This window comes from Pseudonaja textilis, unplaced genomic scaffold (assembly GCF_049901715.1).
Source record: "Pseudonaja textilis isolate UNSWEBS1 unplaced genomic scaffold, rPseTex1.2 PTEXCTG65, whole genome shotgun sequence".
In the NCBI taxonomy this organism is placed as follows: domain Eukaryota; kingdom Metazoa; phylum Chordata; class Lepidosauria; order Squamata; family Elapidae; genus Pseudonaja; species Pseudonaja textilis.
The window spans coordinates 3,250-64,826 of record NW_028262829.1 but is presented as its reverse complement, the minus strand read 5'-3'; the positions used below and the strand labels follow the sequence as shown (position 1 = coordinate 64,826).

At 42.5% G+C, this 61,577-nt stretch overlaps 1 protein-coding gene and 1 long non-coding RNA gene across 5 annotated transcripts; both read right to left on the bottom strand.

Moving 5' to 3' along the window:
- Positions 1–6,506: 6,506 nt before the first annotated feature.
- On the bottom strand, positions 6,507–38,803 carry LOC148123777 (cytochrome P450 2J4-like). 3 transcript variants are annotated; one of them, XM_087918823.1, is made up of 9 exons: positions 38,463–38,803; positions 29,258–29,420; positions 24,938–25,087; positions 24,484–24,644; positions 20,996–21,172; positions 17,490–17,631; positions 16,072–16,259; positions 10,391–10,532; positions 6,507–7,622 (listed from the first exon to the last, which is right to left on the bottom strand). In XM_087918823.1, the coding sequence occupies exons 1-9, from the start codon at positions 38,631–38,633 to the stop codon at positions 7,432–7,434; spliced, it is 1,485 nt and encodes a 494-aa protein (XP_087774949.1). In that variant the 5' UTR covers positions 38,634–38,803; the 3' UTR covers positions 6,507–7,431. The 3 variants fall into 3 exon arrangements, with proteins under 3 accessions (XP_087774949.1, XP_087774950.1, XP_087774951.1); XM_087918824.1 differs by having other exon boundaries at positions 17,490–17,625; XM_087918825.1 differs by lacking the exon at positions 6,507–7,622 and adding an exon at positions 8,341–9,498.
- A 3,024-nt stretch (positions 38,804–41,827) lies between these two features.
- Positions 41,828–48,404, bottom strand: LOC148123776 (uncharacterized). Of its 2 annotated transcripts, none has more exons than XR_015740533.1 (3): positions 48,215–48,404; positions 46,058–46,199; positions 41,828–44,304 (listed from the first exon to the last, which is right to left on the bottom strand). It is a non-coding gene; the product is annotated as an uncharacterized LOC148123776 (long non-coding RNA). The 2 variants fall into 2 exon arrangements; XR_015740532.1 differs by having other exon boundaries at positions 41,828–43,791.
- Positions 48,405–61,577: the final 13,173 nt, after the last annotated feature.

Here is a 61,577-nt window from a genome sequence, read left to right as displayed (position 1 = left end):
CTTTAAATTCACCATCTCTTTGGGACGGTTTAGATCTGATTGGACCGTCCAGGAGCAAAGATATTGGCAGTGATCTCAGACCTCCAAGATCGCATGCTGTATTGTTGCGACGCCAGCTCCGCCCCGTCTCTGATGTATTCTTGGCAGCACCTGGCATGACAAAGTTCCAAATGGTGCAGTCTTGGAATGTGCTAGAATTTCTAGTATATATATATAGCAATAGCACTTAGACTTATATACCAGTTTATAGTGCTTTACAGCCCTCTCTAAGTGTTTTACAGAGTTAGTATATTGCCCCCAACAATTTGGCTCCTCATTTTACCCACCTAGGAAGGATGGAAGGCTGAGTCAACCTTGAGCTTGGTAGGATTTGAATTGCCAAATTGTAGGCAGCTGGCTGCAGAAGTAGCTTGCAGTACTGCACTCTAACCACTGCTCCATACACTATTGAAACAGCGACGTCTACGCATGTTGTAAGGATGGCTGATGGTCAAACTCTGAAAGACCTACTGTATGGAGAATTAGTGCAGGGAAGTGCCCTAGAGCAGGGGTTGACAAACTTTTGGATCTCAGGGACTGAGCAGCACAAACGACAGCCAACGACCTAATAGCCATCCATCAACACCTCCAATCAACATCTAAAAAGCCACATACAGCAGGCACCATATAAGTACCACACACAGAACAACACACACTCTGCTAGAAAGATGTTCCCTGGGACCCAGCATGAGTCCAAAATCTCGGAAGGCTAAACCTCTGGTCCCAGTGACCAACTGTTGTGGTTCGCCGGCAGCAGGTGTGGACGGCTGAGGTCTCGGACAGATGAAGGGCCTGTGTGTGATGCAGAGATGAGGACAGGATATCAGAGAGTGGGGTGCTGTTTTCGGAGCTTGTGGAGTCTGGCAGCAGTGGTGCAGAGGACCCCGAGGAACCTGTGGCCAGTGCATGTGTGCACAGGGCTACTCAAAGGAAAGAACAGCTGCAGCAGCACAGGCGACTCAGGAGTAAGGCTGTAAGGTGATGTCCCTTCCCATAAGGAATAAAAGCCAGCCCTCAGGGGTTGGGTTCTTTGCAGGAAGCAAAGAAGTTCTTTCAACTCCAAGTTCTTGTGGAAGTCCTTTCTATTCTGATTTGTTTTCGGAGATTTTTGGTTTTGGATATTTCCCTGCAATTAATCTTGTGTTCTTGGCAACCTTTCACAACCTTGAAAGGGCTCGTTCTTGCCTGGGACAATTAGTTTTAATGAGACTTTGCTGTGAATGAACAGAATTCACAGAGACACTTTAAAAAGGTTTGCTTTTATATATACTTTGTGTTTATTTGATTTGAACGAGACTTGGGTCAAAACACCAACCAGGATTGGATCCTACAACATTATCCTGGGACACGTAGATTTGTCTTCATTTGTAAAAGCAGTAAAGCAGTGACAGGCAACACAATGTCACACCCCCACAGGATGACTGTGGCAAAACCTGGGAAATAAACCTTCCACAATAGGAAATAATTTATAGTATCTGGGAATGTAGGCACACTGCAGACAACTTTAATTTCAGGGAAAGTACCAGGCTGTATTGCGCAACTTACAGAGAAGGGAAAGGGTTATTAGAGCATACACAGAGTGTGCCTGACTCAAGCCTTGATTCCCAGCTGAGCTGAGCTGAGCTCCATTGTAACCTGATGTGCTATAACTGCAAAGATAAATGTTCCAGGCAGATTGCCAAGCTTAGCCTAAAATAACCTCATTTTGTGAAACACAAAATGTGGATTCGACTTGTCTGCTGTAAGTAACTTAAAATGTGCTTTCTCTGCAACTTAATGCAGAGAAAGCTTTGGGATAAAATGTATCTCTTTCCAATCTAAGGTTCCTTCGTTTGTAGAAGCGCTGAGAAAATTGCATGAGATTTGCGTGATATGAAATAATGTTTCTATAGCAATGACGATCTTTGCAAGCTGCATGGACTATAAAGAGAAAAAGAAAAAATTAGCACGGGGGCACCTGCTTTTCTCTCTTGCCTGCTCTGTTTAAAGTGAGAGACAAAAAGGTCGTCCAGTTTTTTGCTTTGGCCAAAAATAAAAGCTGACTATCAGTAGCCTCATTCATCAGATTCTGAGCTGCACTCGAAAAACCTTACAGAAGAACAGCAAACATGTTTAGGTGATAGACGCAGTGGTGGGATTCAAATTTTTTTAATAACAGTTCTGTGGGCGTGGCTTGGTGGGTTTGGCGTGGGTTGGTGGACGTGGCTTGGTGGGTGTGGCGGAGGAAGGATACTATAAAATCTCCATTCCCACCTCACTCCTGGGGCAGGTTACTTCAAAATCTCATTCCCTCTCCACCCCACTAACCTGTTTTCCAGCTCCGTTTTCCTGTGCAGCCCATTTCTGGACTTACGAAACTTCTGGGAGGGTCATTTTTCCCCTTCCTCAGGGTTTGGAGCAGGGGTGGGATTCTACCAGTTCGCACCTATTCGCTAGAACCGGATGTTAACATTCTAATCAGTTTGGAGAACCGGTTGTTAGAAGAAATTACTGGCCTAATCCTGTAAGGAAGGCAGGAAGGAAACATTCTGGTGTTGCTTACAGAAACTGTCTCTCCGTTAACCCTTATTACATTCTTGGCAGCACTAGACTTCCTGTCTCAGGAATGTCTCTAGAGGTTTTTTCCCCTCCTTTGCTGGTACTTTGCTTGTGTGGAGTGACCATTCAAAGTTACAATGGCACTGAAAAAAGTGACTTATGACAATTTTTCACACTTACAACTGTTGCAGCTTCCCCACAGTCATGAGAGGCCAGGTGAGGAGATGCGTGCCTCGATGTGAGTGATACTGATTTGGCCATGCCCAGCCAATAACATGACCACCAAGCCACGCCCACCAACTAAGCCATGCCCACAGAATTGGTTGTTAAAATTTTTGAACCCACCCCTGTTTGGAGGTTTCTCTTGGACCTCTGGAAGGGCGAAAATGGCCTCCCCCGTGTTCTGGAGGCTGTTTCCGGCCTTCCCAAACTTCCGGGAGGCCCATTTTTCACCTTCTCTGAGCCTCTGTGTGCACCCTGCACTTACCTGAATCCAAAACAGGCCATGTGGGGACTCCGGGGAGGGAAGGGGTGGGTGGGGTGGGCGAGGCCATCCAGGAGTTGGATTTGGGGGTTCTGCGAAGTGCACAGAATCTTAGCTAGAGGATATCCCAAACCCCTGCAAACCCCCAGCAGCCCATCCCTGGTTGGATTAGATCAGTGGTCACCAACCAGTGGGCCGGGGACGGACCCATCTGGTTTCACAGGAGTCACAATTGGGGTTTCCCATCTTGCATGGTCGATTGGCTCTAGCACCCCTTGTGCGATGAGTTTGTTCAGCTGTTCATCGATTTTTGGCTTTAACGCAAAGGGGACGCATCTGGCCTTTAGCCGGATGGGGGCTATGTTCGGGTTTAGGCTAAATGAGATAGGGGTCCCATGGTACTTGCCTAGTGTCCCGTCGAATACATCCTGGAACTCCTTCATCAGGCTTTCTTCCTAGTCTGTCTCGGTGATGCTGTTGATTCCTGTCACTTTGATCCCCAAAGGCGCGAACCATTCTAAACCAAGCAGGCTGGGGCAGTCTCGGTCGACGATGGTCAATGGGAGAACTTCAGTGTGTTTCTTGAATTTTACCTTGAAATGTCCCAGTCCAACTACTGGAATCTTGTTTCCTTGGTAGTCTTTTAATGTCAGGCTTTGCTCTTCGAGTTCTTTTTGTCGTATGTCTGGTATCAAGCTTTTTATTGTGTTCCATGACACCATTGACAGATACGAGCCGGAGTCCACTTCCATTTCACATGGCTCTCCCTCTATTTTGACATTTATTCGAACCTTCTTAGCATCAGTTGCTCTGGCATTCCCAATGATAATTGTCTGGTGTGTTTCTTCCTTCTTGTTGAGCCGTTGACTTCTATTTTCCCAGCTCCATCAACTTCCGGTTTGCTTCTCCTTAGTTCGGGGGTGGGGGAGGCACTGCATCGTCTTTTTGGACTATAGCTCTTTTTGTTTTGGCAGACCCTTGCAATGTGCCCCCATTTTTCGCAGTGTCTGCAGATGGCGTCCAAAAAACGGCACTCAGAACATGGGTGATTTCCTCCGCATCCGGCACACTGAAAATCAGGTTTCCTTCCTCTTTTTTCTCACCAGTTCCGTTCTGACTGGAGCCTATGTACTTCTTCGTCTTTGTCCTCAGAGTTGGTTGATGACTGAATGTCTTCATGGTGGGTGGTTGAGGTAGTATGTTTCTAGGTACCTTCTGTTTTCTTTTCTCTGCTCTGGCTTGGGCTGTTGGACGTATTCATTTGTTTCATTTTAGCCGCAGATTTTTTTCGCTGCTTCAGCTGCGGTTGCCTCAGTGATGGTTTCATTTACAGTAATGTTGGGTCAATTTAGTAGTTTGCTCTGCAGGGTAGCATCTCTCAATCCGAGGGCCACGCAATCTCTCATGGCTTCGTCCATGTTGAGGAATTCGCATGCTTCTCCAATATCCCTTAGTGCTGCTACGAAATCCCCAATACTCTCATCTTCTCGTTGATCCCGTTTATAAAATTTGTTTCTTCGAATGAGGTTGGACACAACAGGCGCGTAGTGGGCTCTCAGCATCCGTTTCAGGTCCGGCCATACCATCTGTTTGACATCATGCGGTCTCGCCAATGGTCAGACCACAATGCATCAGGAATACGGCTCTCTTCCTCTTAGTTAGGTTAGTGATTTCTTGTACTTTGTTGCTTTCCAGGAACATCAGGAACCTGTCAACATATGATTCCCAGTCTTCTTCAGCTGGGTTGAACGGTGCGGGTGGTGAGTTGTTGCCAGCCATCTCACTGATTTCTTGGCTTTCGTTGCCATGTGCTTACGGTCTTTCTCCCCTTGATCCCATCTTTGTCGCCAGTGTTCTATCGCCAGAACAAAGTAGACTTGAGACCGGAGTTGAGTTCAGCTCTTTATTCAACTGTCAGTAACTTCAACTAAACTTGAGCCGCAGCAGCCTCTTTTATAGCGGCTGCTCGCGGCTCGCAACCAATAGCATTATTTTAAACCTCCCGGCATTTAGGCGGCCAATCTGTTGTTAACCACCAATCACTAGGTGGTAGTGATTGTCCAATCGGAACGTAGTATTACGAGTATGCAAATGTCTATATACAACATGAACTACTTAATATTTCCACTACCGGTGTTCTGGACTACTCAAAAATTCCACTACCGGTTCTCTGAACTACTCAAAATTTCTACTACCGGTTCTCTGAACTATTCAAAATTTCGGCTACCGGTTCTCTGAACTACTCAAAATTTCTGCTACCGGTTTTCCAGAACTGGTCAGAACCTGCTGAATACCACCTCTGATTCTATCCCAAGCCAGGCGTCCTTGGGGCAGATAGATTAGTCCTGTTTCACACCTCTGGTTCTTGTCAATGCCCATTCCTCCCCCTTTACATCCTTCTAGTTTCCTCCTGAACAACTTCCCCCAATCCCTCTGTCCCCCTCCCGATGCCAGCAAGCTTAGCAAAGCGTAACCAACATGGAAGAACTGACGTTATTATAGAAAGTTCCCCCCTCCCACCACAAACCAGGTTGTCAAGTTTTCATTTTTTCTCATCAAAACACATCTTTTTTTTCCACTTTAGGATTATTTCTTTCTTGAAGAAATGATTGTTTTTTTTACTATTTTAGGTTATCTTGTTGTATTTTATGCTATTATTTTTTTAAAAAGTCATATTTAGATAGCCACCAATCACACAATTTACGTCTCTAAACAGTGTACAAACAGAAAAAGATACCCTCCCTATCACAATTTGTCATTGTTTGCTTCTTCTTACAACTGGGAGCCTCCGCAGGGGTGATCAAAAAGGCCCAAAGGGAACCCTTTACTTTCAATCGGAATAAAGCTGGAAGGGACCTTGGAGGTCTTCTAGTCCAGCCCCCTACTCAAGCAGGAGACCTTATATCATTTCAGACAAGTGGCTGTCCAATCTATTCTTAAAAGCCTCCCGTGATGTAGCACCAACTGCTGTAGGGAAGCTGTTCCACTGGTTAATTGTCCTCACTGTTAGAAAGTTTCTCCTCAATGCCAGGTTGCCTTTTCCTTGATTAGACATATTTCATGCATTGTTTTTTAGACATGTTTCATGCATAATCCACATAAAACTAAGTAGGGATTTGATCACATAACTATCCTGCACTTAAAGTAGGGCTTTGATTACATGGGTCAATCACTCTGCTGACCCTTTGCTATCCCCTGGGATATAATCCTTCCATCTTTGATACCTCCTATCAAAACTGCCCCACTTCCTTCTTCTGACCAAATTCACCCCCTGGAAACAACAACAAGCAAGTGTTGCATAATAGATTTGATTTCAGACAAACCGAAAAACCATTTAGGAAAGTGTTTTTCAACTTTGCCACTTTTAAATGTGTAGACTTTTTCGGAACGAATATTCATCTGGTTCAGTTCCAAGCTGGGAGAAAGAGATAGGAAACATGGAGGCTGATTTGAAAGATGGTTTAATGATGAAGCAGAATCACATGGGTTTCTCGTTCTGGGACAGCCGACCTCATGGAGTTGAGAATGAGGGGTATTTATACCGTCTCTTGGGCTTTGCACTTGAAGTTCCTGTTGAAGAACCTGTATTCTATTGACTGTTGTCAGATTCCTATGGGGTCATGTAGGGGTCATACCTGGCTCTATAGGCAAAAGAGGAAATGCAAATCCTAGGTGTTTGTCTGAGCTAATCTGGTCGACCTCTGGCTTATTGTTTATCTGAGCTCCCAGGTTTGAAGTTTGGACTGCTGTGGGATGGTGCAATGAAGGGGCTTGTATTCTGAAAGGGTTTTGGGCAATTCTTATTGTGGCTTAATGGCTTTGTCCTGTGTTGGCTCTTGGGTGAGGGGCTCCTTCTAATCCTACTCTTCAGACTTTGCTGCAAGGAGTTTCAAAATATCCTGTCTTGAATGGATTTCTGCCTGCAGTATTTGCTTTGCTTATGAATACAGCTATCTAGATAGTTATCTTCAATAAGCTCTTTACCTCTTGTGCTGACATCTGTTGTGGGCTATTAAGGAAAGTGGGAGATGCTTTCTGCCTCTAAAAAACATGTTTCTCCATTTCTCCTTTAGGGAAATATAATATTCTGCCTTTTTAAAAAATATTTTCCAAAATATTTCATTCTTCGGGGGTGGTGGGGCTGGCTTCCCACAATTTCAATTCCCAGAATACCCCAGCCAGCAATGTGGAATTCTAGGAACAGAAGTCCATCCTCCTTAAAATGACGCAGGTTGAAAAGCACTGCTTTAGGACTTATGAAGGGAGCAAGTTAAGGCAGAATATCCCATGAAAGGAAGAAGAATGACCAAGAAATAATTTTAAAAGCCACATTGGTGATATCTTTGCCCCTATATTCATATAAACCTATTTTAGGATGGCCGGCAACGAGGAATGGCACAGAGTTTAAAATGTTGAGGATGTAAGGTGATTCCTACTACCACTTCCTGGTTGAGTTCTTTCACTCCTTCTGGCAGCTGAAGTTTGAAACTTCTCAGCAGGTTGGTTAGCAAAAGGAAAGACACAGTTCTGACTAAGTTTTCCCCCAAACAGACACGAGCTCCTGCAAAGGAAATATTACAAAAACAGAAAGGGAACAATCACTGAGAGACATCGATCAAGGACAAAGATACGGAAGACCAAAATAAATCAATCAATCCAAGATGGACCTGGAGGGAGGAAGCCAATAATTGCTTTGTGCTTTCGCATTTTGGGAAATCCCAAAGATTCTCTTTTCTGGTGCCAATTTCCTCAACTGTGAATCAGCTTAAATTTCTGTGGGAAGAAATATCCATCTGGTTCAGTTCCAAGCCAGGAGAACAACCCCCAGAAACATGGAGGCTGTTTGGAAAGATGGTTTAAGTTGCCTCTTAAGAAAAAAAAAAGCACCTCTGGGACAACTATGACCTGAATGATTGGGGCTTTCCATAGATATCAAGGAGCTACTGACAGACTATAAGGGATTTGTGAATTATCTTGCTTGGTTGTTTGTTATTTTTATCACAGAATAACAGAGTTGGAAGAGGCGTTGGATGTCTTCTAGTACAACCCCTGTTGAAGCAGGATGTGATGACCTAGGACGTGGCACAAAGGGAACCCAGCCAGAATAATAAGTAGGGGTTTCTTTATTAGCTCCAACTTTCTCCCCAATATCTCAGTTACAATCCGGTCTGGAGAAAAACTCTCCCAGGAACCTGCAACAGCCTTTCCAGTCCAAAAGATTATAAACAGAAAACTTTTCAGACAAATGAACCAAATGCCTCTTCCAAACTGCTTCTCCTTTAAGCTCCCTCCCCAGATGTGCCTTGTGAAGGGAATCAGGACCCTTTCCTCCCCTGTAAGCCATGCAACCCACATTGCTCTCTTCTCTGTTCCTCCCTGCGTGCCCTAGGATGAAGAAAGGGTGGGCCTGGGTCTTCCTCTGAATTCCCTCTCCCTTGTTCTACCTCTCCCCTGCTCTGCCCAACTGGATTTTGCCCTTCCCCAGTTGCTTCCACAACCAACAGAGCTACACTCCCACTCCCTGTCAGCTGTTCATTTTCCTCCTCGGATTCAGATTCCGACGGGGGGCATGACACTGGAGACCCCATACCGTTTCAGACAAGGGGTTATATGATGCTTTTCAATCTTTTTCCTTGAGCTAATAATAAACCTGAAAATCCATTTATTTGCTGGACTGTTCACTCTTCAATTGAAAAAAATCAATTAAAAAAAAATAACACGGCAAAAATCAGGCTTTAATTGTAGGTTGTTCAATTCTTGACTTTGGTACTGGACAAAAAACCGTCAAGGTATGTCCAATATTTTAGCTTTTGAGTGAAGAATTGTTCTTGTCTTGCCAGATATAATAAATATATAATATACAGGTAGCCCTCAACGTATGACCACAATTGAGCCCAAAATTTAGGTTGTTAAGTGAGAAAAGTGTCCCATTTTATGACTTTTCTCACCACAATTTGTTAAGTGAATGACTGCAGTTCTTAAAATTAGTAACACGGATGTTAAGTGAATCCGGTTTCCCCATTGACTTTGCTTCTCAGAAGGTCACAGATGCGAATCACATGACTCTGGGACTACTGTGACCGTCATAAATGTGAACCACTTGTCAAGCATTTGAATGTAAATCACGTGATCCTGAGGGATGCTGCATCGGTCGTAAGTGTGAAAACTGCTCATAAGTCCTTTTTTTTCAGTGCCATTGTAACTTTGAACAGTCACTAAATGAACCGTTGTAAGTCGAGGACTAGCTGTAGTTAATATATACAAAGAGTAAACTTTGTTTTTTATGTTTTTTATTACAATATTGTGGGGCCACATTAATGGTTGTCCAGGGCCTTACATGGACCATAGGCCATGGGTTGGACATGCTTGCTTTAGACTGTTATGCTGGAAGATTCCCTTTCTCCAAGAGAAGGGCATTGCCTGAGATCCCATTTGCTCTAACAGAGAGGTCAGAAACTGGATTTCAAAAGAGCAGAAAAGGAATCGATCCAAACCCGGTCCCAGATTTTCCCTTTCAAGGCTGCAGGAGGCCCAATCAAGGATGTCCCGCCCAGTAGTAGTATTCTACCAGTTCTGCCCAGTGGTGGGATTCAACCGGTGTTACTACCGGTTTGGTGCCTATGTTTTGCTTCCTGCACATGCACACCAGACACGTGCTGCATGTGTGTGTAAACAAACCTGTAGCTGTGCCGCCAGGACAGCTGAAAAGCGCTGCGTGCAGGTGAGCAGCGTTTGGAAAGCCTCTTTTTTCCTGCTTTTTCAACCTCAGCTGTGCCATGCAAAGCAGCTCAGGTTGAAAAAACATAAAAGACAGGTAAGAGCCCAGGCAGGCAGGTGAGCCAAATAGCAGCAAACACAGAACCGATTCTATGCCTGCTGCTCTTCAGAGCTGGGCAGAACCGGTAGCATCCCATCCCTGGTTTTGCCTGGTTCTGCCGAGCTGGTAGCGGCAATGAGCAGTGGAGACCAAACTGGTTCTCTCCACCACTTTGCTGTTGGGCCCACCTGTCTGCCCGGGCTCCCATACTCACCTTTATCCCCTGCTTTTGAAGCACAGCTGCTTTGCGTGGCCTAGCAGAGTGCTGTGTGACAGCTGCTGAAGCGACCGGGAGAGTGCCGGCTTGCAGGAGGTGAGTTAGAACACCTCTACGCCTGTGCAAAGTGGGCGTTTGTCGTGCATGCGCACCAAAGTGTGTGCACATGCACCGAGTGCACGCACTGAGTCCCGCCCACTGAACTGGTGGTAAAACTTCTTGAATCCCACCACTGATCCTACCACTTTCTCCTCAATCCTCTTTCTAACCACTAGAGAAATGATTCGGCGTTTACCTGCTCCAAATGGCAGAAATTCTTCTCTCTTCCTAAAATTTCCCTCTTTGTCCAAAAAATGGTTTGGATTGAATTCTTCAGGACTCTCCCATTGCTTGGGATCCAGAAGAACTGAATGGAAATCTGCAATGATGAAAGTATCCTGTAGGGAAGACAATTGACAAGGCTTAGGCAACTCAATTTTAGCTTTTGACTACCATTACACTTCTCTTAGGCCAGGGGTCGGCAACCTGTGGCTCTGGATCTGCATGCTGCTCTTTCACCCCCCTGCTGCAGCTCCAGAACTGAACCAGGCTGATCCCACTACTGGCTGGCCCCTCCCCTCCCCGTCACTCCTCGTCTGGCCTGAAAAGGTAAGGTGACTGTGAGGATGGAGACTCGCTCCAGTACATTTGCACTCAAGGCAGCCCTCGCCTCTTGCCAGGCTCGGAGTTGTAAGCCGTGAGCAGGAAGCACTGTGGTGGAGAGAAATGGAGGGGATGATTCTCCAGTGCCTAATCTCTTGCTGTGTCTTGTGGGTGCTTCTTCCGGCCCTTTTTGGTGCTGGAGTGCCTTGGTTGCTCAAGGAGACATGCAACCTGCTCTCTGCCCTGAGACACTGGCCTGACCCGGTCGTGGTCAAAGCCGCTGCTGTTGCCGCATCCGTGGGCTGCCTGCTCCTCTCACAGTGCCCTGCGCAGCACAGTAAAATTTAGTGTGCTTCACATTGGGGAAAATGGGGACCCCTCCTCCTTCTGGAGCCCATTAGAATATGGAGCCACGGACTTGCAGTTTGCAGGCCTTCGGCAGCAGGCAGGAATCCACGATCATGCGTGGTTTCTGCCTGGGCTCGCCGCTGGAGTACCCCGAGCCAGCTGGCTTCGGGGCTAAGCCACCCCATAGAAGTGGTGAAGACGGGGAGACCCAGCAAGGTCGAAGGGAGCTGCATCTCTCCTCCTCAGCTGGCTAAACTCCCTTTCCCAAAGGCGGTAAGAGCGGCGGTCAGAAATGGCTGCCTAAAAGAAGCACTCAGCAGGAAAAGAAAGTGCAGGAGGAAGTTAAGAAGTGAAAGTTTTTGGCTGACCGGGACAAAAAGTAACAACTAAGGTACCCTGGAATTTAAATTTTGCAAAAGGTACATCGCTCCCAAAGAAGAGTCGGAAGCAGCAAACGAAAGTAAAAAGGGAAAGTTTTTTTTTTTTCTTCACTCTCCTTCCTCATGCTGACAATGAGAAGATCTGAATAAAGAAATCAGAAAAATCCACTTTGGCACCAACAGGTAATTAAACTGGAAAAATAATTAAATGCCAAAGGGACAATAAAGATTTCTGAACACTAAAAAACTCTTTTTTTGCTATAAGTGGGAAGGGAGAGGAAAAGAATAAGAGCAGTACTTGGAAGGAGGAGACTGCTTGGAATTCAAAAGAATTTAAAGTTAAATCTTAACAAGACTTCTAAAGGATACGTTTTAACTGGATCTTTGCAACTAAATAGTAACCCCAAGAAGAGAAAGTGAACAATGAAGAAAGTGTTAAAAGAAACAGCTTGTGTGTATTTGGATTGTTTGGTGACTTTGGGACTTTTGGAAATCATATTTGAATGACTAAAAACAATTGGGTGGTTGTTTAAAAAAAACCCTCTGCAATGGCATCACCTCTGGATGAACTGGATGAACTGAAAAACAAATTTAAAAAATATGAAGAAGAGGAACAAGAAGGGAAAGGCTCCTTTGGTTCAATTTTTCAACTCTTAGAAATGGCGATTGGTATCTACAAGAAACAAGAAAAGACTGCACAAGAAGAAGATTGGGACAAAGAAGAAGCCATTTTTAATGAACAAGTAATTCTATCTGGGGAAGAAAAGGGAAAGGGGGGGAAAGAGAATGGAGAATCTAAGACCTAAATAAACAGCGAAAAAAGGGAAAAATAGTGTGAAAAGGGGATATAATGTTGGAAAGGAACAGAAAAGGGGAATACAGAAGAGGGAAATGGAGGTGGAGAGACAGGGGGGTAAAAAGGGGAGAGAGAGGAAAGGGAAGAAGGAAGGGAAGAGAAGTTACAAAGGTCTGGAGCAAGATGTAAAGAAACAGGATTTATTCAGAGACAATGGGTGAAAATTTAACCGAAAAAGGGATTCTGTAAAAGTACATAAGATTGTATTGTTATATTTGTAATAGAAATAATGTTAGAAAATTGGAAATAACATATGATTAAAAAGTGGAATAAAATAGTTAGTGTAATTTAGTGAAACTTTTGTGAACAAAATAAATGAAATGAAATAAATGAGAGAATTGAACTAGGAAGGAATGGAAACATTTTAACTACTCAACATTTTATAAAATATAAGTGAAGTGGGAGGGAAGTAATTATGGAAAGTTTATAAGTGTTTCCATAGAAGTATGATACTTATTTGAAAAGTAATGTGTAAAATGTTCAAGATTTAAATGAATATTAATATTAATGATAGAATTGGTATGGATTGTTGTTTTAATTATGTTATATATTTATAATTTTTTCTTTTCTTAAAATACATTGTATAGTTTTAGAATGTACCAAGCAGAATCCGAAAAGAAGTTATGTATTATATTAAGTGTTATAATTTTAGGGGAAAGATATAAAGGCGTCATACTCCAATCAGTGATCACAGGAGAAATTTTGCTTAGTGAGAAAAGATAATAGACAGCTGAAACAGGACAGACAAAGAATGTAAGTATGATGATTTGAATTGAGATGAAATAAATAAAATAAAATTAAGAAAGTTGAAAGAGGGGAGAAGTTATATAGAAAATGTAGAATGGTAATAAAATATGGAAAGGAATATAAAAATGAGCATGAATTTGAATTTGTGTCTGCACGAAGAGATGAAACCCAGGATCAGGCTGCTTTCAAAAAAGATGTTTTATGTTTTTATGTTCTATGTTTTGTTTGTTTATGTTTGTTTTTTAAAAAAATCAATAAAATTTTCAAAAAAAAAAAGAATATGGAGCCACAATGCGACCGTACCCCACTCACCCCTGGAGAGAGAGAGAGAGAGACAAGAGAGACAGACACACACATACACAGAGAAATAGACAGACAGAGAGACAGACAGACAGACACACACACACAAAGAGACAAGAGACATAGAGCAAGAGATGAGACAAAGACACAAAGAGAGACACATCCAGAGATAGATAGTTAAAGAGAGAGAGAGAGAGAGACAAAAACACACAGAAAGAGAGAGAGAGAGAAATAAAGAGAGAGAGAGAGAGAGAGAGAGAAAGAGAGTGAGTGAGAGTGAGTGAGTGAAAGTGAAAGAGAGACAGACAGAGAGAGGGAAAGAGAGACAGAGAAACAAACAGAGAGAAATAGATACAGAAAGAGACACACACACACAGAAAGAGAGAGACAGAGAGAGAGAGAGACAGAGAAGAGACAAGAGACATACAGAGAGAGAAGAGATAGCCACACACACACAGAGACACACATGGAGATAGTTAGACACAGAGAGACAGACACACAGAGAGAGACAAAGACACACATACACAGAGAAAGAGAGACAGAGAGAGAGGGAAAGAGAGACAGAGACATAGAGAGAAAAGTGAACAACATTTTTACAGAACTATAAATATATTGAGGCCTTTGAGGCAAGTGGTTGAGAGGCGATTTCATAAATACAATACACTAGAGTATTTTTATACATAGCATAAAGGTAAAAAACCATCTATGCAGTGTTATCTTCATTTTAAATGTGAAAAGGGTTATATGCAGGGGTGGGATACAACAGGGTTAACTACCAGTTCGGGATTTACAAGTATCCCTGCCCGCTGTGAGCCGCGTGCCTGTTAATCGTCATTAGCACACTGTGTGCTGAGAAGCAGCCTTTGAAACAGCCCTCTTTTCCTGCCTTTTTAACTGCAGCTGTGCCCCGTTCAGCAGCTGAAGTTGAAAAATCAGGAAATAAAGATCAGGGAAGAGCCCAGGTGGGTGGGTGGGCAAAAACATCAGTTCTATGCTGCTCTTCAGAGCTACCGGTTCTACAGAGGGGGACAGAACCGGTAGAAACCCACCCCTGGTTATGTGGCTCCTGGTGTTTTCTATGGGAAACAGTTCTTTGAATGTTTAAGGTTGCTGGCCCCTGACTTAGGTGACAAACTAACATTGCTTCTCTGAATTTGGTGGGGCTAGTTCCTTCTCAAAGGCCACCCAAACAACTCCACTGTTAATATGATTTTAGATATGCTGGAAGCTCCCCCGCTCGCCATCCCAGTAGAATGAAATATTTTGGGAAATATTAAAAAAAAGGAAGATTAGACTATTTCCCCTAAAAGAGAAATAGGAAAAAAGTCTTAAGGGAGGCAGAAACCAGCAACATTTGCCCTGCCCCCAGGCAGAAACTGAGGAGGCCAACTTTTAGAAATGCTGATTTGGTCACCCATTCAAGACGGGATATTTCAAAGCTCCTTCCAGCAAACTTGGACAGCTAACGAAGGCAGAAGGGTAGGATTAGAAAAGCAGCCCCTCACCCAAGATCCAACACAGGACCAAAGCCATTAGCCACAATAGGAATTGCCCAACGCCCTTTCACAACACAAGCCCCTTCATTGCACCCCCTCCCAGAGCAGTTCAAACGTCAAAGTCACAGAAACCTATAAAGATCCATCCACTCATTCAACCGTTTGGTCAGCTGTTCCAGAATCACATGTGGTTGGTGATTCTGCCTCATCCATCCTTCCTAACAGATAATCGGAGTTGGAAGGGACCTTGAAGGTCATCTAGTCCAACCCCCCCGCCCAAGCAACCCCTGCTTTAGAGAATAGCTTGACCCCTCCTCCTCCTTTCTGTGGCAGCCCCTCAAATATTGGAAGACCTCTGTGATGCCACCCCTGGTCCTTCTCTTCCCTAGACTAGCCATGCCCAGTTCCTATAACCATTCTTCATAAGTTTTAGTCTCCAGGCCCCTAAAGTCCTCCTTTCCAATCAGCCTCCAGCCTCCATTTTGCTTTTCTCTCAGCTTGGACCTGGATATTTCCTCCAACAGATGCTTCTGCATGAAGACAATCAACCTGTCAATCAATATATCAACCAGAATAGAGCTGGAAGTGACCTTAGAGGTCATCTAGACCAACCCCCTGCTCAAGCAGGAGACCCTATACCACTCCAGACAATTGCCTGTCCAGTATTTTCTTAAAAGCCTCCAGTGATGGAGCATCCACAACTTCTGAAGGCAAGCAGTTCCACTGGTTAATAGAGAAGAAAGAATGGATGTGTGATTACGTATAAGCATATATGTAAATTATAAGGTTCCTTGTTTGTTGATGTTTTTTTGTGTGTGTGTGTGAAAGGATTATGTGCCTCTGCATAATACAAGAAGTTGCTCTAAGGATTTATGCCATAAAGTGGGAATTTTTAATGTTCATTTCATTTGATGGAACGAAGCCATCTTGATCCTCAAGTCCAGATAAGGAACAATGGATGGAAACTGATCAAGGAGAGATTCAACCTGGAAATAAGGAGACATTTTCTGACGGGGAGAACATGGAACCCCATGGAACAGAAGTTGCCTTCAGAAGTTGTGGGAGCTTCATCCCTGGAGGCTTTCAAGAAGAGCCTGGACTGCCCTCTGTCAGAAATGGTGTACGGTCCCCTGCTTGGGTGGCGGGGTGGACTAGATGGCCTACAAGGTCCCTTCCAACTCTGTTATTTTGTTATCTGTTCTCTTACCTTTGGAATAGAAAGGCCAAACATGTTTACATTTTTCACTGTTTTCCTGGGAACACCAAACAGTAAGACGTATTTTGAACGCAAAATTTCATGAAGGACGGCGTGAGTATAAGGCAATTTCCATCGGTCTTCATAACAGATTGTGTCAGAGGAACCCAATACAGTTTCGATTTCTTTGTAGACTTTATCTGGGTGAAACATTAGAAAAGGGTATTATTGCATTTGAACTCAAATAAACCACTCTATTATAGAGGGAGTTAGGGGAGATCCTTTAGGACTGTCCTGCCCGTGGTGGAGACTGACTCTGAGGGAGAGGAGGAACAGCCAACAGGGAGTGGAAGGGTGGCTCCAGAGGTTGTGGAGGAGGCTGGGGAAGGGCAGAGGCCGGCTCAGCAGTCAGAGGAGGACCCAGGTCCATCCTCTATCCATCCTAGGGCAAGCAGGGAGGAGAGGATCAGGGTAAAACGTGGTCTACTCGGGAAGAGAGGGCTATGATCCTCTTCATGGGTTGCAGGTGTAAGATCTGCATAAGAGTTTGGACTTGGTGGGCGTGGCAGGGGAAGGATACTGTAAAATCCCCATTCCGTCCCCACCCCACTAACCTACTTTCCAGCTCTGTTCTCCTGTGCAGGGCAACAAAAAAAGACCCAGCTGATCAGCTGGGACTCGGGAGGCAGAGAATAGATGGGGGCAGGACCAGTCAGAGGCGGTATTTGCCGGTTCTCCGAACTATTCAAAATTTCCACTACCGGTTCTCCAGAACTGGTCAGAACCTGCTGAATACCATCTCTGGCATAATCACTGTGCATGACCTTCTTAAACAGTACCGAAAAAACAAGGCGCATAAGATCCCCACTCCCATCATCTCACCAAGACCTTCCAAAAAATGGGAGGGGAGATCTGGAATTGGGGATTTCCTTGTTCAGATGTTATCTTGCATCCTTCTAGGTGAGTCTGGGCAGAGGGGACATTCAGCTCTATGATGGTTGACATGTACTCCTCAACTTACGGCCACAAGTCCCCAAGTTCTATTGTTAAGTGAGACATTTTGTTAATTTGTTAAGAAAGGCCCAATTTTATGACATCTCTTGTTGAGTGAATTGATAAGTTAGTAACCCAGTTGTTAAGTGAATCTGGCTTCCCCATTTGCGTTTGCTTGCCAGAGGGTTGCAAAAGGTGATCATGTGACCTTGGAACACAGCAACGGTCATAAGTGAGAACCAATTGCCAAGAATCTGAATTTTGATCACATGGCTATGGGGTGGCTCTTAAGGTTGCAACTGTCAAAAAATGGTCTTAAGTCCCTTTTTTTCAGTGCTGTTGTAAGTTTGAATGATCACCAAGTGAACTGTTTTAAGTTGAGGATTGCTGTGTTTAGTCTTATTTCCTGGACGAGCCAGAACTACCCTTTTTCTTACCTTGGATGTCTGGATAAGCGACCATGAGTAACAAAGCCCATTGCAGAAAGCTTCCTGTGGTTTCTGTCCCAGCAACAAAAAATTCTATAATGCAATGAGCCATGTTTTCATTATCGAAGGTTGAGTTGGGCTCGCTCTGTTTCTAACAAAAGGAGAGATGTTTTAGTTAGAATTATTTATTACTTTGCTGCCTTTGAGTTAGTCTTGACTCTTGGAGATTGCTTGACTAGTCCCTGAATTTTCTTGGCTAGATGTCAGGAAGTGATTTGTCATTGCCTGTGTTGGAAGAAATCTCCCTGGTTTGTTCCCCAGATGGGAAGTAGTCACCAGCGCTGAGAAGGAATAGACACAGAAGCCAGCTGCCAGAAAGTGGGATTCTTTTAATCAGGAAGGCAAGAAGAAATAGTGACCTAGCTCAAACGTTCCTGGCTAGCAAGCAGATTGGGGAGTTCTACCGGTTTGGCCCGATTCTGGCATACCGGTAGAACTGAAGATCAGCGGAGACCGAACCAGTTCTCTGTGAGGAGCTACTGTTGGGCTCACCCGCCCACCCAGGTTCTCATACTGACCTTTATTCTCTGCTTTTGAAGCGCAGCTGCTTTGAGCGGCACAGCAGATTGCTGCGCGTCAGTTGCTGAAGCTACAGGGAGAGTGCAGGATTGCAGGAGGTGAGTAGGAAAGCCTCTGCACGTGTGCAAAGTGCGCCTTTGGCACATGTGCACGCACGCAAAGTGCACCCACCAAACCATGCCCACTGAACCGGTGGCAACCTACCCACCACTGAGGCAAACCCATACCTTCTTATACTTGATTTTCCTTTGAAGCTCCTACAGCTTTATGGGTTTTGATGTGCCTTTAGTTCAGGGCTGTCAAACTCCCGACCCATGGGCCAGATGCATCACATGCTGGCCACGCTGATGCTTGGTTTAGTGAAGCGGGGGGGTTACACAGTTACGACATGAGTTTGACACCCCTGCTCTAACTGAAGTGATTGCCCTTGGTTTTTGTTTTCCTGGGTTAATCCTGGTCCAAGGTCTTTTGTTATTTTCCTATCCTAGGGGTTAATCCTGTAAAGGAGGCAGAAAAGAGGAGTTCTGGTGTGCTTTAGTTGAGTTATTTTTAGCCTGATCCCACTTAACTTTATGGCTCTATTCAAGTGTTTCCAGGCTGCATTTTGTGGTCAGGTTTTGTTATTTCTTTGTAACAGCCAGTTAATGGCTTTTGGCAGAATGCCCAGACTTTCAATTAACTCTGGCTGGGACTTTCGTTTTAGGCTTTCTTAAAGCGGAAGGGCTGTTTTAAGTTTTTGGCACTGCTTTAGTGGTTCCTGGCACTGTCTTTTTGGGGTGTACTTCTCACACCTGCTTCCTAGATCTGAAATAGAATGGCTGCCCCCAAAACCACCCAGCTGGCTTTATGTTGTTGAAAGGAAAATCCATCTGGTTCAGTTCCAAACTGAGTGAAAGACACTGAAAACAACATAGAGGCTGGTTGGAAAGAAAGGTTTATTGATGAAGCAGAATGACCAGGGTTCTGGGGCAGTTGATCTGGGGTTTGATGAGTACATGGATTCGTATCAGTTTCAGAGATGCTGCTGGGGGGGTTGTGCAATGTCTGACATGCCCTTAGGAAATTGTGCAATGTAGTGAGCTCTGTGTCTTCTGCTAATGATAGTGGGTTAATCCTATTGTGTCCTAAATGGTCATGTCCTTTTCTTAGAATTTGGGTGGAGGAGAATGTAAATTTTTAATTCCATCGCCTGGAGGTGAAGCTCTTTTGCTTCGAAATAGGCTGGCCCAATCTTTCTTAATGGGCACAAAATATCTGCCAGGGACTATTAAGAAAGACTGAGACTTCTTTCTGTCTTTAAGAGCATGTTTCTCCATTTCTCCTTTAGGGAAATATAATATTCTGCCTTTTTAATATTTCCCAAAATATTTCATTCTTCTAGGAGGGAGCAGGAAATTTCCGCAATGTCTAATGCAGGACTCAAACTCACAGTTTGCTGGTTTCTTACCTTATATCTTAACCACTGCACTGAACTGGCTCTTTTAATTAGAATTTGGTTTGTGCGACATCTAAATTTTTCCCAAAATGGAACATTCCATTCACTTTTTCGCTAGACCTTACCAATCCAGCTGTTCTGTTTCAAAATAAAGGCTAATTTCTCAGAAGCGAATCCTATACATTAGAAGTAGTTTATGGAACACGAGACTGTTTCAGCAGTGAAAATAGTAGATGGCAGTGCTTATAAGTTTGTAGTTGCATCTATGGTATACTCTATGTCTTTTCTCTGAATAAAGTTTCCTGCTTCTTTGCTGCAGTTAAGCAGAATAGCACATGGGGACTGTGCACTATCTGTTCTGTAGGGCTTTATACAGAATTTCTAACAGGTTCTTATCTTTTAATTAATTTACAAGAAGCCAAGAACCTAAACTCCACGCAAATTCCATTTGCTTGTGTGGGAAGCACCTAAGGAGCTTCTGGGTTGAAAGGATTAGCCGGTGACATCACTATTGCCCAGAGGATGCCTGGATGGCAGCTCCTTTCATGACCCCATTAATGTACCCACTGAAGTGGTATCTATCAATCTACTTGTTGGAGTGCTGGAGCTCACCTGGCACATAGCGGCACTCAAATGCAGGCTTGTTGATTGTCAATCGAGCACCCAAACCACGTGAGCCACTGTGTACCTCTAGTAAATTCCATTGATCATATATGTTAGGACTTTTAATAAGGATTTCTAAACAGATCATCTTTCTTTTTCTCTCTCCCTCCCTTCATCTATGATGCTCTTGTAGATACTGGGTGCAAGTAAAGATGTGCCTTTTTTTGGAATTGGAAAAGTTTCTAGTCCAGAACGCCTCCAGTTAGGACTTTAAGAGGTTTTACAGATTTCTCAGAGCACTTTGTCTGCTGGTTGTCCCGCTTTAATTTCCCCCCAAATTGTAACTGATGTAGATTTTTTTACAAAAGAATTATTATATGTCCAGCTTTCAAATAAATGTTCATTCGATTGAAATGAGAATATCCATCCCACAGGGATTTCCTGATACGTGAATGGATAGCAGAATATGAATGATAGTATTAAAGTTAATTGAACTTAAAAGAAGGTGTGTCTGTGTGCATATAAATAAATAAACAGGCAGTCTTTAACTCAGGCCAAGAACTTGAATAGGTCTAACTGAATTGTTCTCAAAGGCTCAAAAAATCCTCTTGACATATCTGTGGATCCCAGCAGGCATGACTAAAATTCCCAGAAGGATCCTTTCTTTTCTTTTTTTCTTTTAATGACCCCGTAATCCCTTGCATCAGGGTGGAGTCATGGCAACTGAATGGAGCTGAGTGTTTACTGGCCCGGATGCCCCTCCAGTCTCCAATCCGGAGTTCGCAGTAGATATATTCTCATTGTGCCCAGAGGGAGAAATATCTGCCTCTACCTAGGATTGAACTCACAGTCTCCTGATTGTGAGATGAAAGCTCCACCTCTAGGCCAACTCCCTTACCTTTCTTATCTGGAGCAGATAAAGATCCAGGAAATCCTTCGGCTGACGCAGGGCAAGATCTTGGCTGTGTTTCTCTGTCTCTTCCCTTACAAGTGATATCCCTTTCTTAAGGGATGCTTGTATCTTCTGATGAGGTCCTGGAAGATGTTTCACTAGCCATGGAAACAATTCATAGAGCTACAGGAGAAGTAAACACAAAATCCTATCAGCTCCCTGATGAGTTAAGTCTCGAGCTCCAAGTTCGCTACGGAGCCCGTCAGCTCGCTGCGGAGCCTGTCTATTTGCCTCAGCTGCCGCCGGATCTGTGTTTTTCCTCCTATGTGCCGGTCAATGGTGTCGAGGATCGCGTTGTGATTACGTCAGCACGACACGCTCCTGTCGACTGTTGGACATATACTAGAGCTACTGCGGGGCCGAAGAGTAATCAATGGCTCCTTTGAAGAGTCAACGTGGCGCATCGTGATGAAGAGGGTTGGGGCACATATGTGTGATAGTTTAGACTTAATTTCAGATGTGGTGAAGGTGCCACAAGGTGGGGATCAGTTAGTGAGGGCCGGGATAGGCTAGGGATGTAGACGTGTTATAGAGTTAATAGCATTTGGGGATAATGAGTTAGGTGTGGCCAGAATTAGAACTGTGTGTAGGCCTGGGAATGGTGGGGTGTGTCTAATGATAATGGTAATAAAAGGAAAAGGAACAGACTCAATCCCAACACTAACCTTGCCTGGCTTTTAGCCTTTCTTGTCAGATAAGAGTATTAGTTGTTTGCTGATCTAATGAATAAACCATCATTGCACTACAGAGGAGCTGGAGTTTGTATTCATTTCAGGATAAATCTTCTATATTCAAGGACTGGCTGAGATTAGGTAATGCAGGTGGTCCTCGACTTACAACCAGGGGTGGGATTCAAATTTCTTAACAACCAGGTCTGTGGACATGACCTAATTTGTGGGTGTGGCTTGGTAGTCATGTGACTAGCTGGGTGTGGCTTGCTGACTGGGCATGGCTTGGTGGTCATGTGACTGGCTGGGTGTGGCTTGTATGTAAATATTATAAATATTTATCTAAATATTGATTTTTTTATTAAAAAAGGAACAACTTTTACCCAAAATCAGGCAAAGCAGGCAGGCAGATTGAGTTGCTCCCAGAATCACAGGTTCACTCAGAGATCTATCTTTCTGCAATCTGCTACCTGAGTCTGCACTGAAAAATAGAAGCTTCAGGCCTAAGGAAGGCTCAGCTCTGCTTTTAGATTAGCTAGAAAGCAAGAAATCCAACGATTTCCTGCTTTCTGGCTAATCTAAATCTCCTGGCACAGCAGAACAGCTGATGGTCAGGGAAAAGAAAAAAGAAAAATAGCAACTTACCAAACGCAGGCAAGTTTGATGGTGTGCATGCCAGGTAAGGAGTGAGTGGGTGGGGAGGGGAGGGGCCAGCCAGTGACGCAATTTTCCGGTTTTCCAAACTGCACCGAATCATAACCACCGGTTCTATAGAACCAGTCTGACCAGGTAGAATCCCACCCTTCCTTACAACAGTTCATTTAGTGACTGTGCAAAGCTTATCACCATTTCCCACATGTTCAACCCTTGCAAGATCTCCATGGTCTTGTGGTCAAAATTCAGGCGCTTGGCAACTGATTCCTATTTATGACGGCTGCAATGTCCCAGGGTCACCTGACCCCCTTTTGCAACCTTCCAACAAACAAAGTCAATGGGGAAGCCAGATTCACTGAACAACCGTGTTACTAACTTAACAACTGTGATGATTCACTTAACAACTGTGACAAGAAAGGTCATAAAATGGAGCAAAACTAACTGAACAAATGTCTCTCTTAACAACAGAAATGTTAGACTCAATTGTGCTTGTAAGCCGAGGACTACCTGTATTAGGGCTTCCAGATTGGGATTGGGGCAATTTGCCACAGCCAACTCGCTGCGGCCAACTCACCATGGCCAACTTACTGCAGGACAACTTGCCAACTTGCCACGGGACAATTTAACAGTTCTATTTAATTATTTAAAATAAATAAAAAATCTTTTAATGTTTCCATTCACATTTCATTCTGTCCCTCCTTTCACATCCTTTCTTTAATCATTCTATTCTACCATTGCTTTGGTATTAGTGTAACTCTTGTTCCACAGCGAGTTGTCCCACAGTGAGTTGGCCGTGGCAAGTGGGCCATGGCGAGTTGTTCATGGCAAATTGTCATAGACCCTTCCAGACCTGAGCTGCATGACAAAGACAACTACTGGAGGCCAGTAAAATATTCTTGTAGTGGTCCTCACTTTTTAACCCAGTTCTGCATTGGATATTGAAATGGCGTAAATAACAAGAAGAACATCTCTGGTATTTTGAAAGTAATGTCACACTAGCTCCTGCTGTAGTTACACCTATGTCTTATTAGTCTAACTCCTGTGATTTAGAAGTAGACTCTAAGAGCCACACAGATCACTAATTGGCCCAGAAGGGCAGTTTCACTGAGGTTTCATAGAATTTAGGATACCCTGACACCATTTTTACTGGTTAACCATTTTCTAAATTCTGTTTAAAATTAGGGCTAGACCTTCCAAAGTTCCTCAGTTTTGATTGACCATAATATCTTAAGAATTGCTTTCTCCCTTCTGAAACTCTGGTTTATGTCTTGTTAGAACTGTTTCTTGGTTTGTTAGATTTTGGTGCTGCTCTTTTCTTCTAGGAGTTTAAGTGGACATCCTTAGCAGTCCCTCCTCCCATTTTTCAAACCATCCGTCCATCCATCCATCTATCCATCCATCCAACCAACCAATCAACCATCCATCCATCCATCCATCCATTCATCCATCCATCCATCCCTCCATCCTTCCAACCAACCATCCATCCATCCAGTCAACCAACCAATCAACTAACCATCCAGCCATCCAACCAACCAACCAACCAACCAACCAACCAACCAGCAAAAGGCTGATCTCGAGACTTCCAGTTGAACTTCCATAAAGTATCAGAAGGTGAATTTCAACTTGCTCTTCTTGAAGTTCAACCCTATATGTATAACGCCTTAATTTTCTAACACATTTGCTCAGTCACAAAACAGAAACTTTCTTATATGGTTTCTAAACATTCTTTTCATTGTAGCTCTATATCAAATGTTCAGTGGGAAAGGAGGAGAGGTTTCTGAAAAGCTGTTCCAAATCTCTGGCTGACACGTTAAGTGACCTACGACCATTGGACTCTCCTTACATTACTGATGAAAAATAATCAATCCATAAAATAAACAAGTAGGAACAATTTAACTTTGGAAAGCAAAGTGGAGGCTAACACTGGGCTTTTTTCTCCAAGAACAGATTATAGTATTAACTTATAAACTGGAATTAGTTCATGTATCTGCGTAAATTAAAACTTTGGTCTACTTACCAAGATGTATTAACCACATGACTACGGTGGTCTTCAGAGTGCTAATAAGAGACTTAGAAAGTTCTAAGGGACTCAATAAGAAAATGATTACTCACCAATAAGAAAGTGGAACCTCCAAATTTCATATAATTATTAATGTCATCTAATATCATTTGGAACTTTGTGTCTTCAGGAGGAAACCAGTATCCAAAAGTAATGAGGCAAATCATACTACAGACTGAATTATTGATGGATGAGAAAGGATCAACTGGCTGCCCTGTAAATGAAATTACACATTATCATCTTAACAACATGCCAGCTTGGAGGAGCAGGACTTCATGATCTGGTCAGATTAACAGAGTTGGAAGGGACCTTGTAGGTCATCTGGTCTAACCCCCCACCCACCCTAGCAGGAGATCCAACACCATTTTTGACAAATCAAAGCAGTCCAATCTCTTCTTGAAAGTCTCCAGGGATGAAGCTCCCACAACTTCTGAAGTGAATGAATTAATTTAGGATTAGAGGACACTGAATCCTGCAAGTTCATCCCAGTCTCCAAACCATTCCTACCTTTTGTGCATGCAAAGAACTCCACCAACCGATGTGCCATCTCTTCTAGTTTACGTTCCATGTCTGGCTTTCCCAGTCCCAACAGGCGGAGAGCCCTTACAGCAAAATGTCTTTGCTGTTTCCAGGTGTGACCGTTCGAAAATGCAATCCCTGAGAAATCAATGTGAGAGTCATTAAAAAAAAAAAGAATCCCCATAAGCATGACTTACAAGTTCTGCAAATAATTGCAGTGCATGAAGCAACTGGATAATTATCTGAAAGGTCTTGCAAGACCCCTTTGTTCTTAGTTTCCCTTGCCCTCTTTCCCACTTTCACTCACACACCGTGTCTGCTCTTCCCCATATCTACCAAAGAGGGGGCCCAGGACAGGGGTGTCAAACTCAATTTCATTGAGGGCCACATCAGGGCTGTGGTTGACCTGGAGGGGCTGGGCGGGCATGGCTGACTGGGTGGGTGTGGTCAACTAGTTGGGCATAGCCATGTTGATGCGACTCATTGGGCATGGCCAACTGGGTGGGTTTGGCCAGCTTGACACCATTCCCCAATCTGCTGGCGTGTTTCCTCTTCATGCTGGGTGGACTGGGCTGATGCCACACTGGGCCAATATTTCCTCTTCGCTTTGGGTAGACTGGGCTGAAGCAACAAGGGCCGGCCCCTTACATTTTCCAAGATGGCCCCGCAAGTCAGATGCGATCACATCATGGGCCATATCCAGCCCACAGGCCTTGTGTTTGACACACCTGGTCTAGGACAACTCTCCATCGGGGTGGGTTTCTACCGCTTCTCTCCATGTCTGTAGAACTGGCAGCTCTAAAGAGCAGCAGACATAGAACCGGTTCTATATCTGCTCATGTTTTTGCCCACCCGCCCACCTGGGCTCTTACCTGAGCTTTATTTCCTGATTTTTTAACTTCAGCTGCCGAACAAGGCACAGCTGCAGTTTAAAAAGCAGGAAAAGAGGGCTGTTTCAAAGGCTGCGTCTCTGCACACAGCATGCTGATGACGATTAACAGGTGCACAGCTCACAGCTGCTGCTGCTGCTGCTGTCTAACCTACATTTTTCTATCTTATTCTCCATAGCTACATCATTGCAGCCAACTCTCCATGGCCAATTCGCCATGGGATATGAGGGACACAACATCGAAGAAATGGTGGGATGGAGACATTAAAGAAAGGAGGCCAAAGGAAGGGACAGAGTGAAATGTGAATGACGAAAAATTAAAATATTTTTTAAAATTATTTGAAATCATTAATTCGAATAGTTGGATTGTGTGGCAGCAGTCAAAAAAGCCAATGCAATCCTAAGTTGAGGGATACAGTCAAGATCAAGAGAGGTACTAATTCCATGGTCTTTAGAGTTGCCAGCAGAAAGAATACTGCATCAGTTTTGGTTACCACATCCAGAAAAAGATGTTTTCAAAGATAGAAAAGTGCAGAGAAGAGCAACAGTATGATGAGGGACTGGAGGCTAAAATTCTAACTGGAGAGCGTGATTGATGACTCTTGGCTATGAATGTGTCCCATTGGAGAATATGTATTGTAATACACCCAATTGAGGAGCTGCCAGGGAGAGGTGGGGTGTCAAGCTATTTTCTAAAGCACCTGAAGGCCAGACAAGGAATAATGGGTGGAAAATGAACAAGGAGAGATTCGCTGGCATGTTTACTCCTAATAAATCTTCTCCAAAACTTTGGAAGTTGGCTCGAGACTCATGATTTAAATGAGGGTAACTGCCAGAGCCTTGGCATTCTGTATTGAAGGGGTTTTATCTGGTGTTGGACAAGATGACCTACAAGGTCCCTTCCAACTCTGTTAATCTTGATCTATTAAAATGCCTTTCTGAAGTCCAAGTAAATTCTATCCGTAGAATTTCTCTGTTCCCTTAACTTTGTCTCACTGTCAAAGACTGTAATAAGATTTGTCTGACGTGATTGTTTTTGACAAACCCATGTTGGCTTCTGGTTATGACTTTGTCTTCTTGTAAGTGTTCGCAAATTTGTTGCTTTGGGTGTTTCTTTTTTTTTTAATAAATTTTATTGAATTTACAATTAAAAAATAACACAACAACATTATATATGCAACAGAGAGAAGGGAAAGAGAGAGAGAGAGAGAGAAAAAAAGCCACTCGGTCATGCAACCGAAGAAGGAGAAAAAGAAGTATAAAAGAAAGAAAGAAAACAAAGAGACGGAAGAAAAAAGAAAATACGTTAAAACCAGACAGATATCCTTTTTGACAGTCTGCAAGATCCAATTCTCCTACCTTACTTTAAATATACACATCTTATCACTATTTATGCTTAAATTACCCATTTTTCATTGAACAGTTTATCTCTGATATAACCAATTATACCAAGCATTCCAATTATTATCAAATGCTGAAGACTATTTTTAAGAGCTATGGTTAAATTGTCCATTTCTGCGCAGTCACATATTTTCTGAATGACCAATTGATCTGTAGGTAAACAGGATGATTTCCAGCACTGGGCAAATGCTAATCTGGCCGCAGTTAGAATATGAATTATTATATATTTCGTCTTTTTAGGAAAATGTTTATCAGAGATCCCTAGTAGGAAGAACTCTGGTTTGAATTTGATTTGTTCTTTGGTTATCTCCTCCAGCCATTTTCTAATTTTTTGCCAGTATTTCTGGGCTTCTTTACAGGTCCACCACATATGAAAGTAGGTTCCCTCTAAGTTTTTACATTTCCAACATTTTGGACTAGAGTTTGGGTTCATTTTCGCCAACCTCGAAGGGGGTAAGTGCCATCTATATAACATTTTATACATATTTTCTTTATATGCCGCGGATTTCGTAATCTTAATGATTCTATTCCAGATCCTTTCCCATTCTGTTAATGTAATGCTTCTTCCAATATTCCTACTCCACATTATCATGTTCCCTTTCACTATCTCTTGCTCTAATTCTACCTCCAATAAATATTTATAAAATTTGGAGATATTCTTTTTATTTGATCCTAATAAGATTTTATCTAAGTGTTGTAATTTGTTATAGATTCCAAACTCTTTGATATCTTGTTTGTATCTACTATGGATTTGTATATATAACCACTGATCAATTTTAAATCCCTGTTCCTGTAAGTCCTGTCGAGTTCTTAATTTTCCTAAAGGGTCTAATAAATCTTTATATTTAGTCATTTTTGTTATATCCAAATTGTTGGGATGAACCATTGCCTCCATTGTTGAAAGCCAAATCGGAATTTTTAAATAATGTTTTTTGCATATTTTTTTCCAATTAGTTAATAGTGAATCTCTAATAAGATGTCTATGAAAGTATGCTCTATTTAACAAGTATCAGAGTTGGAAGGGACCTCTAGCCAACCACCTGCTGAGGCAAAAACCCCTATACTATTTTAGACAAATGGTTGTGCAATCTCTTCTTAAAAACATAATAAGTTGGCTGCCCAATAATATAATTCCCAGTTTGGAAGCGCTAGCCCACCTCTACTTTTTGCATCTTGTAAGGCCTTAATACTGATTCTAGCTTTTTTCCCTTGCCAAATAAATTTAAGATTAACAGAAATAAGACGAAATTACTGACTAAAAACCTAACAGAGAACCAGAGGAAAGAATTAGAAAAAACCATGGGGATACAGGCAACAAAAAAGGTCAAATATTTAGGCGTATGGTTAACACCACATAGTAACTCACTCAAAGAGAATAATTATGATAAACTGTTACAGCAAATTAAGAAAGATCTAGAATCTTGGAATAAGTTGCAGCTTTCTCTACTGGGCAGGATTGCCACAATCAAAATGAACATCTTACCAAAACTCCTTTACTTATTCCAGGCAATCCCAATAAAATTACCAAAAAATTTTTTTGATGATATAAATAAGGTTGCTTTGGGTGTTTCAAGAGTTTTCTTGTAAGACTGGGGGGTGAGGGTGGGGGGAATCTTCCAGCCATTCTGAATTTTATTCTGATGGTGCGCTTTGACAGATTTCAGGAGGGAAAGTTTCATTTGAGGTTCAGTAAAGTTCAATTCAAGTTTCATAAATTAAAATAAAAGCTAAATAAATTTGGGGCACTCCTTTAGCCTTGGAGCAGACAAAGAGAACAGCAATTGATTTACACAAACCTGCTGTCTGAACAGAAGCATTTCAGAACCAAATGACATGGCTACCAAGCACAGTTTCACATCCTGAAAAACAAACAGACATCCAAAGGCATCTCCCAGTCCCTTCCTTGAGCCTCACCATGCTTGAACTTAATATGGGGAAGAAATAATATTCTTCTTTTCTTACATTTCTCCACTTAAATTACCAAAAAAAAATATACCTTGGTCTTCAGAAGAACTTACCTTTCCCTTTACATACTTTTAAAAGAAAAGTTGAAAGGGGCCGATCAGCAAAATCTTGCGAATTCTTGATCACGCTTTCCTTGACTGCATGAAATCCAGAAATTACTACCACGGGTTGATGCCACACCCACACAGTGTAAATGTCTCCATATCGTTTGCTCAGCTGACATTTGGAGCAGAAAAAAAGAGAAAAGAGATGGGACTTTATAGCAGGCAGATGAACCTTAAACACCTTTTTATGACAGGAGCTAGAATTAGTATCCCATCTCCCTTGTGACCAACTAAACCCCCAACCCCAATCTATTTCTGGAGCAGTTTGAATTAAGTGGCAAAGAACAGTTGCATAGAAATTGGGATTTCCTTTCCGATCAGTTTGGGACTCTTCTCTGTTTTCCTATATCATTTAGGTCCTGGAATGCATAAAAGAGAAACACCTATGAGCTCCAGGTACGCATTGATCAGAAAATTCTAACATGCAAAATTTGTATTTTTTGTTATGTATGCACCACGTTCATTGTTTTTAAATGTTTTTCTTTTTGTTGTTCATTAATAAAATTTTATTTTAAAAAAATCATTAAATATGAGGACATATTAGATGAGAAGGGTGGTTTAAAAACAAGGCAGGAGTTGAAAGATTTGGGATTTGAGATAGAATGGTGGGCCTATTTACAATTACAATCAAGGTATAATAAAGATGTGAAAGAATGGGGTATTAGTAGACGGAAAACAGAATTAGATAAAATATTATTAGGAACAGATGAGAAATTGATTAAAAAAAATTACAAAGTATTATTGGAATGCAAATTAGAAGAGGAAAAGGGGAAAGAGACGATGTTGGCCTGGATGAAAGATTTTGGATATGGTATAAATTTGGAGGATTGGCAAATTTTATGGGATATACCAATGGTATATCAAAATTGGCAAGAAAGTATCTGAAATTATCCCCTAAATCACAGGTGTCAAACTCAAGGCCCGCGGGCCAAATGTGGCCCACCATGTCATTTTATGTGGCCCGCGAGAGCTACAAAGTTCCGATTGTCTTTAAATAAATAAAGCAAAAGAGAGCATTGACCACAAACTACATTTCCCAGAATGCATACCAATTATGTTACCAGCGAATTGTCAACATCCCTCCCTAGAATGCAGTGTATCTGCATCAATGTTATTTTCTGCAAGTTGAATTATGTGGAATTACAAATGATCCCAAAATGTCCAGGAAGAGGAAAGTTGATGCAGATGGAAGGATGTTTCAAGAAAGATGGGAAGGTGAATATATGTTTGTGCTTCAAGGAGAGAAACCGATATGTCTTTTATGTTACAAGGCATTATCGGTTGTCAAAGAGTACAATCTACCTTGGCATTTTGAAACCAAACACGAAGCTAAGTATGCCAAAGTTAGCCTTTCAGAAAAACAACAGATTGTCGAAGAATTAAAAAGCAAACTACAATTGCAACAGAATGTGTTCACGAAAGCCACAACCAAAAACACAGTGGCAGTGAAAGCTAGCTTCATTGTTGCAGAAGAAAGCCCCCGAGCTTCAAAGTGTTTTTCACAGGACGTGTTTCTGAAGCAGTGCATGCTAAAGTTCTATGAGCAGGTGTGCCCCGACCAGATACAGACTTTTAAAAATGTCAGTTTATCAAGGGACACCATTGTGGACCGAGTTACAGAACTAGCAGGAAACTTGTTGACGCAGCTGGCCCAAGAGACACGTAGCTACATAGCTTTTTCATTAGCTCTTGATGAAAGCATGGACAACACTGATACAGCGCATCTATTCATTTTTATTCAAGGCATGAAGTTGGACCTGTCACTGAGAAGCTGTTGGATGTAGCTGTCATGCATGGGACCACAACGGGACAGGACATTTTTGATATGGTGGAGAAGTCCGTGAGTAAAAATGCATTGCCTTGGGAAAAGTTGGTAGGATTAACTACAGACGGTGCACCCACAATGTGTGGAGGAAAAGCAGACTTGGTTGGACTAATAAAAGACAAAATGCTGAAAAGTAATTATCAGTCACCTCTGGTAACGTATCATTGCATCATTCATCAAGAAACGTTGTGTGGGAAGGTGCTGGGGATGGATCATGTAGTGACCACCGTCATCAAAACTGAACTTCATTCGAGCGCGTGTCCTGAATCACCGTCAGTTCCAGCTGTTCTTGCAGGAGATGAGCTCAGAGCATGGAGACGTGCCGTACCGTACAGAAGTACAGTGGCTGAGTAGGAGTAAAGTCCTGAAATGATTTTTTGAACTTAGGGAAGATATTGCTCTTTTCATGCTAAGTAAAGGAAAATTTGTGTCTGAACTGTCAGATCCCAACTGGCTGTGTGACTTTGCTATGTTATGTGACATAACCGAGCATCTCGCCCAACTGAATCAGAAGCTGTAGGGACGTAGACAAGTTGTTATGCAGATGTCCGACATGATCATGGCTTTCCAGCGTAAACTTGATCTGTAGATGTGCCAAGTCAAACAGGACAATCTTGCTCACTTACCTGTTTGTCAAAGCATTTCAGCCTCATTTCCCAGTGTTTTTTCATGTGCTCAGTTGGCTACCAAAGTGAGCCGATTAATAAATGAGTTTGATCAGCGCTTCTCTGACTTTTAAAGTGCAACACTCAGACTTTGCCATCTTTGCCGATCCTTTCACTACCGACATCTACACTGCACCCTAGCACCTTCAGATGGAGTTAATCGAGCTTCAAAGCAATTGTAGCCTGAAAGCAAAGTTCAAGGATGTTGCGATCCAGGACTTTTACCGTAAAATACCCCCTGATTCAATGCCACAGCTTCGACGTCATGCAGCCCGTGTTCTGTCTATGTTTGGGAGCACCTATCTGTGCAAACAGATGTTTTCAATAATGAATCTAAACAAAAACAAGCATAGATCATGTATCACTGATGAGAACCTCCACGCTGTTCTACGGATTGCTTCAGCACAAGACCTAAAATCAGACATTGACACACTGGCTACGGAAAAACGGTGTCAAAGTTGAAAAGATAGAGGCATATGGGGAGGTGGCCGGTCTGAAAATAAACAAAGATAAAACAAAGATTTTATCAATTATTTATTTTTTATCACAGTTTTTTTATCACATTTTTTTTATCATGGTTTATTTTCCGGCCAAATTTTGCGGGGGGGGGGGAGAAAGCTCGCCCGCCTCGCGCCTACCTCTCCTCCTGTAAATGGCCCGGCTGGATGAGGCAGGACTGGAAGGCAGAAGCAGCGGCGGGGGCAGTGGCAGTGGGGGCAGAAGCAGCAGTGGTGGTGGGGGCAGAAGCGGAGGCGGCGGGGGCAGAAGCGGCAGCGACGGCAGGGGCAGAAGTGGCAGCGGGGGCAGAAGCGGTGGGGGCAGAAGCGGCGGCGATGGCAGTGGTGGCAACAGCAGGAGGTGGCGCTCTGATGGCGCCTGCTTTTTCTATTGCTGCTTGGCCTGGCACTCGCCTCGCCCTGCCTCGCACCTGCTTCTCCTCCTCCTCCTCACTGGCTCTGGCACAAAGGTTGGGGTGGGCACTGGGCCGCATTACAAGGTGACCTGGGCCGCATGCGGCCCTTGGGCCGCAGGTTGGACAAGCCTGGTATACATAGTTATGAATACATGAAACGCCCCCTAGAAGCCTCTTAGGAAAGGGGTGAGGTCAATAGTAGAAAGTCTATGGTTAAAGTTTTTGGGGTTTTGGGAAGACACCACAGTGTCAGGTAGAGTATTCCAGACATTGACCACTCTGTGGCTGTAGTATTTCCTGCAATCAAGTTTGGTGCGGTTAACCTTGAGTTTGTATCTATTGTGTGCTCTTGTGTTGTTATAATTGAAGCTGAAGTATTCATTGACAGGTAGGACATTGCAATGTATGATTTTATATACCATGCTTAAATCAGACCGAAGACGGCGTAATTCAAGGTTTTCTAGTTCTAGAATTTCAAGTCTGGTGGCATAAGGTATTCTACAACGAGTAGAGGAGTGGAGAACTCTTCTTGTGAAATATTTCTGGACTTTCTCAATAGTGCTAATATCAGATACGTAATGTGGGTTCCAGACTGATGAGCTGTATTCAAGTATTGGTCTAGCAAATGTTTTGTATGCTCTAGTTAGTAGTGTGATATTACCAGAGAAAAAGCTATGTAGGATTAGGTTAACAACTCTTAATGCCTTTTTGGCTATGTAGTTGCAGTGGGCTCTAGCACTTAGATCATTAGAGGTGAGTATTCCAAGGTACTTTAGGGAGCTTGGATCATCAACAAGATCTTGACTATTCAGCTTGTATTTTATTTTCTGATTTTTTTTGCCAATATGTAAGACAGAGCATTTATTTGTTGAGATTTGAAGTTGCCATTTGTTTGACCATTCTGATACATAGTCAGTGTGTACCACTGAATCAAAGGCTTTACAGGTCTATGGAAATTGCGTCTATTGCTTTGCCCTTATCAAGTTGTATAGTCCATATGTTTTTGCAGTGTAAGAGTTGCAGATTACAGGATAGGTTTTTTTCTGAAGCCAAATTTTTTATTAGAGAGTAAGTTGTTGGTCTCTAAGTGGAAGATAATGGATTGATTAATAATTGATTCCATGACTTTACAGGTGATGCAGCATAAAGAGATTGGTCTGTAATTTTCAGCTAGGCTGGGGTCTCCCTTTTTGAAGATGGGGATGACCGTGGCTTGTGACCATAGGTTAGGCAAGGAACTGGTCCTGAAAGATTTTTCAAAGATTATGCTTAGAGGTTTGGCTATGGCAGTGGGCAGCTTTTTTAAGAAGTAGGCACACATTCCATCTGGTCCAATAGATAGAGATGGTTTTAGATTGTGAAGTGCTTTTTCAACATTGTCTTCTGTAAAATCAATATGTATTAGATCATTGTAGTTATCTGTGGTTTGGCTAGGAAATACTGGGCATGATCCATTGCTGTTTACAAATACTGAGCCAAAAAATGTGTTAAAGATGTTGGCTTTAATGATGTCGTCGTTGCAGTCTTTATCATTAGGTCCTATCAGGGGTGGGATGGACCTTGAGTCTTTTATTTTCTTGTTTACAAAAAAAGAGGGGTTTAATTGCACGGCTTTAAAAAGCACCGGTTTAATTGGTGCTTAGAAGGTTTTCCTCTTGTTTAATGAGATAATTGGTGCATTCGGTCTTTATCTGGTGGCATAAATTTTTGTATCAGCTTTTGAAATTGGCAACGTGACCAGATTTGTTTTTCCGCCAGAGTGATCTCTTTTTGGATTGAAGTTTCCTTATTGTTATGGGTAATGTTTTTTTGTTTTGTTTTGGGAGTTGTTGTTGGTACATATAGTTTGATGACTCTTTTGACTTCAAGTAAAAATATGTTGTAATGGTCTTCAACAGTATTGCATCCAGTGAATAGAGATTGCCAATCAAGGGATGAGAGATCGTTGTCTATAAGATCATAGTTGCCTTTTTTGAAGTTATAATTGGGGATTACGTCATTGTGGTGGTTTTTGTGTGGACGTATGTTGAGACAAAAGTCAATCATATTGTGATCACTGCTGGAAAAGGGTTCTTTAGATTGTATTCCGTAAATTAAATTCAAACTATTGCAGAAGATGAGATCAAGGCAGTTGTTTAGTCTAGTGTTTTTGGTTACTAGTTGTTCCAGTCCCAGATTTGTAACAGCATTGTAGAAGGTTCGTGTAAGGTTTCAGTTGTACATTCATTTAGGGTCCAGTCAATATGAGGTAGATTGAAATCACCAAGAAAGATAAAAGGGTATGGGCAGGATGCTGCCCATGTTAGTAGTGTATTTAGCTTGTTTACATGGTCGATGTCATATCAGGTGCTCTGTAACATAGTAAGAATTGAATTGTGATATTTAAGGAGAGATAATGGTCTCAGGAAGAGCAAGCTCCTGGGTAACTTGAATATTTTTTAGATGTAAGGACTTTTTATAGAAGATAGCAACACCACCTCCTCTACGAATTTCACGATCTGATTGGTAAACATGATAGTCTCTTCCTGTGGTAATGGAGTCAGGGAGAGATGCGTTGAGCCATGTTTCACAGACAAATATAATGTCGAATTTAGCCATATTTAGTAGGAGGAAAAATTCAGGTATTTTATTTACAAGGCTTCTTGCATTGAGTAGCTTGCATTTAAGGCCAGCAGTAGTTGGAATTGAGGTAGTTAGGGGCATGCGTGCCTAGTCTTGGGTGATGGTGGATTGGTTTAGGTAGGGTTGTGGTTGAAGGTTAAAGCTGAGTTGCAGGATGTGTGACTTACTTTTGATACAGTCAGCATGGTAGTCAATGTACAGGTCCTTCTCTCCATTGTCTAGACGTTTTTTGAGTTCAGTGCGGAGTACACGGGAGCGGGCATATTGCTGTATTTGTTTTTGTGAAATGCTACAACTGTCACATATGTTCTTAACAGCTCACAATTGTTGGTTGTACTTATTCTGTTATTCTGCCCCTCCTAGCTGTGACAAAAAGGATTTGAACAAAGTTATTATCATAACTGATGCTGGATGATGTTTTTCTATTATTATTCACTTGGATAGATTGATCATTGATTGATGGAGTAATGTGGGTTTCTTAACTTGACAAAGTAAATTTTTTATGTTATATGAACAGAGCTACTAGCAACCTTTTTTTACATTTATGCAAATGCATATGTAATATTTATGATTTGAATAAATAATAAATTCAGAGTTAATTAACATTTAGGAGTAGTTACATTTGATTACATTTATACTGTCATACAGTTACATGTGGCCCTTTGAGGGCAACCATTACACTGACGTGGCCCTCGGTGAAAATGAGTTTGACACCCCTGCCCTAAATATTGGAAATGCAACAAAGAAATTGGAACATACTACTATGGTGGAAATGTGAAAAAGCCCAAACATACTGGCTGAAAATTAGAAATTGGTTAGAAGAGATGTGTAAAATCAAAATAGATTTTAGACCTGAAATTTTTCTGTTAGGAATGTAAGTCACCTAACAGTTATTTGGGTTGGAAATATATAAGCTAGGATAGACATTTTAATACTGTATCTTAAAGAGAATACTAAAACTGTAATTGGCTGTGGTTTCTCAAATGGCCATAAGATGGAGCCAGGAACCTGGGTTGTTTAGTCTCAAAGGAGTGTGAGTCTCAGTCTCTGTTCCTTCTGTTGGAGAGAGTTGCCATTTGTCCTAATGACTGTTACTGATTGTTGATGTAAGTCTGTTACTGAACTGTTTTTTGATACTGGACTTTGATATTTGAATTATCCTTGAACTGAACACTGACTGCTTTTCCTGTGAATGACTTGGACTGCTTATCTTGGACTGTGCTTAAACGTTTATTGGAAGTAAAAACCTACATTTACTGTACAGTGTATCTGTGTGCTGTGTGTGTGTTATTCTTCCCTACTCTCACTACGTCTCCCTGTATGCGCTCATTCTCCTAACAGGGAATTACCTCAACATTTTCTATTGGGAATTAATGTGGGGAAATATAATAGAGATAATATATCTAATAGTCCATGTCACCACTGCTGTGATACTAGCCCTTGCCCAAAGATGGAAAGGTAATGAGAGATGGAAATAATTAGAAAAATTTGGACATGCGCTGAAATGGATAGAGTAACTCACGAATTAAAGGATAAGACTGAATCTGATTATTACAAAATTTGGGAGTTTTACTACTGGTTTAAAAAAAAAAGAAAGGAGTAACTGTATTAACGATGATTAGTATTTGTGTATATATGTAAATTTGTATTTTTTGTACACTGGACTGCAGCCGCACCAAAAGAAAACATGCAGTGGGTGGAGGCTTTTTGGAGCGAAAATTACTGATCTCCGGCTTTGCTCTGCTTCTCCAACGTGCCGCTGCAGCTGCATTCTAGGCTCCGGCCCCACAGGTCCACCCCATTGAGCCCGCTGCACTGGAGGCATCTTCCAAGGGGCTGGCTATGTGGGGGAAGGCTCCGGAGGCTGCTGCTGCTGAAGGCTGCTGTTGATGATGTGGGACTTTAAGGATGGGAGCGGGGGGCGATCAGTACTAGCAACAGTCTGAGTGGAGTTGAAGTAATGCTAACCAAGATTGCATCAGCAACCTTAGGTAATTACAGGGAGTGTTCGGAAGAAGGGTTGTGGGAGGAGATGGGGTTAATGAGATAATAACAACATGGGTGTGTATAAAGGGGGAGATGAATTCTTTCTCTGTAAGGCTGTTTTTATGAGGGCATTGCTTCTACTTGCCCCATTTCAAACCTGTTGCCTGACTGTAGCCATCATTGACATTAAACCATCATCACTATGTCTAGTGTGGAGTATTACTTGCAAGTAACTATGGTTCTGGTCCTAAGGGTGATGAGACGTGCGATGTCACACATGTGCAATAAGGACTGGCTGGGCAGGGAATGGAGGAGTGGGCAGAGAGGAGCAGGGCCAGCCAGGGGTCCATTTTACCAGTTCTCCAAACTATCGGGAACGGTAATGAACTGGTAGAATCCCACCCCTGAATTGCGCTCTGCGAGGGGCCCACCTCCAGCGTCCCCCTAGTCTCTTAGCACCCCCCTAAGGTATCCTGCCCACTTTGGGAACCACTGCTTTAAATGTTAACACTTATATACTGTTTTTATGTTGTGAAATTTTATTGTACGCTGGCGAGGGTCTCTTGGAGAAAGGTGGATGGTTTCAAAATTAGATAGATCAAATGTCTGGGAATGAGATAGATAGAATACTAGACTCTCGGCAGCGTACAACAGTATATAAAAGTAAGCATTTAAGAGAGAGAGAGGCAGATACAGATTCAGACATGTTTGACATTTTATTGTACCCTGGCGAGAGTCCCTCTTTGAGAAAAGTAGATGGTTTCAAAATTAGAGAGATCAAAGGTCTAGGTGGAGAGAGAGAGAGAGAGAGAGAGAGAATACTTTATCACACTTGGCCAATAAAGTGTTCTCTTTCTCTCTCTCTCTCTTTTCCAGACATTTGATCTTTCTAATTTTGAAACCGTCCACTTTTCTCCAAGAGAGACTCTCGGCAGCGTACAATAAAATTTCAAAGCATAAAAACAGTATATAAGAGTAAGCATTTAAGAGAGAGAGACAGATAGAGATTCAGACATTTTTAACATTTTATTGTACCCTGCCGAGAGTCCCTCTTTGAGAAAAGTAGATGGTTTCAAACTTAGGTAGATCAAAGGTCTAGGGGAAGAGAGAGAGAGAGGGAGAGATGGACAGACAGACAAATACCTTTTTGAAAGTATCCTTGGAAAGTTTGATCCCAATCTGCCAGAGTCCACCAATGAGAGGAAGAGGAAGAGGACCAGGAGGGTAATATCTGCTTGACCAGAGCAGTTTTAGAAAATCCAGGATCAGAAATCCCACCAGCACAGCAGTGAGAACTTCCCAGATCTCTGCCATTCTACAGCCTTTTCTTCTCTTTTCTGCTGCAATTGGAATCTCTCCTTCATTCAGCTGCTAGTTGTTCATTTGCCTGGTCTGGATCTTGGAATTGATCTGATCCAAATCGTTCTATTTCAGAGACAGAAAATTGAGTTATGCATATAAACCCAGAACATTTCAACTGAAGCAACCTATATCCAGGGGTGGGATTCAAATTTCTTAACAACTGGTTCTGTGGGCGTGGCTTAATTTGTGGGTGTGGTTTTGTGGTCATGTGACTGAGTGGGTGTGGCTTGCTGGATGGGCATGGCTTGGTGGTCACATGACTGGCTGGCGTGACCAACTCAATGTCACTCACGTCAGCCATTCCTTGTCACACCCAGCCTCAATTTATCAATAGTTCTGTAAAAATGTTGTTCACCTTTTTTTGACTTTTTTGTCTACATGCTATAGATGCACTTTCATGGAGCAGTGAAAGGAGGAAATGGCTCACATGCTTTGCCCAAGAGTGCAAGAGGCAACAGGCTTTTAAAGGGCTGCCAGAAAGAAGGAGGGGGGCAATGTATTTTCCAAAGAAGCAGAAGACAAAACAAGAAGCAATGGATGGAAACTGAACAAAGAGAGAAGCAAACTGAGACTAAGGAGAAACTTTCTGACAGTGAGAACAGTTAACCAATGGAACAGCGTGTCTCCAGAAGTTCTGCGTGCTCCAACACCAGAGGTTTTTAAGAAAAGACTGGACAGTCACTTGTCTGAAATGGCATAGGGTTTATTTTTTATTTTTTATTTTATTTATTTCATTTGGTTTGTCAATTGCTTACAAGATAATAGGTAAAAGTAAGTTAAGTAAAAACATAGTTATGAATACATGGATACATATAAGAAAAATAAAAAGAAACAATTGGACAGGGACGGTAGGCATGTTGGTGCACTTATACACGCCCCTTACAGACCTCTTAGGAAAGGGGTGAGGTCAATAGTAGAAAGTCTAAGGTTAGTTTTTGGGGTTTTGGGAAGAAACCACAGTGTCAGGTAAAGTATTCCAGACATTGACCACTCTGTGGCTGAAGTCGTATTTCCTGCAATCAAGTTTGGTGCGGTTAACCTTGAGTTTGCATCTATTGTGTGCTCTTGTATTGTTATGGTTGAAGTTGAAGTATTCATTGACAGGTAGGACATTGCAATGTATGATTTTATATAGTATACTTAGATCGGACCAAAAGCGGAGTAGTTCTACATTTTCTAGGTTTAGAATTTCGAGTCTGGTGGCATAAGGTGTTTTACAATGAGTAGAGGAGTGGAGAAGTGAAATATTTCTTGACTTTCCCCAAGGTCCGTTCTAACTGTCATTCTGGCACCTTTCCCAGGACCTCCACTCAGATCCAGAATGTGGCTGTGATAGTTGATCGGAGCTCCTCTGTTTTTTTTTATATGCACCAACTTTAGCGTTTAGGACAGAGGTCTCCAAACTTGTCAACTTTACGACTTGTGGACTTCAACTCCCAGAATTCCTCAGCCAGTTCTGCTGAGTCCACAAGTCTTAAAGTTGCCAAGTTTGGGGACCCCTGGTTTAGGATCAGAGCTAAGTTAGTTGCTTTTCACATAATCCTTAAAAGGGCTCTCCTGCATGGTCTAATTCAGAAGTCCCCAACCTTTCTGGCACCAGGGACTGATTTCATGGAAGACAATTTTACCATGGACCTGTGTGTGTGAGAAAGAGGGGGAGCGGGGGAGAGAGAAAAATGTACAGTTTGAGAAAGAAGCACAAACATAAGTGGTAAATTAAATAGTGGGTGGGGCACACATGGAGTACAATAAGTATGGGATTGTTACTTAAGGCCTGCCAACAGATGATTTTGCTCCAGTCCAGGGGAAAATCAGAATAAACACACAGGAAACCCCCCAAAGACCTGGGGAAGCAGAAAGAGGGAATGACCACCACTTGCACTTTTCAATGGTTCAGCACAGTGATTCCCTTCCCTTCCAGCAGTCTTGGAAAAGGTGCAAATGATAATGCTTCAGTAGGAGAGACAGTGCTTAAGAGGGGCAAGGTAGTTTCTTCCCTCTCCCGTTCCAAGCCTTGTTGGAACAGGCTTACAAAGCTGCACGAGAAAGACAAAAAAAAATGTGAGCCTTGTTTCTGTGCCAGGAGGGGGAGAGGAGGAAAGTGAGGAAAGTGAGGAATAAGAGGAGATAGCAGGAGGAAGAGAGACCTTAGGCGTATACACACACACAAACAAACTTCTGTGTTGCTAGGCTGCAAAGAAAGTGCAAACTAACTCATTTTTGCCATGCTTGTTTTTTTCAGCCTGAAGTCTCTCACAATGTTTTCCTCTCCATTGTCAACCATGGAGCTTCCCTTTTTGTCCACAATTCCCTCCGTTGCCACCATGCCAAATGCCAAAAGACAATTCTGCTTCCTTCCCCCCTGCAATACCAGAAGCCGCACGGCACCACCGTTTGCTTTCTGCTCTCCCCCCAGAGCCATTGCAGCTTGTCATCTCCTGTGGCTACAATTGCGCATGGCACGCTGGCAGGCAGAAGCCCCCTGGGTCCCCCACGCCTTCTCCTTCTTACCTCTTTCTTCCTCCACGCACAGGTAGCAATGTTGCTTTCCCATGCGGGGGTGGGACAGTCCCAGGGAAAGGCCAGCAAGTGGGGCATGGATCCACGCTGCCCCCTCCGCACCGCCCCATGGGCATGAGCACAGGAGGCTCCAAACACGAGAGGGCTGGGCTGGCAATGCCTCCTGGGTGAAGGGCAGCACTCAGTAAGCAGTCCCCAGGGACACCAGCCCTACATGCTCGCCACTTCCTGTGTGCACGCCCAGGGCAGTGCTACAGATCTAAGGCTGGGCCTGGGCGAGGAACTAGAGAGCAGCTTTGACTGCTGACATAACTCTAGGCGAGCAGCCCAAGGCAAGATAAGGAGTGGCTGGGAGGGGACAGGTGGGGTGGGCAGGGCCAGCCAATGGCACGATTTGCCAGTTCTCCAAACTGCTCAGAATCATAACAAGCGGTTCTCCAGAACCAGTCCCAACCGGTAGAATCCCATCCCTGGTATATTCTTTTTAAAAATTTCTTATTATCGCAAACATAGTCTTTTGTAGTTTCTACTATTTCATTATAGTCTCCAACTATGCATATATCTTTTTGACCTATCTCAACAATTTTTTCATGGAGTTTTTTGTAGAATTCTTTTTTATTTTTATTAGGTGCATAAATATTTATTATAACAGGTAACAGATAATCAGACAGATGCTACTAGTAGCATATGTCTTTGTCCTCTCTTTATTTCTAATATTAATATTCTTCCTTTGATGTCTGTGTAAATTTGCTTTGCTTCTATTTCTTCCCTAATGTATATCATCACCACCTCATTTTTTCCCAGCCAGTGTAGTATGGAATTTCCCCAGTTTATTGAATTCTAAGTACTTTTTATCTTGGTTCTTGATATGTACCTCTTGAAGGCACACAATATCTATGTTTTGCTTAACCAGTTTTGACGGTATTTTTCTCTTGACTACAGCATTTAACCCATTTACATTTATTGACAATAGTTTTAGTTCTTTTTCCATGTTCTTATTAGCATATCTGTTTCTAATTTCTATTGGTCTTTTTATTCCTTTGAGTTCTAGTTCTAGTATTGCCTTCTTCCTTTTGGGTTTCTTGTGTTTCTTTGGCTTTGTCCTCCTGGTCTTCTATCTCTAATTCTAGAGGCCTTCTTCCTAGCTTCCTTCCTAAACTGGCCTTCTTCCTGGCTTCCTTCCTCTAACTTCGACTGCGGTCGTTTTCTTCCATTCCTATCAATTGTTCGTAAAATTATTGGGCTTTGTCCAGGTTGTCTATTTTTATCTTTTCTCCTTGCCATGAAACCAGCATGCCTTCTGGGATGATCCATTGTAACAAGATGTTCCATTTACTTAATTGTACTGCCAGGTATCGATAATTTTTGCATTATTCTCTAACTCGCCTTGGTATTTGTTTGAGGGTGATAATTTCTTTGTCCTTATACACTATGGGCACCTCCCTCGTTATTTTATAGATTATGTCTCTGATGTTCTTCCGGGCAAATCTGATGTGCACTTCTCTAGGTAACCAATGTCTTTTGGCGTAGTTAGTCTGTACCCTGTAGACCTTGTCCATCTCTTTTATAATCTCTTGGGTATCTCTTTCCAGGGTTTCTGCTATCAGTTCCGCCATCAATTTTCCCAGGTCTTCATCCTTAGCCTCTGTTATATTCTGAAATCCTAAATAGAAAGAGGTGCAGTCCATCTCCAGATTCTCAGCCATCCAGGTCATGGTTGTCCCAAAGGTGCATTTTTTTCTGGAGCCAACTGGACTTTCTTGTTTTTCTTTGTAGATGTTTCACTTCTCATCCAAGAAAGTTCTTCAGCTCTGACTGGACAACCATCCTTAGCCACTGAAACTAAGCCCTGACTCTGGGCCCTCTTAGTTCATTCTACATCAAACGCTTGTTTCTGTGAAAAATACAGAAGGGAGTGCTATCAAGACTCTTTCATATAATGATTAGAATTTAATGTAACAGGATTAGCTCTACAGCACAAAGTGGCTTCGCAGATTTCACATCTTGATTGGCAGTTTCTCCTGTCTTTTTACCATCCTCTTCCTCCCTCTCTATCCCTCCCTCCTCCAAGCAAAGATGATAAAATTTCTTGGGAGAAGCCTCAACAGAGATTCCATTGTCAACGTTAGCCTATCTTTTCTTCCTTCTTCTTGTTGAGTATTTCCAATCTCAGCCATGTGTAAAAGAACAAAAAATAAAAGGGATGGAATCATGGAAATCTTGTAGGTCAAGCAGTGATTCTCTGTCAAAATCCATGAAAAATGGTGCTGAACAAAGTCTGCAATATTGCAATGTTACACAAAGTTACACAATAACAAACATTTGTTTTAGAAGACAGTTTGGAAAAGCAGTCGTCGGACTCTAAACTTTTCTGGATGGGTGTCAATTTTGACAAACTGTTTGCAGTATTGAGAAAGTTATTTGGCTAGAAATGAGAAGCCATTTTGCAATTGGAATTGGCCTGTGTCCAGTTCTTTAACAGTTGATTTATCATCCTATTGTAAAACAGGTTGTGTAGTTGTGGTGTATGCTTATTTAGGATGAGATTAGGAGCTTTTCGGCAGCACTGCAGGCCTGAGCTGCTGGACTTCTGAGCATGTTTAAAAAGAAGCAAACATTTTAGAATAAAGAAAGAGAATACTTATTAGTTTCAGTTTCAAAGATATCTTCCTATTACCCAAAGCACTCATTCCATAGCAGTGGAACTGTCTTCCAAAACATCTAGATGAGGCATGCCCAACATCAGGGCTATGGCCCATTACTGGGCCACGGCTAGTTCAGAACAGGGCCGCGTAAGTGGCTGGTGTGTGCATGCACCACACATGCGTGCGTGCAGCTCTACATGTGCAAGCCACCATCTAACAATGAGTATGGTAAGTGACCAACGCAGTGGGCTTTTCAGTCACTCACAAGGCAAGGTTGAGCTAGCGAGGGAGAGCCCGGAGGGGCTGTGGATGTGGTTGCAACGTCATGCCTTTAATGTATTTGGTGTACACTTTGGTCACTCCTTCAGGCAGCCAGAATTGGAACCTTCTCAGCAGGTTGGCGAAGAGGAGAAAAAGTTCCATTCTGGCCAGGTTTTCTCCCAAACAGGCTTGCTGACCTACACCAGAGAGGGAGGAAGAAAGGCAACAGGAAGAGTTGTGAGCATTTAAGGGTGGTTTCATCTCCAATTTGCTTGGTCTCAAGGTAAATAATTCTTCACACTGGAGTCCTACAGATGGAGAGGACTTTGACTCCCATGCCCAGAGATTTCTGGGAGTTGAAGCCCAAAGGATCTAAAAGCAATCTGATTGGGAAAGTTGTTATCATATAATAAGGATAGGCCTCTTAGGGATTTCTTAAGGATTTTAATGGACAGATATTAATATTTTTCTAGTTTCCAAATGCCATTTTTAGTGCAAGTCAACAATGGAAGAAACAAGATTTTTTAATTCAAACCTTTGAAATAAAAGCTGTTAAAGGGAATATTCCAGATCTGCCCAAGCAAATCTCCACTATCAAAAAGTTAGGGGAAGAGAACACTCCCATACATAAAAAAAATCTCAGAAACCATCAACAAACTTTCAGTCACACGACATCACCACAGCACACAAACAACTAAAGCCATCCAAAACATCTTAAATAAAACAAAAGACCCAATAGCCCAAAAAGGAAAAAAACACAGGAGTTATCTATAACATAGAGCGTATGTGTATTTAGGCCAAACAAGCTGAAGACTAGCAGAATGCATCCATGAACAATCAGCTAGCAGTCAGAAGATGTGATGAAAACTCCTTAAGTGCACCATACATGGACAGATTTAACAGGGAAAGTGTGAGCATCCTAGGTTAAGCTAAATCCAAAAATCCCAAACAAAACCTGGAAGGCTGGCACTCAGACAAGTCATTCATCAACAGGCACATAGAAATAAACAACATTTACACACCATTCAAAAGACAGAAATGAAAAGCTAAAAAGGAAACAAAAGGACCAAAACACCTCCACCTCAGCAATCAAGCCCCAGATTAGCAGGGATTACAGGTGGTTCTTGATTTATAACCATTCATTTAGTGACTATTTAAGGTTATAACAGCACTGAAAAAGGGTGACTTACGACCATTTTTCACACATACAACTTTTGCAGCGTACCCATGGCCCCATGATCAAAATTTGGGCACTTAGCAAACAGAATGCATTTATGACAGTCCCAGGATCACATAATTACCATTTGTAATTTTCCCAACTGGCTTCTATAATAAGATGGAATAGGGGAAACCAGATTCACTTAGTGACTGCAGAATTCACTTAACAATTGCAGTGATTCATTTAACTGCGGCAAAAAGGTTGTAAAGTAGGGCAAAATTCTCTTAATAACTGTCTTGCTTAGCAACATAAATTTTGGTTTCAATTGTGGTTGTAAGGTCAAGGACTACCTGTAACATCAGGATTAATACCAGACCAACAATCAGTTGGTAAACAATAGCTCAATCGAGGGGTTGCTTGCATCAATGCTGACAGGACAAGCTATTATATATACAAACCCCACTTCCTTCTAGCTCTGATTATGTTACCCAACTATGTAATGAAAACAACAACCAAGCTGACAAAAACAACCAAGAATTCCAGAATCTTCTCCATAGTCTATTAAGGACCGAAAAGACGCATCTTCACATCACAGTTTATAGGATATGAAAAGATGAGCTTAGTCTCTTCTCCTTACCTGCAATATGTGAAACAGACTGAATTGCTGAATTATAAAATCATACCGGGTTCATGTCCATGCACATGAGAAAACTGAACATTGGAGAACTCTGCATAACTGCTAAGTATATATATTTTAATTGTTGGGGGGGAAGATTCCCCTGAGAACATACCTATGGAAAATGGTATGAAGGCTTCTCTGTTGATAAAGTTTCAGTTTTGATCCAAAAAATGACCAGGATTGAAACACTCAGGGGTCTGCCACTCCTTAGGATCCAAGAGGGCTGAGGATATATTTGGCATAACTATAATCCCCTAGAAAAGCCATAAAAGTTTAAACTGTTCAGTTGCATCAACCTCAAGACCAGTTTTAGAAAACATCAGATTTCAGTGCTGGAAATCATCCCGTTTACCTACAGATCAATTGGTCATTCAGAAAATATGTGACTGCGCAGAAATGGACAATTTAACCATAGCTCTTAAAAATAAAGAGTCTTCAGCATTTGATAATAATTGGAATGCATGGTATAATTGGTTATATCAGAGATAAACTGTTCAATGAGCATAAATAAGCATAAATATCCATAAATAGCGATAAGATGTGTATATTTAAAGTAAGGTAGGAGAATTGGATCTTGTAGACTGTCAAAAAGAATATTTGTCTGGTTTTAACGTATTTTCTTTTTTCTTCCGTCTCTTTTTTTTTTTTCCCTCTTTTATACTTCTTCTTCTCCTTTTTCGGTCGCAAGACCGAGCGTTTTTTTTTTTTTTTCCTCTCTCTTTCTCTTCTTCCTTTCTTCTTTTTCTCTCCCTGTTTCTTATGTAATGTTGTTATGTTATTTTTTTAATTGTAAATTCAATAAAATTTATATGAAAAAAAAAAAAAAGAAAAGCCATAAAAGTTTAAACTGTTCAGTTGCATCAACCTCAAGACCAGTTTTAGAAAACATCAGATTTCCGTGTGAAAAAATGCTTGTTCCATATGAAATTTCTGCCTATCCGTATACCATAATAAACTACACAAACAGGATAATTCTACAGGAATGTCATTACATTGAATCACCATGCTCTCAAGTCGAACATTAATAACCAGACAACTTTTTAAAAAATGTAATGGCATTCCAGGAAGCCTACCTAAACAGCATAAAGATGTAGTAGCCTGTATTGCTATTATCCTTGTCATCTTCTCATCTTTCCTACTGTCTTCTCCTATTGGTATCTTATGATTTATCATTTGTTGTTTGTACCTTATGATTAATGATTGCAGCTATGATTTATGATCTATGACTTATCACTTTGTTGCTTGTATATGCACTGAGAACTTGTGCGCTGGAGACAAATTCCTTGTGTGTCCAATCACACTCGGCCAATAAAGAATTCTACTCTACTCTACTCTACTCTACCTCTACTCTACCTCATTCCACTCCACTCCACTCCATTCCATTCTATTCTCTGTTCAATTCCCTGTGCTGATTTTGTGATTGAGTCTAATAGGTGCTTCCTTAGAAAATACTCCAGATGTTGGGGCAAAAGAGAAGAGGTATCACATACAACCAGTTGCTCAAACAACTGGGGGAGAAAAACTTCAGAGTCAGATCTCTGGGCTTGAGAAATGCTTAAAACACTTGAGATCACTTATAATACATATTTGCTATCATCATCATTATCAAATGTGGTTGGCATCTTTTGATGAATTGCTGCAATTCTAGAAGAATCTACATCTCAGTGAAATATATAAGGCAAGTAGGGATTGTTGGGTATAACATAGATACACCAACTAAGTTTGGGTGAATAAATATATAAAACCAAGGTTTGGGTGTTTGTAACTTGTAGCTTTAAGCACCAAACTGCTTGTAATTAACTAATTAAGGGTGCGGTTACAAACGGCAATAAAAGGCAGTAAGAGAAACGTAACCTCTCTCTGCTTGTTTTATCTGCTTGCTACTGTTTGTTTGCTACTGTTTGCTACAACTGTTTGAATACCTGAACAAAAGGACTATTTCATTGATGTGCTGATATCCTGTGAATACTCAGTGTTGTCTTCAAAAGGAAAGGTATCAGAGGAGAAGATATCTTTACAAGCAGATAAGGATATAGAACTGACTAGTAAATGGACTAAGTTACTGAATGGATATATTTGTGAATGACATATGGACTGATTGGCAATGTTTAAACTCTAATTGGATTAAACAACTATTTAAACTACAAAAACAGTGTTTGTCATCAGTGTGTGTAAACTCTAGGGCCCTTCCTCTCTCATTTGGCTGCCTGGCTTGACTGCTGCTGCACATTCTGTTTGGGGGTTTGTCCCCAATCACTAACATGTCTACCTTTTGAATAGGAAAACCAGGACTGTTGTGTCTTTCACAGATTGTCTGGGGCCACCAATTAAAATAATGTTGGCATAGCACTGGATCTCATGAATAACAGCATTGGTGTAGGGAAGCTTCCTCTGATCGCTGCAGGAGATCAGCCAGGAGGAAGAACCCAGGATATCATCAAGTTCTTTTTGGACTTTGGCTGAAAAAATAGATAAGTTTCAGAGAATACACATACCATCTCCAACCATATCTCTCTTCCTCCACGTCTGTTGTTTATGTGCTTGCCAGAAACACGAGTGGCCCTCTGCTAAATCAGCCCAGGGTGATTTTTTTTTGTCTCTAGGGCAGACAACTCTGGTCTCCAGAAGGACCTGAGAACAATGGCACACAGAACTGCGCTTCCTTGTTTCAGTGTTTCACCTCAAATGCATTCAGAATTCCATTTTGAGAGACATTGTTCTGGACAAAACTTTGGGTTCCAAACTGCACTTTAAGCTCGGAGGTGAGATTTACATTACTTTGTTTAAAAGGCCAAGGGAATAAAATTTATTCATTTCTAAAATTGCATCCCACTTATCTAAATAGAATGTTCACACTTTCTACATATCTTAATGCATGTTATTTTAGGAGGTGAAAACATTTCTAATCGCAATTCACATGAAAAAAATGTTTTATCAATTTCTTTTCAGTTTTCTTGTCCTCCTGGCTCCTGTATAATTGTGTCCCTGCTCTCAGCTGCCCTCACTTTTTCACCTGACTTAGATGATAATTATAAAATCCCAGTTCAAAATAACCACCTTGTGGCTTAGATAAATCCTAGTTGGAAGTACAATTTGTCCCAAATCGGCTGTGCAGTTCAGTGGGTAAGCTAGAACTATTCCTACAAGCAGTGGGGGGAATTCAAATTTTTTTACTACTGGTTTTATGAGGCAGCGCTTTGCATGTGTGTGCTTTGCACGCACACAATGTTTAAAATACACCAATTTCAAGCACTACCGCTTACCTACTAGGGCAGCCCGGTAAGTAAAACAGCTGAGGCACGGGAATCCACTGTGTCCCACGAATCAGCTGAGCTAAAAAACGCAGAAATATAGGTTAGGATCGGGCAGGGGCAGATGGGCGGAGGCAGCTGATACCGGCAGCATCCCACCACTGCCTACAAGTCAAAGGTTTTAGTAAGTAGAGGGAGAAAAGCTTGAGTAATTTGGAAGAAGACAGAGTGAAGATATTAAATGTAACAAGTTAATATTCAAGTTAACTTTTCAAGTAAATGTTACATGCATCTGTTTAAAACTCTGCGATTTCCCCTTGCCTTTCTACCTTCCTCCCTCCCTCACCTTGGATATCTGGATAGGCCACCATGTAGTACCCACTACTCTCACTACGTCTCCTTGTATGTGTTCATTCTCCTAATGGGGAATTACCTCAACACGTTTGTCTTTGGCAGAATAACAGAATTGAAAGGGACCTTGGAGGTCTTCTAGTCCAACCCCCTGCTCAGGCAGGAAACCCTTTATACCATTTTTAGATAACTGGTTGTCCAATCTTTTTAAGTAAGCTTCCAGTATCGGAGCATTCACAACTTCTGAAGGTTAGTCGTTCCAGTACTCAACTGTTCTAACTGTCAGGAAATTGTGCACATTCGATTGTGCAGTGAGAAGTTATGCCACATCATCTAGATCTGAACACTTCTGAGTGCTCACATAGTTCAATGTTTTCAGGCAAAAATTACTTTTAAAGGAGAATATTTGTAGCTCAGGGTTGAAATGAGGGGTCCTTGGTGCTCTCTGAGTCTGCCTACTGGTATTTTCTTGCAGGTATTTCATTATCCAAGCTAGGTGACATGATCAGTGCTAGTAAGGAACAGGCTTTGCTCCCAAACCCCACCATCAATGATGATGTTCCCTAGTTGGGTTATGAAACATCTGCAAGAAAACAAGCAAGCTCAGAGAGCACCAAGGACTCCTGAAAAATTACCATTTTGTAGAACACGGTTTCTCAATCTCAGGAATATTAGGATATGTGAATTTTTATCTCCTAGAATTCCTAACCAGTTTATTGGGTTTTTCCATTTATACATAATACCATTACTAATTGAACAATACTGTGGCAATATATATATATACATTTATACATCCTATCCAATCTTTCAATACACACTACTTCCATACCCTCATAACTATTATATACATTATTTACATTTTCAGTTAGAAATAATTCCTTCCATTCCTTTGTTATCCTCTAGTTCCCTCTAGTGTCCAACTCTACCCCTTTATTACAGCCCCTTTATTTTGTTTTGACTAGTGAAGGGGTATAAAATAAACAATGCCATTTTTATCTCAATAATTTTTCCAAAAACTTATAATTCCAAATCCATCTGAATGTTAATCATTAGAGGAGGGGCAGAGCTTTGGAACAGCATATTGAGGGAACTGGAGATATTGAATAGGGTGGCCTGCAAGCAGGAAGAAAAAAGAATGGGTTGGATTCCTGCCAGGAATTAGGATTCATTGATTCCTCCTTTACAGTATCAGTGTTACTCCAACACACCTCAACAGGTGAAAAACAAATAGCTTATTTGTTTGTTCTGTTTGTTTATTTAAAATATGTGGCTGCCCACTCACTCTCAGTGACTTCTGGTAGTTTACAAAAATAAAAACCCAAAATATATAAACAATAAAAACAATAACAGCCCCCCACACGCACTGCTGGTGACAACAATGGATCATAAAGCCATTTGATGGGCTCCATCCCACTCTGGGTTCCCCAGGCCTACTGGCAAAGCCAGGACTTCAGGACCTTGTGAAAAAGTGTCAAAGTAGGAGCCTATCTAATCTCCATGGCGATGATGTCCAAAGGGAGGGATCCACCATGGAGAAGGCCCTTCTTCTGGGTCCCACCAGATATATCTTATTAGGTGAGGGACCCACAACGTTCCTTGCCTTCTCACTCTGATGGGTTGGGTAAATATGTCTGGGAAGAGACAATCCTTCAAATCAGCAGTCCGTCCCCCAACCTTTTTGAAACCAGCGACCAGTTTCATGGAAAACAATTTTTCCACAGACTGGGGTGGACGGAGGGATGGTTTGGCATGCTACCTAGATCCTGTGCAGGTGCAGATGAAGCTTCACTTGCTTCTATGGCCCGGTTATTAACAGGTTGCAAACCACTACCGGTTTGTGGCTCAGGGTTTGGGCACCCCTACTTCAAATAACCTGGTCGCAAGCCTTGTAGTGCTTTAAAGATGATAACCAGCACCTTGAATTGGATCTGGAAGTAAATCTGCGGCTCTACCTCATATCCTACCCTACGAGAGAAGAGATTCATTTGGTGAAAACCACAAAACAGACAAACAAACATGTACCCCTTATGAATATTAGATCAATGAGATCCTAATTAGTTGTCATGTACATCCTGTGTACATCTCTGTGGGTTTATTTAGGTTCAGGTTTCATTCTTGCTTTACGGAGGAGAGTCCTCAGGAACTATTTGTAGGGTCTACCTTCTGTATTGTAAGTTCAGAATAGAAAGATTTCTGCCCTATGCACAGATTTCTTGACCTGCTTCCATCTCATTCTAGCCATTATTTATTAGAATTTGTCAAACAAAAACGAGAACAAGAATAAAATACAAAATACAATAACAGGGATGATAGGCACACTAGTGTACTTATGCACGTCCCCTCTACTGACCACTTAAGTATGAAGTAAGGTCCACGGAAGTCAATTTGTGACTAAAACTGAAAATTTGTAGCTGAGACAACTGGATCAGGTAGAGCATTCCAGATTTTGACAACTTTATTACAGAAATCATATTTTACAGTCAAGTTTAGAACAATTTACATTGAATTTAGAGTGGTTGTTCGTGCGCGTATCCTTGCAATGAAAACAGAAAAAGTCATTTACAGGTAAAGCATTACTATGTATAATTTTGTATGCAATATCTAGGTCTGACCACAAGCAGTTCTAAATTATCCAAACAGAGAATTTTGAGCCTAGGAGAGATGACACCTGTGCATCTCTGGGTCTGCATAAAATCATGTGGGCTGCTGCATTTTGAACCAATTGGGACTTCAAGATACGTTTCAAGGGCATATATATGTGTGTGTAGGGGGGATACATGCATAAATTATGGTTATCTTTTGAGAGCTGAATGCAACGAAATTTCATTTTAAAATATGCTGATTAGTGCACATTTAAAGTGACAATAAAATTATATTCCACTCCAATAAAAGGTACTAAAAAAAAGATTCCGTTCCACCACCAAGAAAACCTGATCACCTCAATCAGGGGGTTGGGCTAGAAGATCTCCAAGGTCCCTTCCAACTATCCTATCCTATTCTATCCTCATACTATTCAAGTAAAAGATACCCAAGAGATTCCGTTCCTTCTCTGAGGCGATTCCCTCAGGCAGAAGACGACTGAGGGACGCTCCGACTTCGCCCGCCCAAACCTGACAGACCCGTTTCTTTCCTTTCATTGGCTGCCAGGGGTCAGGTGGCTCTCTCTGGCCACGCCCCCAGCAGCCTCCTTCAGACGAGGGGACAGGCTCTTCTCCCTCGGCCAGCTTCGTCAAGAAGAGCCCTGCCTGCCTCTTGTCGGAAGGAGGCTGCTGGAGGCGTGGCCAGAGAGAGCCACCTGACCCCTGGTAGCCAATAAAAGTAAAGAAGTGGGTCTGTCAGGTTTGGGCGGGAAAAGTCGGAGCCTGCGGTGGATAAACTGGCGAATCTGACAGGATTTTCTTTCTTCCCGCCAGATTCACCTGTTTATATCCACTCACATACACACGTACAACCCCAGAGTCGCCTAGAGGCACCCCAAATCTCTGGAATGGCCCTGGTGAGGCTAAAGAGGCGCCTCCCGCGCAGATTCCCAAGGACCCAGCAGCCTTCCCTCCGACTCCAAAAGGTGGGTCAGGCAGTCCTCGACTTACGACCACAAACAGAGACCCAAAATTTATGTTGCTAAGTGAAACATTTGATAGAGTTTTGTCCCGTTTCTTGCCACGGTTAAGTGAATCACTGCAGTTGTTAAGTTAATAACGCAGTGGTTCAGTGAATCCAGCTTCCCCATTGACTTTGCTTGTCATCACGTGACTCCAGGACACTGCAACTGTCATAAACATGAGTCAGTTGCCAAGTGTCTGAATTTTGATCATGTGTCCAACAGTCCTAAGTGTGAAAATCATCCATAAGTCATTTTTTTTTTCAGGGCTGTTGAAACTTCAGTCAGTCAGTAAAGGAACTGTTGTAAGTCGAGGACTACCTGTAATTGATTAATATTTTTTTAAAAAAACTAAGTGTGGCCCCCATAATCGTCTCTTTCTCTTCCCTGCTTGCCTGACTGTCTGAACAAAAGATGTGCAAATCAAATCCAGCCTGGAATTATAAGCCAGGATCTGTGTACGTAGTCAGACTTCAGTCTCATTGAAGTCAATGGGATTTAGGAATGCAACAGTCTAGACAAGGCTAAAGCGGGTTTAAGTGTTTTGCTGTCTGGTTCAGTTTGTTGTAGAAGTAAACCTAGGCTATTACTCAGTGGTGGGATTCAATGTTTTTACTACCGATCCTGTGCGTGTGGTTTGGTGGGCATCGCTTGGTGGGAGCTGCAGGGGGAAGGATACTGCAAAATCCCCATTCCCTCCCCCACCCCACTAGCCTACTTTCCAGCTCTGTTCTCCTGTGCAGGGCAACTAAAGAAGACCCAGCTGATCAGCTGGGACTTGGGAGGCAGACAATAAATGGGGGGGGGGGGGCAGTCAGAGGGGGCATTTGCGGGTTCTCCAAACTACTTAAAATTTCCTCTACTGGTTCTCCAGAACTGGTCAGAATCTGCTGAATACCACTTATGCTATTACTGAATAAGAAAAAGGACCAATGAAAAAAAGGATTGGGGTGACCTGATAGCAGTATTGCAATATCTGAGGGGCTGCCACATAGAATTTATTTTAGAATTTATTTATTTCTACATCTATTGAGACCCAAGGTCACATGATCCTCTTTTGTGGCACTTCTGACAAGCAAAGTCAATGGGGAAGCCAGGTTCACTTAAAGAACCGTGTTGCTAACTTAACAACTGTAGTGATTCCCTTAAACAACCGGGGTAAGAAAGGTCGTAAAATGAGGCCAAAAATTTTATCGGTGCCGTTGTAACTGAATGGTCACTAAGAAGCTGTGAGATATTAGGAACTTTGCTTTCCCTCACCGTGTTTGTCACATGAAAAGCAGATTTGAAGCCAACAGCTGTTCAAAGAAAAGATGCTTTAAAATAGAGGCTTGCTGATAAAGGCAGACACAAAATTATCTGAATTTCTATCTGTAGTATCTGATTTAACAGATTAACAGAGTTGGAAGGGACCTTGTACTGTAGGTCATCTAGTCCAACTCCCCGCCCAAGCAGGAAACCCTATCTGACAAACGGCAATCCAATCTCTTGAGAGCTGAAGCTCCCACAACTTCTGAAGGCAACTTCTGTTCCATGGGTTGATTGTCCTCCCAGTCAGAAAATTTATCCTTATTTCCAATCTATCCTTATTCAGTTTATTCATTATTCCTTGTCTGGCCTTAGGGTACCTTGGAAAATAGCTTGACCCCCTCTTCTCTGTGGCATCCCCTCAAATATTGGAAGATGCTATGTCACTCCTGCTCCTTCTCTTTGATAGACTAGCCATGCCCAGTTCCTGCAACTGTCCTTCGTATGTTTTAACTTCCCGGACCTTAATCATCTTTGTTGGTCTTCTCTGCCCACTTTCTACTGTCTTCTCTACTGTCAGGAAATTTCTCCTTAATTCTAAGTTGCTTCTCTCCTTGGTTAGTTTTTTACTTGATTAATATTCTGTATGTTTTCTCTAATTTATGTAATGTGTGTTGTATAGATGCTAAGCCATGTCCGACTCTTCTCTCGTCTCTCTCTGTTTGCCCAAATTCATGTTCATTGCGTCGATGATACCATCTACCCATCTGTCCTCTGCCATCCCCTTTTCCTGCCTTCCATCTTCCCCAACATTAGGGTCTTTTCCTAAGGAGTCGTCTCTTCTCATTTCATGACCACAGATTTGAGCTTCAGTTTCTGTCCTTCTAAAGAACAGTCAGGGTTGGCTTTCTTCAGGATTCATTGTTCTGGTCTCCTTGAGGTCCAAGGGACTCCTTAGTGACATGAAAGCAATCTTCCAATATTTGAGGGGCTGCCACAAAAAAGTGGGGGGTTAACATATACCCCAAAGCACCTGAAAGCAGAATAAGAAGCAATGGATGGAAACTGATGAAGGAGAGATTCAACCTGGAAATAAGGAGAAATTTTCTGACAGGGAGAACAATCAACCCATAGAACCGAAGTTGCCCTCAGAAGGTGTGGGAGCTTCATCCCTGGAGGGTTTCGAGACTGGACTGCCATCTCTCTAAATGATGTAGGGTCTCCTGCTTGGGCATGTCGTAGATTGGATTAGATGACCTACAAGATCCCTTCCAACTTCGTTATCGTGCCTCGTCCTTCCCTTCCCTATCCTATCCTATCCTATCCTATCCTATCCTATCCTATCCTATCCTATCCTATCCTATCCTACTCTCCAATTCCACCATTCAAAAAGCATCTATTCTTCAGGGGTCATCCCTTCCTTATGGAACTTATTTGTTAGTTCTTGGTTTTCTATGCGACCAATTTTTCCTTTTAATTCCAAAATAAATTTTATTAGCTTTTTCCTGATCAAATGATGGGATAACATATTTAGAAGTAAAAAAATTAACGTATGGAAGACACCACTTTGGAAGTAGATACAGATAGACCTTGACTTACCACAGTTCATTTAGTGACTGTTCAAAGTTTCAGCGGCACTGAAAAAAGTGACATATGACAATTTTTCACATATATGACCATTGCAGCATCCCCATGGCCATGGGATCAAAATTCAGACACTTGGCAACTGACTCACCTTAATTTGTAAACCTCTTGGTAACCAGGCAGAAATTAGTGGGACATAACAAAGATTTGCCTAACTTAGAAAGTGCTGCAATAACCTTATTTTATTTCCTGATAGATGCTTCAGGTATTGCAGGAAAGCATGTATTAAATATCCACATTGTGTTTTGCATTCCCAGACAGATTTGAAGTGAATTAGGGGATACAGGTAGCCCTCAATTTATGATCGCAGTTGGTACCTGTGTTGCTCAGAGGAAGGTGGTTCAGTGAAACACATTTGATTTTGCAATGTGTGGGTGTGTAGGATACTCTATAAACGTATGTGATCGGACAAATTTTGGGGGAGGAAAATAAGGGGGAAAAATTCTGCCTCTGCCTACCAGCATCGGTATTCATCTGGCTAGTGTCCTGTCAATGTGTGAAAGAGTTGAGGGCCTGAAACAGTATTTGCTGTGTGAGCAAGAAGGGAGACAGACAGCAAGGAGCCTGGGCGTGGCTTAGCTCAACTGCAGTTGGAACAGATTTCTTTTCAGGTGGGGAGTGGGGAGTAGAATTCCTTAGCATCAGAGCATCATCATCATCATCATCTTCTTCATATAGGAAATATTAATGCTCTGATGGTCATTTTGAAAGATCATTTCTTAATGAGCACCTAGAAGCCAAGAGGAAGATAAGTGCCAAATTTCAAATTTTAGGCTTTGCGGTTTTGGACGTTTTGTGATGATGCATGTTCTATCGCCAGAACAAAAGCAGGCTGGAGACCGGAGTTGAAATCAGCTCTTTATTTACAGTCAGTAAAATCAACTAAACCCGAGCCGCGGCAGCCTCTTTTATAGCGGCTGCTCGCGGCTCACAACCAATGGCATTATTTTAAACCTCCTGCTGTTTAGACGGCCAATCATAATCTGTTGTTAACCACCAATCGCTAGGTGGTATTTGTTGTCCAATCGGAGTGTAGTATTTTGAGTATGTAAATATCTATATACAACACCCCTCCCCACTTGGTACGGTCCAACTTACGTGACATAGTCACGCAAATAGGCGGGGCTTTTGTGGGTCCTAATTGACCTGCGCAGCTCAGTCTCTGTGTTGTCTCCAATCGGTTCGGACGGGATCGATGTTCCTCCCGTCCTTCTCTCTAGAAGGGTGAGTCAGCCATGCCACTCTCGCTGGTCCTTGTTAGGCCGGTTGGACAGGCTTTGCTGCTCCCTCCTGGTTTACCCGGGCAGGTAGAGTCGGTTTGGCTGCTTCTCCCCTGGTTCTCCTCCAGCTTCCTTCTTTCAAAGTTGTCTGTTGGTAAGTAGCTTTTATTTGTCCTTGGGTTTTTTGTTGCTCTTTGGTGGCCTGTTTTTAATCGTGTTAAGGGAGGGTTTTCCCTTTCTTTATTATTTAAGGGTTCCCCCCCCCCCCTCTGGTTTTATTATTACTTGTTGGTTGTTGTGTATGGGCTTGCTCTATGTTGCGGGTGTGTCGGTGTTGCGTTCGAGGTTTCGAGACCGTAGTTGGTCTATGTGCTGTTTCCAGGTTCTGCCGTCCATCGTTTCCAATTGGTACGACCGGGGGCCTGTTATTTGCGTTATTGTGGCCGGTAGCCACAATGGGTCGTCAGTAAGATTTTTCGCGTATACCAGGTTGCCTGGTATAAACATGCGGTACTTACTGGAGGAGTCTGGTGACTTCTCGGGGTTGTAGGTGGGGTGTAGTCTGTCCAAATATGTTCGCAATTTTCTGCCCATTAAAAGTTTGGCTGGACTCTTGTTTGTTGATGTGCACAGTGTTATATGTTGAATTGTGAGCACTGTATTTATTTTATGTTGCATGTCTCCTCCTTCAATTTTTCTAATGCTTCTTTCGTGTATTGAACCATGCGTTCTGCCCGTCCGTTCACCGCCGGGTGAACTGGTGCTGTCAGGACACTTCGTATGCCTTGTTCTGTGAGGAATTGTTCAAAAGCTAAAGCTGTGAATTGTGGGCCATTGTCTGAGACTAATACGTCTGGTAATCCGTGCATGGCGAAAAGTTTCTTGAGTTGTTTGGTGACGGCTTCAGTCGTTGCTGAACTCATGATGCTGACCTCCAACCAGTTAGAGTAGGCATCCAAGATGATTAAGAATGTGTATCCCTTTGTGGGTCCGGTCAAGTCTATGTGGATCCTTGACCAGGGGCCTCTGGGTGTCTTCCAGTCAAGGATCGGTGCCAAAGGGAGGGTAGGTCTGGACATCTGGCATTTATTACCAGTTTTTACCCATGTTTCAATGTCTTTGTCTATTCCTGGTCACCAGACGTAGCTTCTGGCCGGGGACTTCATTTTTACCATGCCCGGGTGTCCCTCATGTAACATGTTCAGTATGTCTTCCTGTAATTTCTTTGGAACAACAATCCTGTCCCCCCACAATATACAACCTTTTTCAATTGACAGCTTAGTTTGCTGGGTTCTGAATGGTTTAAAAGTCTCGTTTTTGTTGTTTTCTGGCCAACCGCTCCCCACCCAGTTCAGGATTCGGGGCATTAATGTGTCTTTGGCTGTTTCCCTTGCAATGTCCGCTGCGGTGAGGTGCAGGTTCGGTATTGTTTCAATTTGCAGGGTGCGTGTGGTGGGACCTGGGTCATCGTCATGGTCTGGTAGAGGTGAGTGGCTCAGTGCGTTGGCGTGGGATATGGCTTTGCCTGGTCAATAGATGAGCTTGTAGTTGTAGGCTGCAAGAAATTTGGACCATCTTGTCATCCTTGGAGACAGGATGTTTGGGGTGGCTCTGTCTCCTGCCAGGATTCCTAACAGTGGCTTGTGATCTGTAATTAAGGGAAATGTCCTACCATAAAGGTATTCGTGAAAACTTTTTACCCCTGAGATAGCGGCCAAGGCTTCTCTGTCCAGTTGGCTGTAGTTTCTTTCAGCTTTTGACAGCGTTTTGGAATAAAAGGCAATCGGCGCCTCTCTGCCATCAGATAGTGTGTGGCTAAGTATTGTGCCTACGCCGAATGGTGAAGTGTCACAGGTGACAGCCAGTGGTAGCGTGTCACTGTATTGGATTAATACAGATTTGGATGTTATCAAGTCCTTAATTCTTTGGAATGCGGCTTCTTGTCGGCCCCATTGCCAGGTGGCTTTTTCATTGAGTAGTCTATGCAGTGGTTCCACTATTATTGCCTTCTGTGGCAAAAAGACATTATAAAAATTAATGAGTCCCAAGAATGCCTGCAGGTCTGTTTTGTTTTTGGGTCTGGGTGCTTCTTTTATCCTCATATTTTTTTTCCGGTGGGGTGGATTCCTGCTTCATCAATAAGATATCCTAGGAACTCGACCTGATTTGTGGCAAGTTGGCATTTTTCTTTTTTGACCTTGAGTCCTGCTTCTCTAAACTTTTGCAAGACTGCCCTTAGCTGGTCCTTTAGTTGTTTTTTATTTCCGGCCGGTATCAATACATCATCAAAATAGGGAACCACCCCTTTTAGTCCTTGGAGGAGGCGTTCCATCAGGCTTTGGAAGACACCGGGGGCCACGCTGACACCAAATTGCAATCTGTTCCATTTAAAGGCCCCCCTATGTGCTACAGTAGTTTGCGCCTCAGCCGTCTCGGAATCAACCGGCAATTGTTGATATGCCTGCGCAAGATCGAGCTTGGCAAAAACCTTTCCTCCCCGAGTGCAAGAGGTGCTGGACTACTGGAACGGGGTATGCACTCTGCTGTAATGCGTGGTTCAGGGTGGCCTTATAGTCACCACAGATGCACATGGACCCATCTGGTTTCATAGGAGTCACAATTGGGGTTTCCCATCTTGCATAGTCGATTGGCTCTAGCACCCCTTGTGCGATGAGTTTGTTCAGCTGCTCATCGATTTTTGGCTTTAACACAAAGGGGACGCACCTGGCCTTTAGCTGGATGGGGGTTATGTTCAGGTTTAGGCTAAATGAGATAGGGGTCCCATGGTACTTGCCTAGCGTCCCGTCAAATATATTCTGGAACTCCTTCATCAGGCTTTCTTCCCAGTCTGTCTTGGTGACACTGTTGATTCCTGTCACTTCGATCCCCAAAGGCGTGAACCATTCTAAACCAAGCAGGCTGGGGCGGTCTCGGTCGACAATGGTCAATGGGAGAACTTCAGTGTGTTTCTTGAATTTTACCTTGAAATGTCTGAGTCCAACTACCGGAATCTTATTTCCTTGGTAGTCTTTTAACGTCAGGCTTTGCTCTTCAAGTTCTTTTCGTTGTATGTCTGGTATCAAGCTTTTTATTGTGTTCCATGCTACCATTAATAGATATGAGCTGGAGTCCACTTCCATTTCACATGGCTCTCCCTCTATTTTGACATTTATTCGAACCTTCTTAGCATCAGTTGCTCTGGCATTCCCAATGATAATTGTCTGGTGTGTTTCTTCCTTCTCGTTGAGCCGTTGACTTCTATTTTCCCGGCTCCATCAACTTCCGGTTTGCTTCTCCTTAGTTCTGGGGGGGGGGGCACTGCCTCGTCTTTTTGGACTGTAGCTCTTTTTGTTTCGGCAGACCCTTGCAATGTGCCCCCATTTTTCGCAGTGTCTGCAGATGGCGTCCAAAAAACGGCACTCAGAACATTGGTGATTTCCTCCGCATCCGGCACACTGAAAATCAGGTTTCCTTCCTCTTTTTTTTCGCCAGTTCCGTTCTGACTGGAGCCTATGTACTTCTTCGTCTTCGTCCTCAGAGTCGGTTGATGACTCGATGTCTTCATGGTGGGTGGTTGCAGTAGTATGTTTCTGGGTACCTTCCGTTTTCTTTTCTCTGCTCTGGCTTGGGCTGTTGGCCGTATTCATTTGTTTTATTTTAGCCGCAGATTTTTTTGCTGCTTCAGCTGCGGTTGCCTCAGCGATGGCTTCATTTACAGTGATGTTGGGTCGATTTAGTAGTTTGCTCTGCAGGGTAGTGACTCTTAATCTGAGGACCATGCGATCTCTCATCGCTTCGTCCATGTTGAGGAATTTGCATGCTTCTCCAATGTCCCTTAGTGCTGCTACAAAATCCCTAATACTCTCACCTTCTCGTTGATCCCATTTATAAAATTTGTGTCTTCGATTGAGGTTGGACACAACAGGCGCGTAATGGGCTCTCAGCATCCGTTTCAGGTCCCGCCATGCCATCTGTTTAAAATCGTGCGCTCTTGCCAATGCTTTGGCCATTTTAAAAATAGTCGGTCCGCAATGCGTCAGGAGTACGGCTCTCTTCCTCTGGTGAGTGATTTCTTGTAGTTCGTTGCTTTCCAGGAACATCAGGAACCTGTCAATATATGATTCCCAGTCTTCTTCGGCTGGGTTGAAAGGTGCAGGTGGTGAATTGTTGCCGGCCATCTCGTTGATTTCTCGGCTTTCATTGCCACGTGCTTATGGTCTTTGTGCCCTCGATCCCATCTTCGTTGCCAGTGTTCTATCACCAGAACAAAGTAGGCTCGAGACCGGAGTTGAGTTCAGCTCTTTATTCAACTGTCAG

What these genes read in the sequence shown, in the direction of transcription:
- LOC148123777 (XM_087918823.1), bottom strand. Translation starts at nt 38,633, where the DNA reads ATGGCAGAGATCTGGGAAGTTCTCACTGCTGTGCTGGTGGGATTTCTG. An exon ending in AAAAGTATGTAAAGGGAAAG is followed by an intron (nt 25,088 to 29,257) that starts GTAAGTTCTTCT and finishes TTGATTTCTCAG; the next exon opens with GGATTGCATTTTCGAACGGT. An exon ending in ATCTGCTCCAGATAAGAAAG is followed by an intron (nt 17,632 to 20,995) that starts GTAAGGGAGTTG and finishes TCCTTTTGTTAG; the next exon opens with AAACAGAGCGAGCCCAACTC.